Source organism: Pezoporus occidentalis, unplaced genomic scaffold, assembly GCF_034315485.1.
Source record: "Pezoporus occidentalis ecotype Australia unplaced genomic scaffold, CSIRO_AGI_Poc_V1 ctg7, whole genome shotgun sequence".
Taxonomy (NCBI): Eukaryota; Metazoa; Chordata; class Aves; order Psittaciformes; family Psittacidae; genus Pezoporus; species Pezoporus occidentalis.
In genome coordinates, this window is record NW_026916052.1 from 7,512,513 (window position 1) to 7,576,197 (window position 63,685).

At 40.1% G+C, this 63,685-nt stretch overlaps 2 protein-coding genes and 1 long non-coding RNA gene across 5 annotated transcripts in view; all 3 read left to right on the plus strand.

Annotated features, from left to right (window-relative positions):
* LOC134175672 (uncharacterized) overlaps window positions 1-1,713 on the plus strand; it is a 12,816-nt gene extending 11,103 nt beyond the window's left edge. The window contains exon 2 of the long non-coding RNA XR_009969099.1: window positions 1,158-1,713. This is a non-coding gene — a long non-coding RNA (uncharacterized LOC134175672). The remainder of the gene's footprint in view (window positions 1-1,157) is intronic.
* A 5,185-nt stretch (window positions 1,714-6,898) lies between these two features.
* On the plus strand, window positions 6,899-28,806 carry LOC134175655 (plasminogen-like). Of its 2 annotated transcripts, XM_062641852.1 has the most exons (19): window positions 6,899-7,046; window positions 9,850-9,985; window positions 10,177-10,283; window positions 11,101-11,215; window positions 11,562-11,725; window positions 12,249-12,378; window positions 12,502-12,620; window positions 14,081-14,243; window positions 15,199-15,329; window positions 16,181-16,340; window positions 17,845-18,035; window positions 19,017-19,165; window positions 19,881-19,974; window positions 21,810-21,927; window positions 22,933-23,007; window positions 23,540-23,680; window positions 25,284-25,390; window positions 27,123-27,268; window positions 28,279-28,806. In XM_062641852.1, the coding sequence occupies exons 1-19, from the start codon at window positions 6,998-7,000 to the stop codon at window positions 28,435-28,437; spliced, it is 2,454 nt and encodes an 817-aa protein (XP_062497836.1). In that variant the 5' UTR covers window positions 6,899-6,997; the 3' UTR covers window positions 28,438-28,806. The 2 variants fall into 2 exon arrangements, with proteins under 2 accessions (XP_062497836.1, XP_062497837.1); XM_062641853.1 differs by lacking the exons at window positions 19,017-19,165; window positions 19,881-19,974.
* A 6,624-nt stretch (window positions 28,807-35,430) lies between these two features.
* Window positions 35,431-59,298, plus strand: LOC134175656 (plasminogen-like). 2 transcript variants are annotated; one of them, XM_062641854.1, is made up of 19 exons: window positions 35,431-35,588; window positions 38,353-38,488; window positions 40,714-40,820; window positions 44,272-44,386; window positions 45,234-45,373; window positions 45,961-46,081; window positions 46,203-46,321; window positions 47,182-47,344; window positions 47,924-48,054; window positions 48,813-48,978; window positions 49,799-49,965; window positions 50,826-50,974; window positions 52,416-52,509; window positions 54,048-54,168; window positions 54,905-54,979; window positions 55,344-55,484; window positions 56,770-56,876; window positions 57,699-57,844; window positions 59,013-59,298. In XM_062641854.1, exons 1-19 carry the CDS (start codon window positions 35,540-35,542, stop codon window positions 59,172-59,174), a joined length of 2,409 nt encoding a protein of 802 aa, XP_062497838.1. In that variant the 5' UTR covers window positions 35,431-35,539; the 3' UTR covers window positions 59,175-59,298. The 2 variants fall into 2 exon arrangements, with proteins under 2 accessions (XP_062497838.1, XP_062497839.1); XM_062641855.1 differs by having other exon boundaries at window positions 45,964-46,081.
* Window positions 59,299-63,685: the final 4,387 nt, after the last annotated feature.

Genomic DNA, 63,685 nt, shown 5'->3' on the forward strand with positions numbered 1-63,685 from the left:
TGCTCTATTTGCCAAGCATATTATCATAACAATACCAAATATCCTTGAATGTGAATGAAAGCCTGGATGCTGCTTCAGTATAACCCAATTTCCTCCCTTCTTTTTAGCAGTAGATAAGGTCATTGAAAGAAACGACATTTTTCAAACACAAATAATTACCCTGTGTAAAGGGTGATTACAGCCAATATGCTTTCTGGACGGATTTCCAACATGGACAGCTAAATCTGTTTCTAGCTCTCTAGATCAAGCGGTCATGTTTTGCTCTGTTAATGTGAAGTCCAGGTGCAGCATAGGAATTGCATTTGCACAATGCCTTTGAACATCAAGGACTCTTTCACAGGGTACCTAAGCATGCATTTAATTTGCAAATGTAGGGCTAAACCTTAAAAAGGCATTTGCAAGCCTCCAAATCTGGAAGGTTGGCACATGATTAAGGGGCCACACTGTAGAGCTCATGCTTTCTTCAGCATTGCCTTAGCGCTCTGTCACCAGGTTTGTTCCCACACATGGAGGCATGATTGCAGGGTAAGAGGAAAGGGATATTTGCTGTAATTGTCCAAAAGGACATCTTCTGCAATGTTCTACGTTTAGGTAGACAGATCTCTCCTTCCTGTCACCCTAGGCAGCCAATTCAGATCTTTTCTTACACAAATACCTCCTCCTTATGTCTATAGCTAAGAAGCAGCAGAGCTAAAGGTTGTATTGTTTCAGTCTCCTCCAGAAAAAAGCATAATGTCTTAAGAGGTAAATCTGCATAACCCGATAGTCTGAAATTCCAGAAGCAGGGAGGAGGCTGGACAAGAACCTGGGCAACAGTTGCACAGAGGATTGTGGTGCTGGGAAGCTTTTTTGCTAGCTCAACAGGGAAGAACGTGGCATGACCTCGTGTCAGAAAAGGAAGGAGAAAATAAAAATAGTTCATTACAGCATGGCTTGGCCAGCATGTCCTAATGCAAAGGCCAGTAGCTTCTGCCTGTAAGAATTTAACGTCAAGTTGTTTCCAAGGAAAATAAAACCTCTATTAAATGGGACTTTATCCAAAAGCACACAAGTGCTTTTAAGAAGTGGAACAGTTTCAGTTGTTGTGATTTCCTAAAAACACATCCTTTACAGGAAAGAAAGTAATAAGCATTTTTTTTTTGTTTTTTTATTTCTAGAAAGCACAGTTGCCAACAACATGAACTGAGTTTCAGGTTTGTTGCAGGGCAGGAGCAGAGGATGTCTGAGATCATTTTAGGCTGAATGTTACAACCGGACAAACAACATATTCTCTTCATTGTACTGGACAAAGTTAGCTCCTACCTGTGTTCCAAGCTGACTGTTGACAGTTCATTTAAATTCAATGTATGCAATTGCCACATTTGGTTTGTACTTATTTTATGCTAGTGAATTTCAGTCACCAACAAGTGACCTGTTACAACATGTGCAGCTGATCACTGCCACATCATCAGGGGGAAAGGAGAGGTTTGGGTGGGAGAAGTTCCCCATAGATGAGAAGGAGCAAGATTCCCCTCAAAGGGAAGCCCAGATTAGGACAGAAAAATAAAATTCAACATAATACCTGAGAAATATGGAGGAAACAAGGCAAATGTATGGGTAAGCATCCATACCGTGGGCATGTAAGATATTGTCCAGCATTGTAGCTTGCTGTGTTCTTATGTACAGTTTTGACATTTACTTTAAACACAATAAAACATGTACCAATAAATGTCATAGCAGATTATTATCTCTTTGCTTGGTGAAATGTCTCTGCAAATGTGTAAGTTTTTCTCAAGGGCTGTAAGACTTGATTGTGCCAGTGCTGCCTGTGCCAGTCCAGCTCCCAGCCCTGCACCATACAAGAAAAATCACAGTGGATGTAAGCATGGAAAAAATCAGGAATAAAGGCCCTATTGGTCCTATTATGCGTCTGCATGGGCAAAGATAAGAGACAGTCAAGTGTCTTGAACTTTTGGTTTCTCCGTTGTTATAAACTGCTTTTGCAGATTCTTCTCTCTGCAAATGACTGACCTTGGACTCCTCCCCATGGGAACAGATGCCATCTTGGTCTGGGGAGAGCAGGAAGGGATGTAAAAGGCATGAAATTGAAAGGACTTCTTCTGGACAGATGATGTTTATAATAAAAGAACTGAGCTGTGCAGAGGAGAGGGACGACTCAGTTGTGAGTGCAAGACAGGGAAATAAGCTCCTGTTACCTCAGTTGCCTGGTCTGTAGCCAGAACCCTGGCCTGGGGGCACCACCAGCCCTGACTGTCCCTGCCTGTTTGATCTCCTGCTCACATCGTGGTGGTCTCCAGGTAGTGATTCCCACAGTGGGGAGGGTGGCAAGTCAGCCTGTACAGGAGCGGGTGCACAGGAAGTGTCTGTCTTGTTCAGGTAAGGCAGGTGGGGTGACTGGCTCAGCTCTCAGCAAAGCATCGTCCCAGCCAGCTGAGCCGACACTTTGTCGACTTCAGGAGCTGTCACATTCTACATTCAACCCAGTAGTACTTATGCTGTCTCCAGCTCTATCTGAGCATGATTCCTACAGCAAGAGTAGGAGAAACGTGGAGTCATCCTGAGACAGGCTTTTTCCTGAACTACGTTTCTGGAAGAGAGCCCTTAGCCCTAGGTTTGCCATCTGCCAAGAGGCAGATCACCTACTGTGCTAGAAGACCATCATGTCTAGCTTTGTTTGCAGTTATAATGCAGGTGCTCGAAGACCCTTCACTTCTAGGTGAAGGATAAACATAGGCAGCATGGGAGACAGCAGGGATGTAGCCCTTCTTGCGTTGCTGGTGTTCAAGCTTTGCTGGGATAAGGAGCAGCCTGCCTGCTACACCTGGAGCAAAACTGGAGGGGTAAAGTTTGGGGCCACATGGCACAGGAGTCACCATAAGACTATGGCTCAGTGGAGGGCTGTGAGACACACCAGTCATCTCAATAATGTCAGCTCAGATACTTGTTCTCAAACAACTTTTTGAGCCACTACTGTCACGCACTTACTTGTTTTAGCAATGCTGAAATTGATCATTAATATTTAAAGAATATGTATTAGTTATGTGAATATAAATTAATAGGCACTGTGTTTTACTTGAGGTCTTCTGTATGTAGGTCAAATTTAATATTGCATCAAGTTGTCCGAATGCTTTTCAAGAAAAGCCTGCCGTTATATTCTTCAAGTAAACATAATCCATCATGCAGAGGAAATACTAGAAACTATTAGGCTTGTAGTATTCTGGTTTATTTTTTGCAACTCTTCTATTCTACTTGATACCCTGCTAAATTCTCACATGCTGTAAAATGTGAAAGAACTATACTACAGCAAAAAGCTTTAGATTAGACATCAGAAAAGCCTTAACAGTAAGGATAATTGTGAGCTGCTTTCCTGAGAAGGGTGTGGAGTTGTCACCCTGGGAAGTTTTATCCTGTGGTTGTCCAAGCAGCAGTCAGGAAGGACATGGTAGAGTTGATTTTGTTTGAGTGAAGGGAGATAGACTCAGTGGCTTCTGGGGACCCATTCCAGCCCTTCAATTGTTATAGTAGAGGTCACAAATTCACACTTTCAGTGTATGCAGTACATTTCAAATTAAAGATTCAGTATTTTGTATCCACGTGCAGAGGAAAATATGGGACCAAACAATGAAATGAGCTCTAGGCCTGTGCCTCAAACCTTCCACAAAGGTAGCAAGCTGTAGGGACCTTCAGTTTTGGAAGGAGTTAGGCCTAGACAACCAGTTGTTTATGACTATTAACAAGGACTTTATTCCTCTGAGCATGCTTCATCAGAGTACTCTGTCCTTTAGGTTGGTCTCGATCATACGCCAATATGTGCAGGTTAGAGAGACTAAAGTGAATATTGGTCTCTAATTTAGCAAGGTTATTTAGGACAAGATGTTTTTCTGAAGCATTTGTTATCTGGCAATTCATAATCTGTCTATTCCGTGAAAAGAGCTTTCAGCAGTGCTGGGAGCACGCAGGTAATGCCTGTGGTGCTGGTGCTGAAAGCCTGGGTGGATGAGCACCTGAGGCGCTAGAACAACTGCTGGGTGGGAGCCAGAGCCCTAGTTTGGTGGGTGCCAGGAGGACACAAAGTCTCCATCACCAGCTGCAGGAGAACTGGCAGAGGCCAGAAGATCATGCCTGAACAGGTCTGACTTGCGTGCATGTCTCGTCATAGCTGGGGGGCACTCCAGCTAAGAACAACTGAGCTGTCAAGGTGAGGCAACTCCAGAAGTTGCTATTATATTGTGAAAATCAGGTGCAAACCAGCTGTACTCAGTGTACCCCCGGGGCATGGGGAGCTGCCACTTGAGTGAAATGATGTTGCTTTTAGGCTCATACTGGAGATGTTTTGAGAAACAAGATTTCTGAGTGTTCCCAGAGTGGTTTGGAAGAGATTTCTCTTCTTTCTCTGAAGAGAGCTATTCTGCTCAGTCAGTTCCTGGGGCAAGGACTCAGTGTGCTGTACGCTTCCCAAAGGAATCAAAAGTGCTCTAAAAGATGACCTACAGCACTGAATTGCAGCCTGCCAAGACAGCAGGGCATGTAGATATAGCCAAAGTGATTAATGGGGACAGCAGCTGTGGGAACTTGAGTACATAAAGCTCTGGGTTCCTGGAAATGCAGCATTTCCTCTTTTCATATCTATGAGCTATGGGAGATCAGTGGAGAAGGAAGGCAGAAGGTGCAAAAGCCATCCTGCAGAGAAAAGAGGATTGCTGCCAGTGGCTCATGGTAAGTTGCAGTACGGCTGTTTAGGTGTCACAAATCTAGTGCATAGAGTTAAAGAAAAAGACAACAAAAAAGGATTTTCTATTTCAGCCCTCATGGTGTAAGAACACACACAGACCCAAAATGTTCACCAGATGTCTATCAAACTTGTTCCTAAAACTTCCAGATGGGAAGATCCCACTACCTCCCCAGGCAAAATTCCGGTGCTTCACTCTCCTTTGCATGAAAGAGATTTTAACAAGAGTTAAAGGACACTGCTCTCGTTCCCCGTGGAAACCAACTTGGGGCTGGGAATTCTGTGACTAAACATGGAAAAGTACAAAAACATAAACAAATTGGCCAATCAATACAAAGGCAGTGCCCACCACTCACTGTTCTCCTTATTAGCTCTGGTCGTTCATCTCTCACTTGCTACTCCTACCAATGTATCTTTACCAGGAAAGGAAAATTAGAGAAATTTTCTCTAGTACTTTAGAAGCTGGCTCTTCAGAACAAATTTGCATCTGATGGGGAAACAGTAACACCGGTGCATAGTACAGGGGGATTAAAAACCGTGCAAAGCCTGTATAAAAGCCCTCTGAAGTCGGCAGAAATATTTATATTCCACTGACAGAGATTACTGAATCAGTGCTTGGAAGTACGTCCTTGATTAACTGACAAGCCTCCTGTTCATCACTTCAGGAAAGCACACGCTCTAAGCCAGAGAAGCAGAGCTGCATGATGTTCCCTAGCGAAGGTGTAGAATGAGCAATAACGTACACCTCTCTTTCTCCAAGGTGAAAGCCTAATGCAGGTATTTTATAATCTGACACTTGTTCAAATTCTGTTTTGTTCTGATTACTGTGCAGTTCTATGTTTTTCCAAATTAAGAACACTAATTTGAGATCAAAACTCATTTATTCATTTTATCCATATTTATTTTCCTTTTCAAGGGAGCTGTTTTTTTCTTCTCCTTTTTCTAATTTAGATGAAATCTGCACAATGCTTTCACAAAATATGTGTGCGTGTGTGGAGGGGTGTTTTTCCAAATAGGTGCCTCTATTTTTCACTGAATCGTAACCTTGATTATGTTTTTCAGTTTCTCACAGTGATAATGTTACATTTGGCTTTTTTCCCTTGCTCTTTCCCAGTATTTCACATGCTGCCTTTCTCACTTTCTCACATCAAATACACAGCTTTGAGAAAATAAAACTTCTGAACTATTGATATTGCATAAATTCAAGTGAACCAACTTTAAGCCTCTTGTGGTAGGAAGGAAAAAGGGGAGCTGAGAAAGAAATGCATATTTGAGTAAGACAAATTTTCATATAAGCTAGTGCTGTGATATGAGTAATGAAAAAAATAAATCCCTCAGGATTTTTTCAAGTTTATGGACAAGTATCCCCGGCCAATTTACCTTGAGTGCTTACTGCCACTCTATGCTGGGGATTTAATGCCACCCGTTGTCAAAAACGTATCATCTGCTGCACCCTTCTGGACGTTGCCAGCACAGCACATTCGCCAGAAAATCCCAAGCAAAATCAGGTAGGATTACGGAAGAGTTTTCATCAGCAAAGATGTGGCTTCCATTGTTTCTAATAGAAAATGGGCATAAAAATCTCTCTGTTATAAAAATCTCCATGGTATTTACTAGCGGATGTACAGTGACTTCAGAATTCTGCATCTATAGTCTCTAACATTTGCTAACTGAGAACAGAGCAAGTACCACTGTCGTGGCCAGAGCAAGCCAGGCTTGGCTCTGCATATTTCGCATCCCTGCTAATCATGTCCTTCTGCACCCCTTGGTGACCCCGCCTCTCTCCTATATCAAACTGCATGCGGACCTGAGGAGGTCCTCCATGCCCTCCTCACTCCCAAATATTCCTCTAATCCTGCCTCTTCCCAACCATGTCCCCATAATCTCCCTGTGAGGTACTCCTGCTTCCACAAGGACAGCCCATCTCTTCCACATCCATGTGTACAAGGTGGTGTTCCCAGGATTCACCTGTACATATGCTGACATGCTGATTGAAGCGTACAGACCTGCTGACTGGCCAAGCAGAAACGAATGGTGTTTTCTTCGCATTTCCCAGTATCCAGTACAAATGATTGAGTCTGATTTGGTAATCCATCCAATTCAAGGTTGTTTGAATGGCCACACTACGGTAAAGGGGGTCACAGCATGGGAGAATGATTAACTTCATCTACTTGCCTTGTTTGTTTGATGCTGCCTCACTGCAGTGCGAGTCAATAAAACTTTGTGCACCGACACACACAACTTCCAGCACCCGCCAACTGGGCCAAAATGGGGATTAGCAAAGCTGCTTTTCTCTTTCTTTTCTTGCTCAGCTCAGGTAAGAGTCTTTGCCTTCTGCTTGGCCAGGTGAGATGGGGGCCACATTCTTGCATTTGTGGAAGGTAGGTCCCCAAATCTCTGTGTCACCACTGACCTGGACAGTGATGGATTTAGGTCTTCCTGGCCAGAGAGAGTTGCTGTTGAGCAAAGTTAGAGCTGTGGCTGCTCCAGCGTTGTGTTTGTTAGAGACATCAGAGGAGCAGCAGCCTTGGTGTCTGCATGGGGAGCTAATGGCTCCCTGCAGACATGGAAAACTGCCCCAAAGGCCCTGTACAAAACCCATAGCAGGCAGTGAGACAGCTATCTGTTTTCAGTGAGATTTGGATCAAATGCCAAAGCTGTTTTTACTGCCAAGCATTTCTAAGCACAGTGGTCCTGATTTTCACCCATTATGATAGGAGTTTTAAAATTTTAAAATTAAATATTTAAAAAAAAATAAAAATTTAAATGCTCCTTTATATTCCATCAATTTCTCATTTCTGTTGTCAAGCACTTATAAGAAAATGTTCTCATGTTCTCTGGAGGCAGTAGGTAGAAATTGTTATCTTCAATAACCTAGACCATCTTCTGCAGCAATATGTCTAGAATTCTTTACAACTCCAAAAGAAGATAGGTATTCCACTAAAGGTAATATATGAGTTTCAAGCTTATTTACAAATTCTGTAAATAAATATCCCACATGTAGTATACATTTAAATCAGATTTCAATCAGATATCATACTCTCTAGTACTTTAACATTGCATATCATTGTATGGCAGTTAAATGACTTTTAGAAAGTACTGGTAAAAACGTATCAATGCAGTTTCTATGACTTTCTAATAGCTCAACCATTTAATATGTTAGAATAACAAGGACATATCACTCTTTGGTTGTGCTTGGTTATAAAAGACAGCTGATAAAGTTATTTTTGTTTGCTTATTGTTATCAGCTGTAATTCACTTGCTTTAAAGTGATGGTCCACAAAACTGCCTGCAAACCATTTTTTATGTCTTCTGGATTAGTACTCATCAAGTCTGGAAAGATACATATGTAAAAAATAAATTGGTTTGATCATATATATATTTTAATATACAGTTCAATTATCATGTGTCATGTCTGGGTTTATAAAGACTTGGATTTTGTCCAGACTAATACATTCCCTGATGCATTTTATACCTATTGCATTCTTTTGCAAGTTTATACTTTGCAGTGTTTTTCAAGCATCTTACTTCACATTTTCTTTTCTGTTATCTAAGCTTCTGCCAATTTGTGTTGCCTTTTAGCTTAGGCATGTTATCCAAAATCTCACGTGTTTGTTCTTAAATCAACTGAAATATATCTTTTCTTTTTTTTTTCTTTCTATGGTCACTGAGAAGGAATTCTATCCAAAGTAGAGCTCTTTGGGCAAACACAAAGTTTTAAGAAGGGCCAATAAAATTTGAAGGGTAATATTTTCCTCTTCTGGTCCCTGCAGTTCTGGAACAGTGGCTTCATCTTATGAAGAAAATCAGTATGGGTAACACTTGTTTGCTGAATCCATCAGGAGAAATTGGTAGGCTATTGGTACTTCACATAGTCCTACTGTAACTGTAGGATTAGATATGGGAGGCCTCAGTGTCAGGGATTTCTTAAGACATGCAGATTTTACAGCACTTAAACAACTGTGCAAACAGTCACAGAAAATAACCCTCAGGCAATTAATCATCTTACTTTCTTTATTAGCCCAAATACCTTTTATTTTACATGAATAGGAGGTAGGTGATAGAGGACCTTTATGTCATGGGAATTAATTACACTGGAGTGATTGCAGTGAATTGAGCCTAATGCGAGTGTTTGCATAACCAAAAGATACGCACCTTTACTTGTGACAGTGCTGCACAAGATTATGAATTTCCTGTGTCCACCAATAATAATCTAGCTTGAAAAATGAAATCATTAAACCATATCACTTTTTCAACCTTGTAACCTGGTGCTGGATATACAAACAAACTTTTGTAGAAATTAGGAACATAGAATGTTATTTTTTCCATGTAGAAAAACAGACTCTTTATAGACATGAAAGGAAAAGAGCAATTAGATGTCGAACTCCATTGAGAGCAACAACATTTTAGAGATAGGTGTTAAATGTATTAGCAGGTACATCAAATAAAGATATCTTATGCACCTGTAGCTTTCAGATATGATAATACTTATTTGTTAATTTAAGATCTTGGGTTAATTTGTTGCAACAGAGATGCAGCCTGGCAGTTTCATTAGTAAGTTTGCTCAACCCATTACAAAAGAATAATGGTGGATATCATAAAAAGCTATATAGTCATCTTATGATTGAGGTGAGAGATCTTAAGACAAACAGCTGTTCAGTGACCAAGAAAACTGTAGTGATTGTACAGTCCACATGGGAGGTCATAATCTCACATTATCCCAATTCTTGCTTCTCCAAAACTTTAATATTGGTATAACTTCCTTTCATCTTTCTCTGACTGGTGTTTGTTTGACATCATTTAGTCCCTCCACTGTCTCTCATTCTTGTTTCACATTTCTTGTTCTCAGATTTAAACCCATGCATAACTCCATCCAGAGGTGCTTTTCTACATCACTCTTCCCCTGGTTTTGTCCTGTAACGTGTTACAGTGATACAGCTGTGATTGTGTCAGGAGACAGAAATTGCCTCAGAGTTTATCATCTTTTACACAGAATTACACAAAATAAATGATGCCTTCACCTGTCAAAGCTACATGGAAAATGGGATTCGGAATCACAGATCTTCTTAACTGCAGCATTCTCATCTTTTAATGTCTTTATTCCTTTCCTTCCCCTGTAGTGAAGGGAGATATACTGGATGACTATTTAAGAACAGATGGTATTTGGATACTTACTCGAAATAAACAGTTTTACAAGACAAATAATGAAAAAGAATGTGCAGAGAAATGTGAAGCAGAGGAAAATTTTAATTGCAGGTAATTTCTGTTGAATCTTAAAATTATATTATTGTGGGTGTCTGCATATCAATATTTTCCTACTGTTGCTCAGAACAAAATCCCCACCCTGCTTCAGCTCTGCCTACAGCAGCATCCCCCATGCTTTTGCCTTTAGCTTGTGGCTTACTTCTACACTTATGTTAACTTTGCTTCCTTCTCAATTTCAACAGGGCCTTCCTATTCACCAGGAAAAAGCTACAGTGTTTAACACTGGCTGAAAATGCCAAAATGACAGTGACATTCAACAGCACGGATGCAGTTCTTTTTGAGAAGAAAAGTATGTGCATAGTAAGATGCTACACATTTATATGTTAACTATTTTAACTTGCATTCTCTGCTGCCAGTGCTAGAGTGAACTGTTGCGGGTGGTGACAGTTTCAGTGGAGGGGGGCCTGCACCCGTTATGAACTGGGCTGAAAGTGCCAGAGAATTCCATATAGAGCATCAAGGCTCATTATATTTGAACTTATATTTCACTCCTTTAGTCGTGTATTATTGGGACCAGGCAGAATAAACATTTATTTTGTAAACTGTTTCGTTTATGCTTAATTCTTACTGTATGCCAGCCTCAGATAAATGTCTGTCTGACCTGTGAGTTTGAGGCTAAGAGCAATCAAACTTTTGGGGGCCATCATGTGACAAACATATTTTGATAACTAAAAATTTGTGTCTTGAAGGGATAGTTACATGGCATTCGCATTGCAAATGTGCTTATGAACAGTGCATTTCAAATGATCTCCAGCTGCTGTTGAAAGACCTTCCTTTTTATCCCACTAATAGGATAACATAAGCATATATTTTGTACTTATCAAAAACAGATATAACTTGTTATATCTATTTTCTTAACTAGAATTTTTTAGCTTTGTACGTATGCTTCAGGACTTTTCCTGGGTAGTCGCTAGTAGCTGGTAACTGATTTGTTTTAGAATACCTCATGAAGTCACATATTTGTTTTCATGCACAAGAGGTTCAAACATGCTTAAAACAGAGTTCAGTATGAACTGCTGAACTTTAGAGTTGCATCTGCACATTCTCAGTGTTAAGAGATGCTGTGTTGTAACACCGTTGAATTTACAAAGCCAATTCCATTTCAGTTTACCTTCTGCAATGTAAAAAAGGGATTGGGAAGGACTACAGAGGAACAGAAGCTAAAACTTGGAGGGGTATTCCATGCCAGATGTGGGCAGAAAAAAGACCTCACAACCCAAAGTATGACCTTATTTATGTTTGTCTTCATGTTGTTCTGAATCTTTTCCAAGCTTTCCCTACTTCACGGTAGAACCACAGGTCATAATGAGTTGACTAGATTAGCTAAATGCAAAAGACTGTCATAGTCCTTACAGGCTCTAAGTTCACTCACGATTGGCAACTGGGGCCTAGGGAGAAAGCTACTAATAATCATGGTTATGGAATGTATTTTCAGATTTCATTTATGGGTTGCAATAGCGAATCTGTTTCTCTCATTTTAATGTGAATGAATAGATCTTCTAGCTTAGCAACTTCCCTTCTGCTCCACTAAATTACTGGAATTAAAATAATTTTAATACTGTTACAGTTATACTCCTGAAAAACACCCCAAAGCAGGGTTGGATAGAAACTACTGCAGGAATCCTGATGGGGATGAAAATGGACCCTGGTGTTACACAACAGATCCCGCTACAAGATTTGATTACTGTAACATCCCAGAGTGTGAGGGCCAGGTCACGCACACTGGAGAAGGTACGTTTATTATTCATGGAAAGAGTGTTTGAGTAGGTAATATCATTCCTGCTATTTCTTCTTGCTTTATTATTGCAGATTGGTTTCAATGTTAATTTGGTTCAAGTTGGAACTTAAGAAGCTGTCAACGCAAAGGTTGTTTTTCTAACTGGCTCCAGTTATCAAAGTAGCTTTGTAAACATGGAGGACTTGAACTTTTTTAATAATTTTTGATATTGTCCTTCTTTTAACCCCAGTAATTTATTTAATTTTAGCAAGAGTAAAAGTTGACCCAAGTGCTGTGTTACGTACCAAATTCCCATTGCTATCTGTACATACAGATATGTGATCAAGTCCTCCCTCCAAATGACACGCATCTCTAAAGCTTTATTCATTTGGCTAGGCTGTAATGCATGGTCTTCTGGATTCCTTCCATCATTAGCTGGAGCAAAACCCTCCTTTCCTTTCAGTGTAGTCTTGCATGTAGATCAGGATCAGAATTCACGGGCTAGCACAAACCTTGCTTTGTTTTCATTCTGCTTAGCCCCGACAGTGGAGTGCATGCGATGTAATGGTGAAGACTACCATGGAGAAGTTTCCAGAACAGAGTCTGGGCTTGAATGCCAGCGCTGGGATGCCCAAGAGCCTCATATGCATGGATTTACCTTGAAACAGTGAGTCACACTCAGTGCTGAATTCTTTCCTGCAGTGTCTGGGAGTCCCTGCCTACAGACAACCTAATTACTACAGCTGGCCATAGCTGACTCACAAGGTTCTCTTTCATTTGCAATGCACAGCTTTCCAGAGAAGGATCTGAAGATGAACTACTGCCGTAATCCCGACGGCGAGCTCCGGCCCTGGTGTTTCACTACCAGCCCTACTAAACGCTGGGAATATTGCAACATTCCTCGTTGCAGTGAGTCTGATTTCCTAAGATCACTTTGGAGGGTAGCTGTTCTCATTCAAATAGTGAAGGGAGCGTAAATACAAGAAATCAGAGTTCTGAGTAACCTGAGAAAATTCTTGTGTACCAGGAAAAGTGCACAGTAATGAGCAGAGTTACTCACTAAATTTCTGTTACATAAAATCATGTAAGGTCAGTGAGGATGCAGGTCTCACAAAGTACAATAATGTCAAAGATGTTATGGAAAACTTAATTTTTCTTAAACCACCTTACTTTTCAATTTACCTGAGAGACAGGGCATTCAGGTTAAATCAGGTGCTAGTTTTCAGCTGACCTGCTACTTCATGCAAAACACCTAAATCACCATGTGGCCATGCTGAGACGTTTTACCTGGATCTGGCCAGCACAGCCAGAACTGCCTTTTTCTTATCAAGACATGAATTCTGAGAAACAAGTTCAGGCCTCGGGAGAAAGACCCGACTTAACAGTGAGCTAGCTTAACCTATTAAGCTGAGCACACTAAATCTGGACAGTTCCAAAGCACTGGATAGCAAGATTAGCATTGCTGCTTGGAGAACTGAACTGGACTTTGAAAAGTTGTTGTAGGTTTTATCTCTAGAGCTTGCTTTCTTATGCTTCTGCACTTGCCAGTGCTCTAAGTATCAGCATGTGTTTTCTAGATGTAGTTCGCCTCATCATGCTCAATTACAGATGGAAGAAGGATTATTTATAGACTTCTGTATGATATTGAGAAAGTTACCATAGCCTCTCCATTTTGTGCTTAAAACTTAAAGTTTAAGGAACAAATGCATAGGCCAACCTTTCAGAGTCATACTTGTCTCCTTGTGAAATACCATATATAAGGTATATATAATAGGTATGCACTGTAGATTCATTTTCTGTCTGCCTTCTGCAGGTTCTGTGCCTCTGATTGTTACTTTTACTTGCTTTGTTGTTCCCTCTATTCCCAGAACAATTCACTTTCTCCCACTTCTCCTTCCGCACCACTTTCCCAATTCACTGGCTCCAGAGGCTCAGCTCTGAAGGTTGTTTTGCTTTCTCTCACAATTTCTTCTTGTCCCTTTCTGTGTTTCCACCTTCCCCATGTGTATTATATTCATGCGCTCCCTTCATCCCACTTGTTTCTACAAGACTGTACAGGACTACTTACTGCCTTTCCAGCTCTGCACGCAGGGGACTGCTGGCACAAAGTCTGGCTTGACCCAGCAAAGTTTTTTACTGACCGCTGCAAAAGGGCAGACACAGGACCCCTGTCTGGCAGCCCAACTGCTTGTGAAAACATACATTTCGGTTTTGCCATGGCTTCCCACAAATGTCACCTCTGCTGAAAATAAAAAACGCACTTCCGATGTTCTGGAAAGAAAAGGTTTCTTAAATATATTTGAAAACAGGAATTAGCAGTGGTTTTCTTTTCCTTTTCTTATTTTATTTTTTTTTTAATCCTATTACAGCTACACCTCCCCCAGTCTCTGGCCTGGGCTCCCAGTGTCTTTCAGGGAAAGGAGAAGACTATCGAGGCAGGATATCCATGACTGAATCAGGAAATGCCTGCCAACACTGGAACGTGCAGTTTCCTCACAAACATGGCTGGATTCCTGGCAGATATCCCTGCAAGTACGCTGTACCTTGACTTTTTATTTAATACCGAAGAATACAGTTATTCCTTATTGATTCAGGTACAGAGGAGTACAGGTTTTACACCATTAAGTTGACAAGCTGTTTTCTCACCTTTTGTCAACCTCAATACTTCCATTCAGGTCTTGCTCTTCATTTTTTTCTGCATTCCATTTTTTTTTTTTTTTTTTACCAGCTGCTTTATTTAGGTGCTTTGCCAAGAAAATTTGGACCTGATGATCCTTGAGGTCCCTTCCAACCTGGTATCCTATGATTCTATGGTGCTGTGATCACCTGTCTTCTTCACTGCAGAGTTACAAGTATTTACTATTTTAAAGTTAAAAATCTCCTGGCTGTGTTTTAGCACACTTTCAGTGTGTTACTCATTTGATGAGTAATGCTCCAGGGTCCAAGATGCTACAATACATCCTCAAGCTCCAAGATCAGAGGAGCTGGGTTTGTGGAGCATTATCAATAAGCAAGGTAGCTGTGACTGACCAGGCTTTCAGCTCAGTATCTTGATCCTAGGGGTTGATAAACCAGTCCTGTAAGGTTTCCTGGGTATGTGAAACCCTGTCCATTATCACAGGGCAGAGAGCAATGTGCACCAGTGCTCATATGCACACACTTTCAAGACCAGTCTCTGATATCCAGCCTTACCTGGTTCTTACCGTAACGGTCAAGTGCACCAACGGTTTGTGTTTTGAAGTCAGTTTTTACTACTGTATCTTTGCCTCAAAAACAAGAGCATTGGAAAAGCTCTTCATATATCATCAGATTTCAGACTGTAAATTTGAAGGCTGCTGATTAGTTTCAAAATAGTTGAGTGATTAATTTCCAAAAAGAGTAAATGCAACCACTGAGTTCTGCATGCAGTAGTTGTTAATAGTAGTTGTGTTGCACACAACTCTACTCAAAGAAATCCAGAGATTTAAAGCTGTTGTTTCTGTTTCAGGGGCTTAGAGGAAAACTACTGTAGAAACCCTGATGGAGAAAAGAGGCCTTGGTGCTACACTACCATGAGCAGCGTTCGGTGGGAATATTGTGCAATTCCCCACTGTGATGAGACAGAACAAGTGATTGCTGGTATGAGTAGTAGAGCATGTTTGAGCTAAGGACTTTAAAACAGTGAGAGATTTATTGTTTCTCATTGTAAATGTGATAAATCTTTTTTTTTCAGTCATTTTGTCACTGTTGTTAATGCAGTTTTTCTGCTTGGTATGTTACAAAACCTGCCAAATATTGGACTTTCAATGGTTAAGGAAGTGCAGTGAAGGACATAAATCACCACTGACCTAACAGAAAAAATACAGGATAAAAGAAGTTTATTTTTCTAATGTTCATTTTTTCCCAAAGGTGGGGCATTTTTAGCAAGTTAATTGAAAAATTAAAAACAGGTTTAAAGACATGAAAAAGGGCTAAGTAAAAGGAAACCCTATTTTTGGAAAGTAGCCACAAAAGAGAGGACAGAGGCTTCCAAAGTAATAAAAATATCATCTGAAACAGCCATTCATTTAAGCACAAAAAATCACAAGAAAATCTTAGTGCAATCACAAGCATAATAGAGAGATTAAAGTTTAACATAGCCTCCATTTTATAAATATACCAGGGGCAAAATCACTAGCATCTAATCTTTGAGGACTTGCATGTGAACTTGCTGATCTTTAATTCAAGCATATTCACGTATCAAATTGAGACAAGTGGTGAACCCTCCAGTGAATGACATCTGACATATGAAGGTAATCTGTGAAAGCTTTCTATGCGTCTTTGGAAATGCCCCTCCACTTTTCTTGCTGGCCACGATGCTCTCCCTGGAGGCTGGCTGTATAAACAAGTCATTCATTCTTGTCATCCTGTGTGTTTGATGCTTTCTGGTGCCTACTCAGTAAGAACACAAAATCATGATGCAAAAGACCAGTTCCTGTTGTTCATTACAGATGTGCCTATGAAGGTTCCCCTGCTAGAGGAGTGCTACCGAGGCAAAGGCCAGAGTTATCGTGGCACAACTTCCATTACTGCATCAGGAAAAAAGTGCCAGGCCTGGAACTCCATGTTCCCACACAGGCATGAAAAAACCCCCGACAGATTCCCAGATGCGTATGTTTATCTCACCTTTTCTTGCTTTATCTGACAATGACTATTGCTGATTGTATTATCTTTGCACACCCATGCTTAAAAACACTACCAGAGGATGTATCTATGAAAGAGAATTTTTCAAAGATGCAGAAACACTTTCTGTTAGTCTCATTTTTAAATGTCACCTTTTCCTTTTGTTTAAAGTCTGACTAAACTACAGCTGCGTACCTTTAATTTTAAATCTGAGCTTCTGTAACCAACACCAGGAGACTTGTGTCCAGAGTCTGTGCACTTGCTGAAATACATGTTTTGTTTATGAATTTGAGACCTTTGTGATGGCCTTTCTGCTAATTTCATCTGGGGAGAACACAGCATTCATGCTGCAAAACACACAGTCAGATATACTACAATTAGAGCTACCATTTAAATGTTCTTTCTAGTTGGAACTGGGCACACAGAATTGCATACACTGAATTTGCCCCTTGGTTTGTCTTTGTCAGACTAGCAAAACTGGACCAGCAATGACTTACGAGAGCTGATCATAGTTACTAATATGCCAGCTCTTAATAAGCATAGGAAAGCAACAAGATGACAATTGCTAGGAAATCCATCATTGTTTGGTGGATTTGTAATCTGTATAAGCAGGAAGGTTGATAGTTTTCTATTCTTTTAACTTTTTTTATGATGTTACCCTCAATTAATTTTTTGGAAATTTTCAGTTATACTTTGGCATCAAAAATACTGATGTGTTGAAACTGGAACATCCTCAGAGAGGATGATGTTTCCCACAGACATCTAAAGAAACTGAAGTTAAGCTATGAAAACAAGGAATTAACATGTCCTAGCATATTAAGAAAAAAAAAAAAAAGTATTCCAGGTTTTTTATTCTGTGCTGTGATTCAAGGTGGGAAAATACTGTCACTTTGCAAATTATTGCCCCCCCTGCCCCAGCAAGCATAGGCATGGGAGTGCTCTACTGAATTCCAATTCAGTAGAAGCGTTTTGTTTTGGCTTGGTTTGGTTTGGTTGGGGGGGTGGGATGTCATTTGCATAAATACTTATTTGCCATTCTTGTAAATATGAGAAAGAACTCTTTGGCATTTAAAAATAAACAACTTGAAAAATCGTAATTGGCCACTAACAGTATGGATCTTCCTGTATATTTATTACTAATTCATATATTCACACAATTGTATGTGCTTATTCATATATACTTAGAAATTAAATTATTTGCATATCAGGCATTTAGCTACTTTGAACATTGACATATTACAGCCAGAATTTAAGCCAGTTGTTTGATTAGGTTTCCTTATGCATAAATATATTCATGACTGCTGTACATGTGAAATATAACTCTCCACTCATATTGCAGCCATAAACTTTTTGCTGGTAAAGGAATATCTAGCAATAAGTAAAAAAATAATTATTTATTTCTACATAGTACAGATCCTCATCTTTTTTGGCAAGGTATTCATGTGATTATTTTCAGTCTTATACACCATGACTATTGTATTGATCTTTGCAGTGATCTGAGGGACAACTATTGTAGAAATCCCGATGGTGATAGCAGCCCATGGTGTTTTACCACTGACCCCAGCGTGACATGGGAGTACTGCAATCTCAAGAGGTGTGAGGATCATACACAAGAACACATACCAAATGACCCCCCTGCAACAATGGCACGAAACGTTGGCTTGACTACACCCAACACACCTGGTAACAGCTGGTTATGTCACCTCCAGTAGAGTCTGTGGGTAAAGGAAATACTAATCTATTAAAACTGTTCTTGAGTAGGGCTGCAACATAACAGTCACATCCTGTTTTTAGTTTTCAGATCTATACTGTTGAATTTTGCAGCAGGTACTCTTTAGTCAGTTCATATCAGTAGCCTGTATCATTTTACAATACACTCTGTAGGATATCTGTTTCATTTAGGGGAAAAAAAGGAACATAAACAAAATTTCTAGTGTTTCTGTAGAGGCGTGCTACTGAAATACAATCATAGTGAAGGTTGTTATTATAGGAATATTGCTTGTGCTGTGCTTTATGTTTTCAGGAGGTTGACCTTAGCTTGTATTGTTCATAGGCAACCATGCTTTGTAAAATTATGCACCAAGAAAAACAACATTTCTCTCTGTCCTGCTTTCTTGCTTTCTTAAACAGTCCCTGTTGGTCAAAGTGGTGTGACATTTCTTAACATATAGCAGATCTTTCAATGGATTATTTAATTTGCTAAAGAAGGTGGCAGGGTTGGATAAAAGAGACGTTCTTAAATGGAGCTGTGTACTGTTACTTGTGTGCAGCAGAAGTACCTGAAGCAATGTCCTTGGAAGCAAAAGCTGTTCTTTCAGTCCAGTGGGCTGCGAAGTCTGAAATATGCTCTCTCATGGAAAGTGCTTACTGATACCCACTGAGCAAGGATCTTGGAGTCTTTTCAGATACTTCTAACATGTTACAAAAAAAGTTTATCCTGAATTTCCTTGAATGTTCCTCCAATTCAGTTACTCTGTACATCCAGGAAAACGTCCACCTTGACAAACTAAGGGATTCCATCAGAGGGTACCTTTTTTTCTTTCTGCTGTAGACACTAGAGAGTATGCAAGTCCTAAAGGTACTTACTCTGGCTTGTTTCTGCTTACCACCACCACATACAGATTCAGCAGCTAACAATCGTTTCCTTTTCCTCTTTTTTCACAGACTGCATGAATGGTAACGGTAAAGATTATCGTGGCACAGTGGCAAAAACTGCAAGGAGCAGAACTTGTCAAGAGTGGAGTTCTCAGAAACCTCATAGCCACAGATATTTCACTCCCATGACTCATCCAAGAGCAGGCCTGGATAAAAATGTAAACAGCTCCTAATGCCCTTGGAGTCAATGAACATTGTCTCCCTTCTCCATGATGCCCCAGTAATCACTTCAGGTTCAGTCTTTATAGATAAGGTTAAGTGTATCTGGAAGTCACTGAGTTGATAGCCCAGACCTATAACAGCGTTGAAGAGAGAAGGATGCATTTTTACATTACTTAGGCTGTCGGTGCTTCAAGTACAGATGTATGCCATGGGGTTTATGCTGACAGGCAAGCAGCACAAAAGAAACCAGACAGTGCTTCCCTGCTTTCTGCAGACCCCAAAGTGATGCCTTTTGTTGTGTGTCACAAAATAAGCAGGTTTCTGGCAAATTCTCAGAGGTGACCTAACTTGCTTTCACTGACTGGAAGAAGGATTAGGCCAACAATGAATGTTTTAGTGCAAAGCACTTGGTCATCCTATGTCAAACTTTACTTAAGAGGCTTTAAAAAGCACTAGAGCTAGGTGACTTTTGATGTATTAAGAAAATAATAGCAATTTTATCACATTTTCCTAATTTCACCTAATGGGTTTGAGATACAGGAAAGACAGATTTCTTTTTATCAGAGGAAATAGAAAGCATTTAACATCCAGTGGAAACGTAGCTGGGGGAAATAATTCAAAGTTTTCATTTAAAAAACATGCACTTACAGACTTCTTCATTCTGTGGCTAACATTTGGAGTCTTCATTCTCTGTTTTTGTAATTATTACAGTATTGCAGGAATCCTGATGGAGATGTAAATGGTGTTTGGTGCTTCACAACAGACCCAGAAAAAAAATGGGAATACTGTGAAATCCCACGCTGCTGTAATTATCCTTAAAGACTCTTCTGTCCTCTGTTTCTACAACTTGCTATGATGGTTACAAAATGTTTTCAGTCTGACCATAAAAAACGGCAGTAGGCGGTAGCTTTAGCTTTGAATTTAGTTCTGTATGGAAGTTGGGCACAATCATGCACCTGTAACAGTTAGCCAAAGGTTAGATAACCCAGTGCTAAAAATCATCAGTAAGATTTCATAGATAATAATCTGCATGCATTTTACTGTCAGTGAAGCTAAGCACTCAGAGTTGCTAGCTGAATTTTAAATATTCAATGAAGCTGCAAAGAGATATTCCTTCCCTGGGCTCCTTGATGTTCATGCTAGCCTTTCCATGTACTCTGTGGCAGTACTAATGCCATCACAGCATGCTCATACATTTTTCCTGTTAGTTGCAAGCACAGAGATGACATCCTTTGAAACCCTTTTCATTCTCGACTGGCTTAAATTTTATTCTGATAAGGATATTAATCTGTTCCTAGATATTTTGCCTTTCTTTTGGGGTAGGGATTGAATTTGGTCCTGGATATTGTAGACAGATTTTCTTAATGATTTTAATTATTTTTTAGGGACATTACTCAGTGCATTGAGCAGGTGCAGTGTTTGCTGAAAAATTTAGCACTGAAAGAGACTTTACCTTTTTTGGTCTCCTGGCAGTGGGCATCAATAACAGCTGTAATGCTGTTTGCACACCTGGCAGTCATCTTGCTTGCTTTGCTCTTCCCTTCCTTGCCTGCATTTTGATATAGTTATATTTTATGTATATCTGGCAGGGATATGGAATGTTTATTCTTCATCTTATGTGCCATTATTACAACAGCAACACCTAGAAGCCAGGTCCCTGCTCTGTTGGACAATATAGCAATACAAAAGAGTGACGAGTGGTCACTGTCTCAGAAGTATGTGACATTATTCATGCTGGCCATTTAATGTATTCCTCTGTGCAGCAGTGCATTGTGATTGTACACATTAATTTTGTTAACCACACCTAATTGCTGCACAGACAAAAAGAATAAGGAATAGTACACAAACAACACATACCACAGCTGTAAAATCCTGCTCCCTGGAACTGCTGTGGTGGAGCTTCACTTTGACCTCTTTTCAAAAGAACTTTTGAATACTACATTTTTAAATTAAGAAGTAGGGGAACCTTATAGTTTCTTACTTTTGATTACTTTATTAATTGTCTCATACTGGAACTAAAAAATTTACACTCATAGTGCCATATGGAGCTCTGGAAAGAATTACACAAGTCCTTATGGAGTACCCAAGCTCAATCCACTTTTAAAAGCTCAGAGAGTTTCAAATTAACACGAAAGTAGAATGAGGGCAAAATTAAAATATTTTATGACAAGGGGACAGACTTTATTTGTAATCTAAGGATTGTTTTGAACTCAACAAAGGTGTACACTGTAACGCTCTAAAAATTTAGAAATTGTTATTATTGTCTGGGAAAATACTCTTCCACTTTCTTTAGCTCTTCAACTTCCCTACAGATTTTCTTTTGGGTGTGGGTTAGGGTTAGAGTTTTACTTATGCTACCTATGTTCAAATACTTGACATAATTAGCAATTTTTTCTAGGTAAATTAGTAGTTTCTGATGTCAAAAGTGGTATATTAGACCCAGGTTTAAATGCTCAGGTAATGATATCATTATGGAGTCTAAAGGTTCAGATTGTTTCTTTACCCTTCTTTTCTATTAATCAACGTAAAGAGTGAAGATAAAAAAATGTCTGATGCCTTTCTCTTTCCAACTGATTGCACTGTGGATGGCATTACAGTACTGCTTTAAAATTCTCCATTATTTCTTTTCTTATTCTGTAGCTTCTTCTGAGAATGAATGTGGTAAAGTCCTAGTAAGGAGTGAACGAGCCTGTGAGCAATATAGCATGTGCAACGCACCCCCAGGGTCTTGGCCTTGGCATGTCAGTCTCAGGACAAGGTACTGGTGTTCCAGACTGTATCACCATCCACGGGCGCTAGGGTTTCACAAAGAACAGGCATTAGAAAGAAACTAATGGGAAATAATTCATACACTTCTGGAGACTGGCCTCGGTTTCTATATAAAACGCCTTAGCAAGTAAAATACATAATGTCCACATATAGTTACTTATTGGGTCATTAATCCCTAAGTCCTCACTTTCTCCTGAATCTCTAGAGGGCAAGCCTGAACTGCAGACATTAAGTAAACCCTTTTTTACTGATATGGGGAAGGAATAATTCCCACTGAGGACAGTGACAGCTAATTGTATTCTGCAGTGGGGGATTTAAGCCCAGGCATATAGCCACCAGACTGTAATGTGCATGAATGGATTTGGATCACTCCTTTTTACCCAGCATCCTGTCTGTAAATTGGTGCTCTGACCACCCTGGTTGTGTTAGAAGCCACAGGAAGACCACCATTTCTCTATATAAAAGACAACTATGCATAGCATTTCCATAGTCAAAATCAGAGTGGCTGAACAGGAGCTGAAGAAGTGCTTACAGAAAGGCTAATGAAAATTTCTATAGAGTTGTTGATTGTCACCACATTAAATATTACCTCAAGAAAAGTTATAAGCCCATAGTAAGGTTTATTTAAAGAACTAGTCCAAAGCAACCCTACAAATCAGAAGATGTATCCATTTATGAACTGGTCATCAGGACAAACTCATGTGAAATTGTTAGGAAATACTGTGTTTTTTATTAAGTTTCTGAAAGCAAGTGTGTCCTGCTGCGAAAGTTTCGCCTGTGTGTCAATTTTTTTCATGTTTCTCCTTCTAGAGAAGATAAAGCTTGTCCCTTGAAAATCTACATTTGAGTTCTCTTGCCATTGGCAAAAGACACATTATGACTGGTAAAAGGTTTGAATAAGGAGCATATTGCTAATTTACTAATATTTTCCATTGTGCGCAGCATAGATGGTGGAGAATTGTCTTAATGAATGTCATTGTCTTCTCTATTCTAGTACCAATGAGCACCATTGTGCTGGCACTCTGATACATCCACAGTGGGTCCTTACTGCAGCTCGGTGCTTGCAAGAGTGAGTATCTGCTAGAATGAGTGACAGGCATTTCCCAAATCTGTATGAGAAAAATCAACAGAAGAGCAAGATGTACTCAATAAGATGCTTCCTTTGCTCCTTATTTCCTGTCTGTCTTGCCAGAGACCTAATTTTTATCTTCCTCTCCTGTCTCAGTCAAAAAAAGTAGCAGAGCACAACTAGGGTTACTTCTGTTGCCTGCCCTCTCCCCACCCCAAAGCATGCCGAAAAGGGTGCTAATGATGTGCTGGTGCTAATTGCACTTGGTAAAACTGTGGATTTGGGAGTTGTGAACACTGGGAGAAGGTGCCACATTATTTACAGGCCATGGGATTTTTCACCATCATAAAAATCACACTGTTAAAAGTGCCACATTTTCCTTCTCCCCAAGAATAAATGAGGTCATTCATATTCAGAAGCAGCAGACCTACTATCTTGTTAATTGCAACTCTCCAGGGAAGTCAGGAGTCCTTGAGTGCCATTCCTGATAACATATATGGATGTATAACCTTGCCACCCTTGTTTCTTCCAGGTCAACAGAGCCTTCTTCCTACAGGGTGTTTCTTGGAATACAGGGTCTCAACACAGCAGAGCCATCCCTGCAAATACAAAATGTTCAGAAAGTGTTAAAGGAACCAAGTGGAGCAGATATTGCTTTGATGAAGCTGAACAGGTACCATTTCAGTCCCAGTTTTCCACCCCTAACACCTTTATTCTATAGTCACAAGTTAGCTTAACCTGAAGTTAGCTCTCAGGGGTGGTTGTGGGTGGTATGAGAGAGTGTGAGAATCCCTTTGAGTGCTAGTGTTGGCATCTGTTCAAGGGTGAACTCTGAACATCTCTTCTGATGAAGGACCCCTTTGGCAGAACCCATGCTATCTTCTAACGCAGTTTAAGGAAGGGAAGGATCACTTATGATGGGAAGGATTTTCATGAGGAATTCCCACATCAGAGGCCTCTGAGACAGAGCCAATGTCTACTCTGTGTTTGTTGCAATCCTATTTTAATCATAGAATAGTCAGGGTTGGAAAGATCACCTAGTTCCAACCCCCCTGCCATGGGCAGGGACACCTCATAATAAACCATGTCGTCCAAGGCTCAGTCCAACCTGGCCTTGAACACCGCCAGGGATGGAGCATTCACAACTTCCCTGGGCAACCCATTCCAGTGCCTCACCACCCTAAAGGAAAGAATTTCCTCCTTATATCCAATCTAAACTTCCCCTGTTTAAGTTTTAACCCATCACCCCTTGCCCTATCATTACAGTCTCTAATGAAGAGTCCCTCCCCAGCACCCCCATAGGCCCCCTTCAGATACTGGAAGGCTGCTATGAGGTCTCCACACAGGCTTCTCCAGACTGAACAGCCCCAACTTCCTCAGCCTATCTTCATACAGGAGCTGCTCCAACCCCCCTGATCATCCTCATGGCCCTTCTCTGGACTTGTTCCAATGGTTTCATGTGCTTTTTATGTTGAGGACACCAGAACTGTACACAGTACTGCAAGTAGGGTCTTACAAACGCAGAGCAGAGTCAAACGCTTTACACAGTCCAGGTAGATGACATCAACTGCTCTACCCCTGTCCATCAGTTCTGTAGCCCCATCATAGAAGGCCACCAGATTCGTCAGGCAGGATTTCCCCTTAGTGAAGCCATACTGGCTGTCACCAAGCACCTTGTTTTTCATGTACCTTAGCATGCCTTCCAGGAGAATCTGCTCCAAGATTTTGCCAGGTTCTAGGGTTAGTAATGGGTGAGATACTGTATGTCATCTGCAGTTTTATCATCCATGTCACAAGAGGAGAAAGGAATTTTTTGCAGCATCATCTTTGCCTGCTTATTTACTCATCCATTCGTCCTTCCCTCCTGCCATGAAGTCCCTGAAAATGTCCATGATCTCTGAGACAAGGATGATATAAGTCAGGCTCACACCACCTACAAGGGTTACTAAGGGCTGGGCTTGGATTTGTGCATGTTCCTGTATGCACCTAAGAGGTAACCAGAGATCAGAGATTAGTGCTAAAGCAGTACGCTGCAAACACACTCACACTGAGACTGCACCCACAGAAACATCCCAGAGACTTTCCATTGCTGTAACTAACCCCTTTATTTTTTTTCACTGACTAATCTTGCAAGCATCTGTACAGTTGTAGGGCACTATCAGCTTCTCCACCCTTCCCCACAGAATATCTATGCAGAGCCTTCTGCGAATGAAGACTGAACCAGCTGATGGTCATTTTAATAAGGATCTATTAATTATTTTTTGTTTGTTTTCCAGTCCTGTAACAATTACTGACCGTGTCAAACCAGTTTGCTTGCCTGAAACCAGTCTGATGGTGAAAAGAAACGCAGTATGTTTTCTAACTGCCTGGGGGAAAACGAGAGGTAAAGCATGTTTGGTGCAGTTGATAACTTGGGATTTTCAAATCCTACCAAAAAATACGTGGTTTATTTCTTTTTTTTTTTAATTATTTTTATTTCTTGCTCCTCATTGGTCACATACACTGAATTCATTGAACAGGAGAAACAGAGATGAAAATTACCACCTTTTATCCCTGTCTATTTAGGTCTTTCTTCAGCTTAGGCACATACTATATTTGCCCAAATAAGTGCAATACTCAAATAATGCCCTTGCCTTTAATTTTGATCTTCAGATATACATTTTTTTAACATCTGACTGAAGCTTGCACTTTCTTTCCTCTAATCTAAACATTACTGTCTGCATAAGCTTCTGCAGGGACCTACATTCATTTCAGACAGAGGATATATGGGCAAGCGTCAGCTTAAGACCTTGTATCTGAGATAAGATTGCACCCCAGGAACCATGAAGCGTCTAAGTCAGACCTTACTCGGGTCCAGCCACCTTTTGGGGCAAAATGAGTTCAAATCAAATGTTTTTAATGTTAATAAAATCATTACCAGATTTGTATTCACGGTGTAGCTTTAAAAACTGTCCATGGGGTCTCCTGCTGCCTAGCACTCGCTCCACCTAAGCTGCGGCCTGAGAATACCCAGCCTTCTTTGATCCGTTTTTTACTACAGTAGGAGGCAATTCAGTCAAATGCCCTCACTTAGTCCCAGCTTCCGTGTACACACTTTTGGCCTTGCTGAGCTACATGCAAGCGATGCCCTTCCCATCCCATTTGCCAGACAGCACCTTATAAATACTTCACCTGTGAAACGAAGCCAGTGGATTTTTCTTTGTGTGTGCATCCATGGAATTAAAAGAAAGAAACACAAATTAACAGAACATGTCCCTGTCTCTGAGTTTCACCATACAAAGCTTCCACATAGATTGCTGTACCTTTGCCCCTTCTTGTGTTACTTAGATATAAAACTGATGCCATGAAAATAGTACTTAAGAATAATCTCTCTATTATTAGTGTAACTCATCAGCATTATCAAGAAACAATTTTCTCCAGCATAATCAGTATTTCCAGGCTTTCTTCTCACCTATTTTCCCTTTCTTACCTTGCATATTTTTCTTTTTTGTTCAGCTTGCCACACGATGGCAGCTGCTTCCTATGTTCTAGTGATCCCAGCCACAAAAAAAGGGTACAGGCTAGATTTCTGGAAGTGCATTAGGATGGAAAACTCAACAGACCATTGCTGCATTTAAGCAGTGGGAAAGAGGGCCTTGCCATGTCATACAATTAGTTCATGAGCTCTGCAGGGAAGGGAGAACAGAGCCAGAGTCCCACAGCTAAATAAACTGTGTTTTGGGAAAATTCAACCTTGGCATCAGGAAAATCCTCCTTGTCTGGAGAACACTTTAGGCTTGAAAGAATTCAAATTAAGTAAACCCAGGTTAACATTTTTCACCCTGAAACAAGCCACTGCTACTGCACCATAACGAAAGCCTGCAAACTGGCACAATGGCTCAGAATACTAAGAATTTGTTTTTATTTTTTAGTAACACTTTGCAAAGACCACTGACCTCTGCTTGTTGAGGTAGGTATGATCCAAGTACAAAATAGATTTAATAAGGCCCCTCAAGGAGCTCAGAGACTACAGTAGAGATGAGGATGGATCCCAGTCTTTTCATTATTGAGGCTTCACGGGGTCAAAATGCCCAGGCTACCATTTATAACTTATATTTTCTTGGTTGTTCCAAAAGGTACCGATACAGACAACAGATTAAAAGATGTTGAATTCCCCGTGCTTGAAAATAGAATATGTAATCTCCCTGAATTTCTGAATGGAAGTGTCAGAAATCATGAATTTTGTGGTGGATTTACCTTCGGAAGCATAGATAACTGTGAGGTAAGAATAATCTATCTGTGAATGTAAGCAGCTCAAATGACAATTTGTACTTTCAAGGCTCAGAAATAGCTTCAGCAACTCAAGGCTTCTGCCTGAAGTATAAAAATTGAGGCTTACTTACCATGTTTTCTTCACTCACAGAGTTAACTAGAATAGCAGGAAGATTGTGTAGGGCAATTTTGCCTTCCTTTCAGAACTGCATGTTGGCATATTCTACTCATCATAGCCTAGTGTTGTGAATGCCCCACCTCACTTGAAATATACGTCAGTATACTACCTGGACTTCCCTTTATTCCTAGAGACAGAGGGGAAACTAGTGGCTGATTCTGGTGCAGCCTGGAGTTGTACCACATCTTCATTTAATCACTTGATTAAATAAAGCTTGAAGTGCTTCCAGTTTTCTCAGTAGGTGAAAAGACTTTTAAAATGTGGTTTTCTTAATGGAGGCCATCATAAAGGGGGCCTTTCAATAAAAAGCTGGTAACCACTTGGTGAGAGTCAGAAAGAAAATGTTGGTCTGTCTGAGCATGTGTTTAAGACTTTGCAAGCAATATCTTTGACAGTGCATTTATTGATAGTTTTACAAATTATTGCACATAGGTATTCATATCCTATGATACCTGCATTTTAAGGAACAGCATTACAACAATTAAACTCATTTTGACCAGGGTGAAGTAGGTCAGAGGATGTGGAAAATCAAGAAACTTCCTTTTTGTGTGCGTCATTGGCCTCACAACAATCTTGGGATATTCCTACATCCATGACTAGATCTTCAGATGGTAGATCTTCAGAGCAGGGGAATGGCCTGGGTGCTTGGAAACAGCTCTGGGGTTTTTAAATTGCTTCAGTCCAGCAGGTCTAATAAAACACTCTTTCTCTCTCTACATCCCTTGCCTCTGTCATTTTGAGGCCTTCAGAGTTACCACAATATTATTCCTGCCAAACATTTTGCTCTTTGTGTCTAGTGTCTCCACTAGATAAGTCACCTTATTCTCTCTTTTCCTCCCTAGGCTGAAGCTGGAGGACCTTTGGTCTGCCAAGATAAGGACAGATTTGTCCAGTACGGAGTCACCTCTTGGGGACTGGATTGTACCCAGCCATCAAAGCCTGTTTTTGTCCAAATTCCTCGTTTTGTTTCTTGGATCAAGAATGCAATGGTTGCCCCCTGAAGCTACATGCAGGCTAGCTTTTCTGGAAAGCATTCCAAGTATGGTTTAAAATTGTAATAATTCATAAGAATCTTAAATAAATATAATTACTGGTTGAACTGGCTGAAGTAGTTATTGGAAAGAAATAGCCAAGTTGGCCAATTATTACTGTCTATCAGTGTGTCTGTGTTGTGCCTGGTAAGTCAAACATGTTGCATGTGGCAGCAGCTGTAAGGTTCCTACTTCACCTGCCTCCTAACTCATGCTCCAACTCCTAAAAGTGGCTTCTTCTTTGTTGAGAAACCTGCTTTTCACCTTTGTAAATGCAAACAGCTGGCCTATCTCTGTGTACAAGGTCTTTTCTATGCAAGAAACTTTATCCCAAATCAAGCCTGTCCCTCTACCCATCATTGGCATCTGCTCCCCTTTCTGTTGGTGCTCCAGGCACTGCCTAATGGCAGTTTCAAGTATTTGTTACCATCTTTTGCTAGCAGATGCTCAATTGTGCCTGCTGGGGCTCTGACAACCTAGATGATATCATTGCCTGCAAAGGTTTTGTACAGTCTGCCTCTAATTCACATGTCGCAGTAGCACAAACGTGCAGCTGCATACTCCTCATGGAACCTGGAAATCCCACACATTTGTCACCGAAATGCTGCTGCTGTTTCATGTAAACCAACGGCTGTTTTCCTTGATTTCAAGGCTTAAAAAATGCCGTTCTTGCCAGACACTCTTGTCAGTGTACCTTGCCATACTATTTGGTTAGATTTGGCATAACCATCAGTGTAGCTCTTCCTGGACATTAATAAACACGACATTTTTCATGTCACTATGCATCACATTTGGAAATTGGGTTTCTTTCCCAGAAGTCCATGTGATTCATTAGCAGTCCATCCTCTTGCTACAGGATGTATTCAGGGGCTGAAGAATCTCTCTCTTTTGCCTTCACTCTAAAACATGCTCTGAATCTTCTTTGACTTGGTTCCACAGTTATTTGAATCTTTTCTGGGTGTCATTTTGTGATTTGTTCTTTTTAATTTAGCTTTTATGAGAATATAATCTGGAAATCCTGCATTATTTTCTCCAGATGACAAAATGACTGCCATTTCAGCTGTCTTCTTGCAGCATAGGAATTCTTGATTTATTATTAATCTGTCCTGGTTTGGCATATAGTGAAACACTACTTCTGGCAAGGCTTCTTGCATTTTCCGGCCTTTTGATGTGTCTAAGTAATAAGTCTATATTTATATTTACAGTGCAACTTGTTAATACTAGGACCGTGTCAATACATCGTCATAGGAGTTAGGAAGCTGGACTCTGATTCTGACAATAAGACCAATACTTTGTCATCAGATGGCACCTTGCACCTTTGGCACACAAGTACCATCCTCTGTTTCATCCATGCTTCTTGGGTCTGCTTCAGTGCACTGTATATTCGTATTCTGTCACAGCTGCAAAAGGACCACTGGATTTCTTTGGTTTCCTGTACCTTAAGCCTGTAGACAACTGCAGCACTTCAAACCTTTCAGAGTGCTAGAACTGCATTTTCTTCTAGAAGCTATTTTATGCGAGATGTTACAAGACTAATGGGCAGTTTGTAACTAGGGAAGGTGTTGCAGACTTTGACAAGGCTGGGAAAAAGTTATGAAGATAGCTCCAGTTGCTGACAGCACTATCTGTTTTTAAGTCTCCACCCCACCTTTGTCTACCTTCCACCTTGCTCTTTGTGATGAATCATATATTTCTGCACTTTCTTTGACAAAAATAGAACAAGGTATGCTACAGTCTTTTGGACACATATGTAAATGAAGTATCTTTCAGAAATTTACATTACATTAAAATAGAATAAGAGCAAACAATAAAGCTGATCAGCAAATTGTCCATGATTTCTAATGAAAAATGTCCTAGCTCAGGAGTTTACACGAGAGTCAGAGGACAAAAAAAAACAATTCCTACAACTTTTCCAATGCTTCCTCCGGCAAATGCAAGCTGTGGAATCTAATAGCAAGATCATTTGCATGAAAATTCTCAAAGAATAAAGGATTTTTATACAACATCTATTAAACTGGAACTATTGTAAATACTTTTATAAACAGCTTGTAAACGAAGATGTTACTGTATGTTATACTCACACACATAAGCACACACACAGAGTGCACAATACAAACATAATCTGCCAACATATTAAACTAAATCAGAAGGTGATATTCCCTCCTCACTGATAATATCCATCTTTCATGCAAGTTAGTGAGTCAAGAACAAGCATGGAAGTAAACTTACATGTAAGTTACAAGTAGAAACTTCATTGGCAATTTCAATATACACGTTGCATGGGAAATGGAGGTGGTTTGTCCCTCTTTTCTGAAGCAGTCAGGAGCAGGGAGCTATAAACCTTCATCAGTTGGAACCAGATGATCTTAAGGTCCTTTCCAAACCTAACTATTCTATGATTTTATTTCAGTGACATTTTTAGACAGCTTATTTCATCAGTAGCTGGAACCATCAGTAAGCAATACACTGCTGCAGGCTTCATTGTATACAACTGGGTAAGAATGTAGAAAAATAGCAGAACAGCACCTTACAAATAGCAGGCATTTTCTGGGGTCTTTGGAGGCGCTTGGGCAATTGTTGGGTAAAATGCAACATCACTCCACTCATTATCTCCTCTGCTTTTCTAACCAGAAGTGGACTCGTGTTTATGCTTTTCTTCAGTTTCTCTTCCACATTCTGCTGCCAAATAGCCTCACCTTCATCCTGGCACTTCCCAGTCTCTCAAGATATTTGCAACAGAGGGTTAAACTGCACCATTACATGTGAGAGGAAGGACTGATAAGAGTACAACAACCCTTCCTCCCTGTGGGCTCCAGAACAGCAGTCACAACTGAGCCTTGTGATCTGGGGCAGTGGGGACAGAAACGACTTGCTTGCTAAACCCAAAAAAGGTGTAGCCATGATCTGCCAGGCACCAGCCTTTTAAAGAGCCTGAGTACAAACAGATATTCACTTCCTTATGGACTCTTCCAAAAAGAAAATAGAACTAAAAAGAAAAACGTACATACAGGTTGAATTTCAGGCCCTACTGTACACTGCTTCTCTGTTTCTGATGTGCAGCTCCGTGTAAAGAGGGACTAGCACATGCATGCAGGGTGCTGATGGCAGTACACTGGAAGAATAGCAAAATCAAGAAAGGACAAGGTTGTGTGCAGGACATGTGCTCCCACTAACAGAAATGTGGAGTAGGGTACAGCAGATCACCTCAGTGGTTTGCTGAACCATTTCCCAAAGCGGTGCTAGTGCTGGGCATTAAAAGCCAAGACACTTGAGCAGGAAGGACTCAAAGCTGCCCACCAGGTGGGTCACTCTGCTGTATGCCATCCTTCGGTTTAGCTATGGTTTCTTCAAAGCTCTCTGTCTAAGAAATGGAGGGTGCTGTTGCTCTCCTACCTAGCAGTGACATGATGAAGCTGTTCCTCACGTGCAAAGAGTTCTAGCACACAGTGTACTAAATGCCATGGCTGCTGAGCTGTGCACTATTTCTGAGTATTTACAGCTGAATTAACACTTCAGCTGCTTACTTTTAAGGTGGGGAAAGGACTGCACTTTCTCTTAATCTTCTCCAGTAAAGGCTGCTGTCAGATTCTTTATGGCAATAATGCTCTTCATGGCTCTGTTAAGCTCAATTGCAGGGTCCCTGTTTATCCAGATACTTTTTTTCAGCAACAGAAAGCCGCCAATAGTTAATTCTTTAGATATTCTATAAAGACGATCTTTCATAAAGATCTTGACATCAGTCTACTCACTTCCTAACTTCTCTGTTTCTCACAGGTCTGTCTGACTTTATTCTGCTGTTTTCTTATATTTGGAAGCAGCAACAGCCAGAACAAATGAACATCTCAAAGAGTAAAACTTTCACTACTGGAAAAACATCCTGTTTCATCACCATCCTTTCCTTGGATACATTAGCATCTATGGCCAAAAATGAGCTTATCCATCAGGTCTTCTGCCCTCTGTGTTCCTTCATGTGTAGAGCAAGGACAGAATTTATTCCTAAATTGGCTACCTTTTTCCTTCCTGAGCCCCTTCCCACATTAGCTGCAGCAGCTCCTGCTGTAGGAAGTTGAGCACATTATCCTTCTGGGGTCATTGCCCGAAGCTGCCTCTGGCTCTGTGAACTAGGGCTATGTCACTTGTGTCACTTGTTCTGGTTGTCTTTGGAAAGAGAGTAAAAATATTTTCCTTATTACCCAGCTGCTTGTGGATCTGTGCCATAGCATAACCCTCTAGAGCTCTGACATGAGCTCCTTCAGTTCACGCTCACCCCCGTCTTACAGCTGTGCCTCTCCTTAGAGATGACTTGAGATCTTCCCCTCCAAGCGACTGAGTCTTGCCTTTAGTCCTTTCTTCTCTTAGCAAATAGCTGATATCTAATTGGCTGTTTTCTGACTTTTTCTGAATCTGAAAATTAGGGAAATTAAGTCTGTGTGAGTTATTCAGGAAGGTGTGACCCGTGTTCTGACACTGTTTGCAATTTCTTGTCAGGGTTTTTTTTCTGAGCTTACAGTAAACCTGATTTCAAGGGTCAACTTCTATTTAAAAAGCCTCCCACTGTTGTTTATATTTTAACCACTGTGCTAACTAATGTACCCAGACTCTGAAATAAGGTCTGATAAACTTCCACCTATGGTAGGCCTCATAGTGGTCAAATAAATGAGAACAAACACCACAAGTCCAGAACTGTGGAAGGATTTAGACACTGTGTGGATCTATGAGGGAAAAGAGGAAAGAAGGAAAGGTATGGAAGGAGACCGATATATCAACAGCTTGCAAGAGATTCTTTCAAACATGATGCCTTGAGAGATCACATCCTTGTCACAAGACATCAGTGAGAAGTGCTAGTCTGGCAGATTAAAGAAATTTCCCCTTTTTTGACATTTTCTTGTGGAAAACTTATAGAATGACATTTTTGTACCAGGAACAATTTCTGACAATATCCCTTTGATATTGCCTTTGAAAGAAAAGCCTATACAAGTTTTTTTTCCTTTCCTCAGAAATAAATCAGAAGCATCCACACTGCAGTAGATTCATCTTAATCAGGTTCAAGGCAATGAGACTGAGGGAAGAACCAGACCCAAGCCTAAAAATGGCAACCGCTATAGACCTGAAGGAGTATATGTGGATCTTTAACATGAGGAAAACTTGCAAAAAAGTGCAGCTAAAACTCAAGGCTTTTCAAACCTTGCACATGCAGCAGAAACAGTCGCATGTAAAACACATATGCAGCTTTTTCTTAGACTTTAACCACCAGATGTGTACCATAATGCTAACCCAGAGAATACCTCAATGGAAATGGGGGATGTAGAAGGGTGGGGAAGGTGCCAGTCGTGCTGGGGAGGGCAGGGATGTGCAGAAAACAAATTTTGCATTGGGATAAGTAAAAAAACACTATCTGATAATATTTGATGGGAAGGAGGCATGGGGATTGGCAAGCAGATGCTGGTGTGGCTGGGGACAAAGCAGTAGCCAGGGAGTCACGTGGTGTGGAACAGGAGAGAAGGAACCCACGATCTGGAGTGAGAATTAAAAATGGGTTTAAGATTGTTAAAAACATGTGGGGCTAAGCCCGACTTGAGTACATCTCTGAAGCCTGCTTGCTAGTGAAGCCTATTTTGTATTCTGCTCCTTCATGTTTTCTTTCCTACCTAACAAGTAATTCTTCCTAAAACCCGATAAACCAAATCCCACATATAATTGCACAGTATCCAATCCCTTCTCCCTGTCACCCTTCAAGTGTTCCCATGAGGTGTGTCCAGCTCCCATAAGCTCCTCCCTGGGGCCCATTTGCTTTGTTTCCCTGGCCTAACATTAGTGGTCTTCCAAGTCTCCACAGATATCCTTTGCCTTGCTGTTGTTCACAAGTGCATTAAAACAGCTTCAAGCACAGAAGACAACCAGATAACATGGTATTAATAGAGAAAAATAGCAGGGCTATAAACAGGATCAACTCTAGATTTTTCACCTAACTGCTAATATAGCAGCTAATATATATATTGTATATATATGTTATATAGAATAATATATATCATATAATAGTATGATAGCAGCTAATCTGGTTTCATATTAGAATGGCTCTCTCAGCTATTTACCCCTGCACCCTTAGCTTTATCTCAAGCCCTCAGCTGCAGAAGACTGAGCTTCATGACCCAGCAGCACCCATTCAAACCTGTTTTCCTCATCCAATATTCAGCCCCCTCCTGCCTCTGGTGAGTCACCAGCACATTTAATACAACAAGTTGCTTTGAAGAAACACCAATGACCTAACATGCAAAAGAAGCCATGAAATGGTGCTGCAGTGCAACTTTCCAAAGCAAAGGCCACTTGGGAAATGCAGAGTGAGCTGATGTTGAAATCATGATAACACATGGATGAGCAAAGTCTGACACCCTCCCTGGATGGGTCTGTGCATGCAGTATGAGGTTAAATGTGTGGTAAAGGAAGAACATGAAATAGCTATCTGTAGGTCTTAAGTCTGAAGTTGAACTAAAATTAACTCTAAGTCTTACTCCCAAATAGAAAAATAAAAAGAAAAGCTTAGGTCAAGGAAATGTAGGAAAGAAGGAATTATTTAATAAAAAAAGTAAAATTAAACTATTTTACAGAGTTAATATTATCAAGATCTGATAATTGTGCTTACCCTGAGTTTAAATGGAAGTTGGTGCCTACAGTACCAATAGAGGCATTATTGGCTGAAATTACCATTGGGAGCATAGTGCCAGGAGAAATTCAAATTCTGCCGAGGTCCATGATTTCCTATACTTCCCAACAAAATTATTCTATTCTTTAGCAAAGAAAGGCCTAACCATTTGAGAGCAAAAATGCCTCACAAAACAAGAGAGTGCCTTCACATTTCCCACTATCCAGTACAAATGATTGAGTCTGATTTGGTAATCCATCCAATTCAAGGTTGTTTGAATGGCCACACTACGGTAAAGGGGGTCACAGCATGGGAGAATGATTAACTTCATCTACTTGCCTTGTTTGTTTGATGCTGCCTCACTGCAGTGCGAGTCAATAAAACTTTGTGCATCGACACACACAACTTCCAGCACCCGCCAACTGGGCCAAAATGGGGATTAGCAAAGCTGCTTTTCTCTTTCTTTTCTTGCTCAGCTCAGGTAAGAGTCTTTGCCTTCTGCTTGGTCAGGTGAGATGGGGGCCACATGCTTGCATTTGTGGAAGGTAGGTCCCCAAATCTCTGTGTCACCACTGACCTGGACAGTGATGGATTTAGGTCTTCCTGGCCAGAGAGAGTTGCTGTTGAGCAAAGTTAGAGCTGTGGCTGCTCCAGCGTTGTGTTTGTTAGAGACATCAGAGGAGCAACAGCCTTGGTGTCTGCATGGGGAGCTAATGGCTCCCTGCAGACATGTCCCACTGCCAGAAATGGGGGCATGCTTGGAAATCAGCCTATCAAAGGCTTCCTACAAAGACATGTCTGTCTCTTATTTCAAGAGCCTTTTATCATAGGGTTGTTTCTTTTCACTGTTATTGCCAAGAAGTGTGATCCTTATTTTGATTGGTTTAAAATTTGTAAATGCGTTGTTAAAAACAAAATTACAAAGAAAAGGAAAAATTGCTCTACATACTAGTTTCAGTTTTTTTCATAGCCACAATCCTAACAGGAAATTTTTAATTCTAGGTGGTAGGTAGGCCCAAATCTGGTCAACAATATTTCCTGCAGTATTTTTGGTGCTGCAATGCTATTTTTGCAGAAGACCGTACAAATAACTTGTAACACGCAAGAATTGAGTAAGGCTCTTTGCATATATCTTTTTGGGGTTACTAGATTGTAACTCTTACAGAAATCTCAAATAAATATTCTCTGTTCTGAAAACTTTAAAATTCAATGAGCGATGGGATTCAGATGTCACATTTTTTTTCAGGTCTTTTGTATTACTACACAAGCTGTTGTATTAAAAGTTAAAAATACACTTGTGAATGTACCAACACATATAACCCCCTCACAAAAAATGCATGAGCATTTAACATGCCCCAGCATAAATAATTCTAGATATTATTTAATGTAAAGAATCGTCATCTTAATTTAAATTCTAATTTCTAAGCTTTATTTTTGCAGAAAACCAGCCTCATTGAAATCAAATACACTTCTCAAATAAGTAAGAATTTTATATGGTGGAGGAAAATACAGGATTTGGCCTTTTGTCTGCAAGACTGTTTTTGTCTGCAAATCTTTTATCAAATAGTGGAAAATATTTAATTTCTGAATAAGGCAGTAATATATCTTTCAAACACTGAAAAATTCCTTAGACATAGGGAAAATATTAGAAAGAAAATATAAAGTGTTTTTATTCAGTTTGTATATGTTTTCATTTTGTTCTTAGAGTACTATCCCCTGACACGGAATTACAACAGAAGGTGGGGGGGGGAATATTTTTATGACGCAAATCAGTTATGACCCTGTCAATATTTTAAAAATCAAACGCTATAATTATAATGACAATATTATTGTAAAGTGTCAAAACAGAACAGAATTTAAGGTTGCATGGAAGCTGCATCATAATAGGAATTCTTTACTTGTATTTCTTGTCCTTGTGGAAAGCATTGCAGCATCCCCATGATATTGTTCTAACCTAGTTTAATATTTTCTCTCAAAACTCATTTCTTCTTAATGTCACTTTTTTTTTGAAATAACTAATGGACCCAGGGACTCCTGTGCTTGTCACATGAAAATTTATTGTATACTTTTTCACTTTATCTTTTTTTTTTAGCAGCCATGCTTTTCTTTCATGCAGACTTTTGAACTTTCAGTCTTTGGGTTCAAAATCTTCCCTAGTCTACATGCAGGAAAAAAAAACAAACAGTAATTTCTCTGGGTTTGAAGTGCTAGGAGAGGAAGCATAATTTGACTTTTGTGCCTATTTTATCAGTTCTATCTTGTAGGTGCAAAATGATCTTAAAGAAAATACTCAAGTGGAGGCTGAGCTAGCAATCAGGTGATGGAATTTGACTGTACCAGGAGGCATATAAGCCTGCTTCACACCACAGAAGACTATTACTCAGGAAAGGGAAGAGTAGTTGACTTCCTAAACCTGAAAGACACTTCAGTAATGTCCCATGGAGCCCCTCAGTTACAGGATGTGGGTCTGAGTGGGACAAGGCTGCTTTCTGTCCCCCTTGCTGTCAGTGAGCTATGGCTGAGAAAGGAGAATCAGAAAAGCATGAAGAAAGAATAAGTCCTCTTCAGTGTGGCTGTTATGCATGTAGGGGAAAGCCAGTGTCTGGTTCATACCCTGTGTGTCTTTTATTCAGGAACTGGGTGAAGCTATGTATTAAAACAGGCATTATAAATGAAGTTCAATACAGAGTTACTACAAAAACTATACACTGAAGATGAGCACAGTGATAACCCCAGTGGTTGAGAATGGCTTGTTTCTTGCAAAAGCAAGAGCATTTTGAAAAGAGGCAGTTACAGCTTGGCTAATGATACCTGAGGTCATTCTATATGGGTAGATATCAGAAATGGACAATCATTGTTTCATGTCCTTCTTAAGTCCCATTTTTCCACTTTCTCCAAAGTATAGGCAACCAATGTTTTCTTTCTGAAATACCTCACTTTTTTCACTCCTTGGGTCATTATCTCTGTTCCCATCACTTTATATTGTAGGACTGTGCAACTTATAACATGACTTTTAGAATGATACAGAGCATTGTTCAAGCCGCTTCTCTGTCCTGCTTTTGCACCGGGTTTTCAGTAACGCTACCGTACGTAATAGGAAGTGAGTGCTTCCTAGTCATATTTTGTCACCATTAACCCAATTATTCCAGCAACTAAATGATGATATTACTCAACTAGGTGACAATTTAATGTGAAAGTTTGAATCATTTGCACTTTCACCTCTTTCTCTCTTTTTTTCCTTTCAGTGCAAGGAAGCATACTAGACAGCTATGTGAAAACAGAGGGAGCTTGGCTGCTTAACCCAAGGAAACAAATTTATAAGACAAATAGTAATGAAGAATGTGCGGAACAATGTGAAACTGAAACTAAATTTACTTGCAGGTAATTTTCACTGGTCCCCATACATATCTTCCATTGCAGATGATGGAGTAGTCTGCCTTATTTATCAGCAGTCTGAACTTTTGAGGGATTTCTTAGGACTATGTGTCTGAGGTTTGTTGGAAAAACAGAAGATGTATAGAAACTGAATACCTGGGACATATGGATGAAGACAGCAGAAATAGAAAACCTAAGAAAATTATGCTGAATTTTTATTGGAAAATATTATGATATCTTGGTGCACAGCTTGGCACACCGAACACCATCTTGACATGGTTTTATCAAGTTTCTTGCACTTTTTTTGCAGTAAAGAGTCATAATTTCTTGGAAATTTAGGACAGTAATCATGGTATTCCTTATGTTCATTGCAATTCCTATTATCTTGCAGATACATCTATTATTCTGAATTTTGCTAGAATGTGAGCTTACGTAACTTTTATTTACTTTGGGAAACCTTAATGATCCTAAAACCTATTTCCAGTCTGTACCACAAGCCTTTGCTCACTCTCCTGCCTCAGGAGAGCCTATTGCTTTAAGCCTATGGCTTCTGTACCAAAACCAGGGGCTTCAGCAGTACAATAGGAAACTGGAGTAATGAGGAGAGACATTTGTTACTGTGGTGGGAGGCAGTCTTCATGAGTTCTTGATCTACCACTACTGAAGTATACCTTTTGAACTCAGCATACTGATTGTCTGCAGGGCTGTTTCGAGCACTTGGTTCTCCATCAGGAGTATCCCTGGTGCTGAGTTTTTAAATGTTTTGTAACTTTGTGTTTTAAATCAAAGGAGAAAACGATGCTTATTTCAAAGAAGTGTAACCCTGAAGGGTGACAGGGGGTTGCTGACTTTGATCACATGTCTCTTTGATCTGACTCCCCTCTCTGAAAACCACAAAGAGAGGGCAGAGCTTCAGTTGTACTTGGCTCAGGAACAAGGGGAAGAAGGCAGAGAGGACAGGCCTGTGTATTAAGATTATATACTTACAGTTTGCAAGTATTATTGTTCGCTTTCCAGCCATATTCAGACACAGTATCATTCCATAGCCTCTGCCTCAGGTCTGAGACTACCATCACCTGACACTGAAATAACATCAGGATGTTTTGTCCTTGCTTGCCTAATTAATTATGTGAGATCTATTACAATCAGTAAAGGACAGATGTTATCTGGCAGGGGAGGATCTAGGGGAAGAAAGGTCAATGTTAGGCAGAGCTTTAAGGTCAGGCCAGCACTGCAACACTTTCACATTAATGCTTCAGTTCAAGTTCAGATCAATACTTCAGACTTGTTATTTTACCTTAGCAATGTGCTGGACCATACTTGTTAACTACACCCCTGCTTATAAATGTAACATTACTGAGGGACTGGGCTTCGACTAGGGGGAACTGTACCCAGCATAGTTTTGACCCAGGACAACCAGCACTCCCCAGAAAACTCATGGACGTGGTTGCCAGTGGTAAGTCCAGATGTGATCCGTCTCCTTTAGGGAGAGGCTGTGTGAACTTAGAAGTACAGGCACGCTGGGACATGACTGTTGGTGGCAAGGCTGCAGAACGGGCTTTGTCAGTATTTGCTTTCCCAATACAGACCTACTTACTGAATGTTATGTTGCTATTGACCTTTTTTTAGCTTCAGAAAAGCCAGCTGTAGAAATTGCTTAGCCTGCCAGGAGTCTTCCTTAGATGCTGTTGTAAAGGTTATACCATCTGCTCCAGTTTCATAGACTTACAGACTAGGCATTTGCTGAAAAGACAAATGTAAGCATTTTCCAAAGTGCTTACCTTGCTTCACGTGTGATGACTCAGAACAGTCACCACAAGGTAATATAAGGTCCTCGCTTGTGTGTTTTACCTGTTTCTTGGTAACTGATGAATACTGCAAAATGTCTTACTCATTGAATGACCATTTTTTTTTAAATAAGGTCAAGGTCCCTTGTGCATATATCCTCTTCAGCATGTTCTTTGGAGTCTCTGACACATTGTAAACCTCCTTTTTTACCCCTTGTCATAATTTGTTCATGTAGCTCTCTTTCAGTCTAAGCTTGATATGAAGACTTAGGAGTCAAAGTCATTGCTAAAATGAGAGATTTGTGAAGCAACACTCAATGTTGAGTATCACTAAAGAGCAGTGCTTACTGAAATTATAAGTGAATATTAGAGAAGGTGTTCAGGAAAATACTACACACATTTGGCTATTGTTTCTTCATTGCTTTCTTCTTTTGATTTCAATAGGGCCTTCTTATTCACCAGTAAAGACCAACAGTGTTTGACGCTGGCTGAGAACACCAAAACAGCAGTGCTATTCAGAAGAACAAATGCAGTTCTTTATGAAAAAAGAGGTATGTCTATGTCCTTTTTATACTATTTCACTGAAATACGTTTTCCAGTGGGACTCACATATGCTATTGTATGAGAGCTAAGCCTTCACTGGGTGAGATGAAGTGGATGGGTCAGCCCATACCTAATGCCTGGGTTTTACCACATTGCTAGTATAGCAGCAGTACCATCTAGAGCAGCAGATCAGTGCTCTAGCATCTTTCCTGCTCCCTAGATCCTAGGATCCACAGGCAGAAAAGAGCACTGTTGCTCAGGAACAGAGAAGATGCTGGGAGTAATGGAGATGCTAAAGGGTGCCTTCTCTCCTTATAAACCAGTCAATAACCTAAGGCATCTTCTCTATATCTGCTGGGGGTACTTAATTTGTTGCACATGCTTTATTTCGGATCACTTTTGTAGTAGATGAGAATTATTTGATTAAAATGTATTTGATCTATTCTTTCTGAAAATAGGAATTCTGTCTCTAAAGAATGGCAATGATGCAATTTTTCATCATCTCTTAAAAAACTATCACATTATGACAGATGCAGATAAAAAACTGTTTTAAGACCAATTCTGAATTACATAATCAATCACAGAGCTTTTGTTATATGCAGGGAAGAAGGAATATGGTTTATTTTTTATGTAATTTAAGTTTCATTGTATTGTTCTCCGGCTTCAGTAATACATATGGGAGAAAGAATCTCCTTAATGATCATTGAGATGTAAGATAATGGGGTAATCTTTGAACAGAATTACTACTGTCCTGTCTTAAATGATTAGTGAGCACTGCCTTTCATCACTTGCTTATTTGTAACTTTAAAAAAAGTATTAATATATTTGAGAATATTCAGAAATTGGAAACTATAGTATCCACCAAGAAGGTGATCTCCTTCAACAAAGAAAAGTGCATGAAAAGGAAAAAATAAACCAGGTTCTCAGTTGCCACATCATGCAAATCATGCAGTGATTTCCATACGCCAGTTCCAACCAAAAGTCAAGAATCACAGTAACTCTACTGTAAATACTCATGATCATCAGGAAACTGCATCCTGACTTCTCTGTTGACCTGCAGAGACTTGTAGGATAAGATAATGTTATGCGTATGGCACTGCAAGATTTTATGTAGTAGTTCAATAGCTTTAGCTCAATTTGCAGCTGAGAATCCAAATGACATTTTGTTCAGACATTGTGGATATAAGGAAAATAATTTTTCACAGGGAGGGTGGGTAAGCACTACATTGCCCAGACAGGCTGCAGATCTTCCACCCTTGCAGATATTGACTGGACAAATCCCTAAGTGGCCACATCCATCTCAAAAGCTGGCTGTGCTTTTTATGAAGTTTTGGACCAAAGACCACTGATGGTCCTTTGCAGCCTGAAATTTTCTGAAGCCTTTAGCCAGCTTCCTTTGTATATATATATATATATAACTGATAAATAATTTAATGTTTTGGACATATTTATATTACATCCAGAAGCTGGTGGTAATACCCCTGAATCATGATTAAGTAATGCTAAGAAATCTTTTTAGCAATTCCCATTGTAGAAGGAAAACTGAATGAATCAATTGGCAAGTAGCAAAGTCAACAAATAACTTCCATGTAAATAATCCTTACTGATTTTGCTTTAATACTGTGATTAGGAGCTAAAATGTGATTCTGGTTTATTTTTGAGGCATCCCTTGGATTTGCTGAGGTTACAACCTGGATGAGAGTTCTGCAATATCCAGAGATTATTATCTGTCCCTTTTAGTGATAGTATCCATTTAAGCAATTCTTACAGAACAGAATGGAAAACACACCTTTTACCTAGTCAGATCACATCACTGTCTCCAGCAGTTGCTGCTGTCCTGATACTTCAAGGAAATTCCTTTCACGTGCCCAGATGCTTTTGCAATACTATTGCTGAAACCAACATAATTTTTTCAGTTGAAGCAATTACTTAATGAGATCTAATTGCTCTTTAAGATTGCATTCAAAGAAATGGATGATTATTAATATAAAATTCACACTTTTAATTATTTTTCTATGGTATGTGCTATAAAAGGGAAAGTTAACCTTCTCTAACTTATAGAAAAAAGTAATGAGAATTAAAGCTAGCATTTGGGAATTCTTATCCACAAAACTGTAAATAGTTAACTCAAGGGACATGGTTTGAGTTTGGGGATCAAAGTCAGTTATTTGTCATCAGACAGAAAAAAAGCCTAAAGGTTATATAAATGGTCAAAAGTTTATGCAAACAATAAAGAGTCAGCTCTTGACTGATTCAATATGCAGTTATTGAGGGGTTTAATGCTAATTTATTGCAAAATTGAGGGATTCAAAAGGCTTTCAACTAAATTTTCTACAGTTAACTTGCCTATATATATACATTGAAATAAAGATGTTTCTAAAGGTACAACTATAAATCCTGATCTAAACTACCTGTCAGTCCACAGGAGAGCTGAATCTTATTTCAGGTTCAAATGTTAGTTCTTTTCAATTTTGACAAGACAGATCTGTGTAAAATGGTATTATTTCCCCAGATTTATATTAATCTTCTGCTTGTATGTTAGCTTTGATACTACTTTGATACTGAGAGAAACATGCAAAACAGCTCTCACAAGTATCTGATTTGGACACTATTTAAAGACATTGAGACAAGGCAGGTCACAACCTAAAATACAGATTGTTTCATTGCAGCTATGAAAGAGGAACTGGCTGATGAAATATATCCTGTGCATAGAGAAATACTAAATAAGTTTCCTGCTTAGTTTTCCAAGCCAGAGGACACATTGCCTGATAGTGGCTGTCCCTAAACTGCAGATACAGAAGCTCTGAGGGAACATGCCAAGATCTGATTTCTTTCCACTGTGCTTTTGGCAGAGCTGCCCCTTGCAACCCTGCTCTCCCCTTGCAGTAACCAGCTCTTTGCTGGGAAAACTGACTGTTCAGTCCTCCCAGGAAACCCTTTAAGGCTGCAATGGTGGTGTCGTTGCTCCCTCCTCCTGGGAAAAAATTTAACAACATCGAGCTTTGAGTTCTCATTTAGTTTAATTATTAGTAATTTAAAACAATTTAATGTTTATAAGGCAACTGATACAAACCCTGGGCTTATTCAGTGTTAAAATTCCCCTTGGCTTATATAAAGACAGGATTTCATTACTAATTCTTTTATTCCTTTTTTTCATTAGGGTGCTATTAATTTCCAAAATCTAAGAATATAAAAACATATATAATATACACCTTCTATTTTATCTGGTGCAGCAGAAAGTCATTGCTTTAGAATATCTTTCATTAATTAAATCTCATTTATCACATGGTGAATGTTAATGAAATTATGTCATCTGCTGTCTATTTTTTACTGCATAAGAAAGTCAAAATATGACCAAATGTATTTAAATATATTAGTATGAAAATGGATTTTTTATGTACTAAAATACAATGTACATGCCATGATACTGATTAATTAAACATTAATTAAACATTTCAGTTTATCTTCTGGAATGCAAGGAAGGAAAAGGAGTGGATTACAGAGGAACAGAAGCAAAAACTCAGAAAGGTGTACCATGCCAGAAGTGGGCTGATAATGCCCCCCATAAGCCAAAGTAAGGACTTTTCATATATGTTTATATATTTTATAAGTAATTTGCTTGATGTTCAAAGTCTTCTTACAAAATATTTTTCTACACTTATCTAGAATAAGATCATTCTCTGATCTGAGTGGTAACTCAGAGACCTGCAATAGGAGTTAAATGATCAATAGGGACATTGTCAGTCTTGGCAGTTGCATTTAAATTTTGTGGTCCTTACATGAGCAAAACACTAGACAGGGAAGCGTTCTGCTGAAATTAGAATTTTCCATTAATCTCACCAGAGCAAGAACTTCTCTTGGCTAAAGGTATATTATGCAGCACCTGAGACAGAGGTACACCATTTTATCAGTGAACCTACAGACAGCTGTCAGGGTAGCGTTTCCCGTATATAATGAAAAACATCCAACTGGGGTTATTTAGTAACCTCCTATTGAGAAGGCATACAATTCAGGTTACAGAGGACTTTCACATTACAGCAAGTATCTTGTCATTGCACATCCCAGGGAACATGACCTAGAGGAGACTTTTCTCTACATGCTACATGGTACTTCAGCTGAAGCAAAAATTCCTGGAAACTGAGTATGTGGAGTGTTAAAATATTAATACTCCAGTATGCTCATATTATGCTGTAATACTCAAGTATTAAAGACATGACTGGCCTTAGAGGAAGCATATTTCCTGACATCTATAGCTATAGCATGACTAACCCTTCAGCAATGGCACACAGTAGCATTTAGGAGATATCTAATGAACAACATCTACAGAATGGTCCTCAGATAAAGATTTCAGTTTTAGAGTCCTCAGCTGAACAACTGGGACGCTTTCCTTATTCCTTAATCCCATTTAAATTCTGTTCCAGTTACACACCTGAAAAATATCCCAGTGCTGGACTGGAGGAAAACTACTGCAGAAATCCTGATAATGATGAAAAGGGACCCTGGTGTTACACGACAGATCCTGCTACCAGATTTGACTACTGTAATGTTCCAGAGTGTGAAGGTCAGGATACACATACTGATTTCTTTCCCTTTTTGGAAGGTGTGTTCAAGAATATAAAATTATTCAGATATTTTTATTTTTAATTATTTGTTCCAAAATTGATTTTAGTTCAACCTGAAACTTTCCAAAGACATTTTCAACACCAACAAGGGAGATATCAAGAGACCCCCAGAACATCTATACAGTCTTTTTAATTTTTTTCTTAGCTAAAAAATGGTATATGACTGTATTCACATTTCTTAATCCTAAGATTGAACCAAACAGCAGTTGATAGTGCAAAACTCAATAAAACATGACAGCAGCAAAGCACAGATTTTCAATTATAGCTTAATAACTTTAATTTAGCCCTATTAAGAAGTATAGTCTATATATGTTGGCTTTCATTTTTTAATGGAATGCTATAAATATAATCAATTAGTTGAAGTTATCTCACCATGAAAAATAAGCTTGTACTTTCCAAAAAAAGCCCTGTCCTTCAGCCTTGTGCTCTAGTAAAGGTCTTGAGCTTCATGTGAGTTGAGTGTTTCTGCACCAGTTCCCTAAGGACTTTCTGTCTCTCTTGTCCTCACTGCACCTTGTTCCTACAGTAGAGTGTATGCACTGCAGTGGAGAAAACTACCATGGAGTAGTTGCAACAACAATGTCTGGGCTTGAATGCCAGCGCTGGGACTCACAGCAACCTCACTCACATGGATACCTCCCAGAAAAGTGAGTCAGACTCTGTGATAGGTTGTTTATTGTCAATGGTGGCATGAAGACCACCGTTCCCCAGACAGGACAATTGTTACAGACATTATTGACATTTTAAAACAATTGTTTTCTGGTTCAGTTTTCCAGAGAAGGATCTGAAGATGAACTACTGCCGTAATCCCGACGGTGAACCTCGGCCCTGGTGTTTCACTACCAGCCCAACTAAACGCTGGGAATATTGCAACATTCCTCGTTGCAGTGAGTCTGGCTTCTAGACTTGTAGATAAAAGGACATTTAGGCAGCTTGGTGCAAAGAGCTAGAACAAATAGAAGTTCCAAAGACGAAGGAAAGAATAAAAGAGTTCAGACTTCTATCTGAAAGAAAAAAAAATAAATAATCTTGAAATTAACATCTGATCACTGTTCTGAGGCCAGACATTTCTGCCATAATCTAATGGTTCTGACTGGAGCGCATTTCCCTTGATGTGTTTTACCACGACCAGTCATTTCAGTGGTTCTGGTATTCCTTCTGATGTCCTCTTTTTATGTCCAACAGTTTCACTCTTCCTAAAAATCTTTTGGCTTTTGTTTTGTTCTTCCAGTTACATTCTCCACTTTCTCAATTTCCTTTTCCTCTGAAGACCTGTCCTGGTCATGATATTTTTCCCTGGGGCTTCTCAGATCTCATCCTTGCTGTCCTTAATTCTCACCAGTTAGAGTACATCTCTTTCATACCTGCACCTATACCTGTACCTATCACTCATGTGTCTGCCACTTTCACCCCAGTTTTCTTCACAGTGTTACCACTTTAGCTCTAGGCTTTGTTCTGATGGGGCTGTAAGCAGTTGCGTTGGCTGTGTTGTATCCTGGCTGCTGTAAAAGGGCAGATGCAAATAATCTTCTGACAGTCTGAGTGCTCATGAAGATGTTAAAGTTGAAGAAAGAAAACTTCAGATTTTTTAGGTGTTTTCTCTACCTTTTGGGCTTTTCAAACATTCTGGTCTCTAAAATTTACAGCTGAAAAGCCCACCTAATTATGAAGCACAAAATGGTCTTGCTTTTGTTTCTTACCATGCCTAGAAGGCACTGCTTAATTTCAGTTTCTTTTTCTGTAACAGCAACACCCCCACCGGTTCCTGCACCAGGGCGTCAGTGTCTATCAGGAAGAGGAGAAGATTATCAAGGCACAATATCTGTTACAGAATCGGGAAATACCTGTCAGCACTGGAGTTCTCAATCTCCTCACAGACATGCTCGCACTCCTGAAAACTATCCCTGCAAGTAAGGGAAACCTCTCTATTATTCAATGTCCGTGAGAAGTACCAAGGCACAGGATTTTTCTTCAACTATATTGCAAAGCTCTTTGGTTGCATCAGCATCCATCAGCTGTTGGATTCCATCTTTTCAATTTTTTGCACATTTCTTTTTATTCAGTTCTTCATTCCTGGATACTAGTGTCTCCCCAGTTCTGATCTTCAAGGTCTGCTTGATTGACTTTCTCCCTTTTCAGTTCACCAGTTCATCCTTTTACTTTATTTTGCTCAGGTGAAGCAATGTGGAGTAAGAAAGTTACAATAATGTGGCTAGATTATTTCACCCTATGCTTCTGCCACATTGCTCTTGGCCTCAAACATGAAATACAAGCTCCTAATTCATCTAGCAATCTAGCAGATGCCTGGTTTAGCACATCCAAACACTAGTGCATTGCAATTATTCATCTAGTAAAAGGCATCACTAAATGACAGCAGAAGTTTCCCATCAGTAAATACAACAGTAAACCAGACAGCAAGGTACATTCTCCTGTTGTTCATAATCTAGGTTGACGTGAGTGGCTTTTCTTAGCTGAGTTTCCTGTTTCAGGAACCTAGAGGAAAACTACTGTAGAAATCCTGATGGTGAGAAGATGCCATGGTGTTACACTACCAACAGAACTGCTCGGTGGGAATATTGCACCATCCCCCGCTGTGATGGGACAGAGGCAGAGGCCCCTGGTAAGAACCATAGGAGACATCTGGAAGTGAAGGGTCATCGTGGTATATTTGTAAAAATCTTGGGTGCTCAGTTGTATTAGTGCTGTCACTCCCAGTATTGCTATGAATCTGTTGAACTCCTGAGCCTGGTACAGAGCCCAGGCTGAAATGTTCGGTCTGGTGGATAAGTGCAGAAGATTTTAAGTCACCTACTGACCCAGCTAAAGAACAATTGCAGTAACAGAGGTCTTTTCCTTTTGCCAAGTAGTGATTCCCTCCACTTGTAAATTTTTAAATGCTCCATGGAAAAGTTAATTAGTGTTACATGCCAGCTCCTGAAAATGGAATTTATAGCAAAACCAAGGTGATTTCAGAGCACTGAAACAAGACTCAAAAAAAACCCAACCAAAATAAAATTCTCCTTACACAAGGCAGGCTTGTTCCACACATGCAACTGTGGCAAAGCCACAGACATTCCCTTGCTGTGGAGAAGTTTTGATCCATATGTGAACTATTTGCATCATTAGCTGAAATAACCCCCCATGCAGGATAGTAAAGTTGATGTACAAGTGTTTTTAATCTAGCACATCATTAAATTTTTAAAAGCATTTTGGAAAGCTTCCTTTTGATCTACAATCTGAGAAGGATTCTGTTACAGAGAGCGTGCTGCGGTTGTTAGCAAAATACTCTGGCTTGTTGTTGTATATTAGATTTCTAGGCTTATGTGTAAATGTCAATATATTAAGATGCAAGAGACTGGTTTCTGTTATTCACTACAGCTGTTGATGTGCCTGAGCAGGCCCAAATTACTGAGGAATGCTATCAAGGCAATGGTGTGACTTACCGTGGCACAGCTTCTTTCACTCTCACGGGAAAGAAATGTCAAGCCTGGAGCTCAATGTCACCGCACCGACACAACAAAACAGCAGAGCAGTTCCCAAATGCGTATGTGTATTTCCCATTTCCATGTTTCATCGGATGAGTATTCATGAATTTGGTTTGATTTGCAGCGCCTTTCATTACAATGATTTAATGCTGGGAAGGGAGCATACTTGATAAAAATAATCTCTTTCTTTACTTCTCTTTTTAATATGGAAATATTTTCTGTTAACCTCATCTTGAAACAAGCCACAGTTGTCACTATTATGCTTTAGACTAATTAATTATGTATTTCTACCTTGTTTTTAAAGGAATTAAGAATTATTGTAAATTTTCCCTTATACCAAAATGAACTGTGTCTATACATGATCTTATTCATGAGTTCAAGTCTTTGCTTCCTGTTCTGCAATTCATTAGAGCTTTGAAGAAATAATGGGTTATTTTCTTAATTCTAATATTAGTTATTTATTTATTTTAAAAAAAAACAGTTTCTTCTTAAAAGCTGCTAGTGGTGGACTTGGCAGCCCTGGTGTAATGGGTTGGACTTGATGATCTTGGAGGTCCTTTCCCACCTTGTCGATTTTATGATTCTATGAATGTATTTGAAAAAGCAGAAGTGATTACATCTTTAATATACATATGTGCATTTATTTATATGGATTTGTAAACAGTATTCTACTATAAGCATTAATCACTAAATAAGTATTTGGTATATTTCAATATTCTGCATATGTTTCTTGATTATGCTGAAAAAAGGATTTCTGTCGCATATGTCATATGTGACACGTGGTAGTGCTGACTCTGTAACACACCTGCTTTTTAAAACGTTCTTTTAGGTTCTCAGAGAAGTGGCATAGATAGGAATATAATATGCGTGCATTTGTAGGGACCTGAGGCAGAATTATTGCAGAAACCCAGATGCCGATAGCCGCCCATGGTGCTACACCACTGACCCCAGGGTGAGATGGGAGTATTGCGATCTGAAGAAGTGCGATGACCATCTATCAGTGACTTTACCAAAACCTCCTCAGACAACCCTGGAGCCAAATCCTGGTGAGACTGCTTTCAGCTTCCCCCAGAAATGCTCATAACCAGCAAGCTGGTTTTTATGGAAATGGCACCAAGAATTTAATGAGGATGAAACACAAGAAACTCTAGATAATTAGAAACTTAATATAATACTGTATCCACTCTCTTCATTTTCTGAAGTTTCTTGTAGAATTTTATAGCAGGGGGATTTTAAACTAGTCTCACATCTTTCATCTGCTACATCTGGCAATATTGGAAACACAAGGAAACAGATGGCTTGTAGTCTCCACACTACTGTGGGAGGGTTACTAGCAATGACAGCAAATGCAGAGGTGATGGCATTTTGCTGGCAACTATTCCAAAAAAGTCTTTTCCTGGGCCATGCATTCATATTTCCCACCAGAGAACAGCTGGCTCTTTTAATTCAGTTCAGATGCAAGTTCGTTATGCAGTAGAATGTTAGAGATCTTCAATTTTTCCTTTTTTGCTATAACATGTTCTTTGGGTTAGAAGGTTAATTCTGCCTGAACATGTACCACTGCTTTTTACCTACTATAAAATGTGGCTTTGGACAGATAGCAGTGCCTGTAAGGAAAACACTTTATGAGTGCGTGGTCTTTGTGGTCCTTGCTTCTAGAGTCAGAGGTGTGAACTGAATCTAAGATTCTTTGATTTCTGACTTTCAAAATGAAATGCTTAAAATACAAAGAAATGAAAATGTGATTGTTAGCCATCATTGTCACTATGTTGTTCTTCTTTCCTTGTATACATAGTAAGTCCTGGTAGTGTTTTTTCACATTTAGTTTTGCTTCATTACCATCAAGTATGGATGTGGTCCATTAGGTCACATCTAACAATCATTTCCTTTTCCTTTTTCTTCACAGATTGCATTCATGGTGATGGTAAAGATTATCGTGGCACAGTGGCAAAAACTGCAAGGGGCAGAACTTGCCAAGAGTGGAGTTCTCAGAAACCTCATAGCCATGACTATTTCACTCCCATGACTCATCCAGGAGCAGGCCTGGATAAAAATGTAAGCAGATGTTCATTTAATACTTGCTGTCCTTTGAGCTTTGCCTGTCATCTCCACGGTCCCTCAGCAAGAATTTCATGATAGCTCTTTGTAAATTATTATCCTTAGCTCAGCCCAAGAACCTGATCATGATAGTTCTTGTTGACATGAGCAGTCGGTACTTCTGTGGGACAGAGAGAAGCTCTGTTGAACATTTCTGCACCCCAGACAAGGGGCTTCAGATAAGCACTTGCTTCATCTTGCTACTGAGGACTAACTGAGCCTGGTCTGTGGGCAACATCTCTGCTGCCTCTGTCAGAAGGAGCACTTGGGGTCATAGGTTTCAGTAGTAACAGTGAGTGAGATAGGAATCCAACATTCAGTGCAAGTTCCTTGAGATATATAGCTGATGGATTGCAGCCCCCATCCTCTACTAATTCACCCTCCAGCCCTCCAGCTTCTCTTGCAGTCTATTATACAAGGATATACATGCACCAGACCCATCCTGTAAGTCATGTGCCATCTCTAGCCTTCATCTGCATAGTCCCAACACAGGTACTCATCGCTGGTTCTCTAGACTTTTAACACCCCATATACAATACTTGCCTGGTTTATGGCAAGCTCTGTATGTAATATAATGAGCTTGTTTGATGCTGCCAGTTTGAACTATGTTTTTCTCCAGGTAAATGATTTTAGAGTTTGCTTTAGTCAATCCTCTGATGGCATCATATACCCTGTACTCAATTCCAGCTCAGACTGGGGAAACTGCCTCCGAAAAACTGCTTGTTGTTAACTTTTTGGTTCTCACATTTGTCAGGACCTCTTGGGAAAGGAAACAAATATTTTCTCCTAAGACATGGGTTATATTTCAGAATAAGGAAAGGAACCAGAAAAATACCTGGTACCATGCAGTTGTGTGGGGTGTCTGTGCTGAGCAGAGACTGGTCAATGTGGCCAGTAAGACAGAGAGAGATTCAGCTAACCAGGCACCCCACGTCAGGGAAAGCATTGCACCCCTGCCTCTGGGACTCATAAGCATCACTAAGTTATGCAAGAGAAGCTTACACAATACCCATGCAAGCAGAGTGGGTGTGAAAAGACCTCAGGGCTGACCCTGCTGCTCCTACTATCTGCTGTGGGAGCAGGAGTAGACAGTTTAGTACCTTAGAAAATCCCATCCTAGATCAAGATCTCTTATTATTTGAGAGCTCAGAGGTCCAAGCTTGCACTAGTGAAGCTTACAAGGTGAAGACAGTTGAAAAGGTTCCATTTTTATTATCTTTTTCTAAACTCACAAAACAAATGGAAAAATGAAACAAATTTTCACAAAAGAAATTGGAAATCATCAGAAAGGAAGTAGAAAAAATATTTCCAAAATTTAATTTTATTTTATTTTTAAGCATATATTGGTAGGCTTTTTTGTCCCCTGGTTAATAGTTGGTGGTTTTATTCTTTGTTACAGTATTGCAGGAATCCTGATGGAGATGTGAATGGGCCTTGGTGCTACACAACAGACCCAAGGAAAGCCTGGGAGTACTGTGACATTCCCAAGTGCCGTAATTATTGTTTTAAAGACTACTGTCTCTCTTTTCTATAACTTTTTATGATAAATGGAGGACATTCAGTGATTAATCTGAAAGACTGATTGAAGCAATAGCTTTAGATTGGAAATTAAGGCTGTGGGGAAGTGGCACTCAAAATCTGTGTCTGAAGTCTTAAGAATGGTGCTGATTCCTTTGGAAGCCCCAGAGGCCAGATGTACCTGGAGGCAGTGAAGCTCATGAAGGTTTTGCCATGTGTTTCAAGTTGGGGTTGTTCCTGTGGAGATTGCCCATGCTCCTGCCTGGTGTACCTGGCATAATAACCTTGTTTAGCATGTGGCTGAACAAGGAATGCTCTTAGCCCAGCAAAATTTTTGCTACCCCTGCTCATGTAGCTCTGGTTCTGTCCTGGATGTAAAACAGATTTCCCTTCCTCTGATACTGTACCATAACAGATATCTGAAAAGTGCATCTGGCCCAAAATATTTAACCAAATGCCTTTGTCTTTGTTACTAGTAATCAAGCCATTCAGTACTTTGAATGAGGTGGTGCAACAAATGATGTTGCATTTTACATGATTTCAAAATCATTTACAATGATTTCATGTCCATCAGCAATAAAAACTGTGCACGGAAGAGAGTAGTTCCCATTCAAAAAAAGGGCGACTTCCTTGGAGCTCTATTCTCTCAGCTGTCAGCAGCAGAAAATGTGCTCTGATCAAAATCCTAAAATGAAGCGAACAAGAAAAAGAAGGATGCTCTATAACATGTACATACTGTAACTGTAAAAAAACTACTGCATTGAAAGTGTTGGTCTGGGACCTTAGAGTTAAAAGATGGCATTTTCATATGGTTATTGTACTCAATTTGAAGATCCCCATTTATTATAAAATTAATACTTTTTTCTGTTCAGATGTTCAGCTAAATAACAGAGAAAACGTGGGATTTGTCTTCAGTTTCATTAGTTAGTTCCTTTTGCTGACAACAAATTCTAAATTCTTTGTTGATAAGAGTCAGTTTCCCAAGGCTAAATAAGAGCTACCTGGTCTTAATAACTCAGAGACATCTGAAGATCCTGAGATAAGAGTGGACAAAATTTTGTTCCACACAGACAGTGGTTGAATTTCATGTGCTGTACCACCAAGATTCATTTAAAACCAGATGTCAGTGTAGTTTTTGCATCGCTGGTACCCGTAAGGGTCCATTTAAAGAAGTTGGAAGAATTTATTTTTTCTCTCTCTGTTTCCTTCTCTTTCCTCTTCTATTTATTTTTTTTTTTGCTGTCTGACTGTGGATTTACTCACATGTGATTTGCTGACCACTAAGAAGGTTATGTTAGAAAAAAATTGCCAGGTGTGCTTACGTATTCCAGATGAAGGTAGCCTTATAAAAGATAGGTGGTGCATGGTATATAATTGCCTGCAGCAAATCAAAAGCTGGTGTGAGAAATTTAGCAGGTTCATGTTCTAGTTTTCTGAGTTCACAGTGAGCGTACAACGAAAACACTGAAGTTCCTTATAGTGATTTTTTTTGTTTTGTTTGCTTATCCTGTAGCTCCTGCCCAGTATGAGTGTGGAAAATCCAAGTTCAGACCAAAGCTGTGTGCTCAAAGGATTGTTGCTGGGTGTATTTCGCATCCACACTCCTGGCCGTGGCAAATCAGTCTCCGGACAAGGTATAGCTATTCCTCATTACATTAGACTTTGCACACAAGGAAACTTTGCCTGTCACAGGATGTTATAGTTTGTGTTTGCAGCATTCTAAACTTGGTATTAATTTAAAAATAGCTCAAGGCTATATTATGTGTGCTAATCATAAAGAAGATCATTTAGACAACCAAGAATGCTCCAGTTTGCGATAAATACCTATAGAATCAGTACAACTGCTATTTTCAATGAAAGGCAGAATGATTTTAAATCTGTCACTATATTCTATGTTAAAAATGGTATCCTATGAGTAGAAGCAACAGTTTGAAGTATGGCTAGTACAGATCCTGATCAGTCCTTCCACATAAGTGTTAAATCTTACTGCAAAGTTATTAGAAAAACTAGGAATCAAGGCCAGTTGCAGAGCTTTCTGATTATGATCACAGCTAGATAGAAGTCAGAATCTCTAACATGGTATACATCACTGCACATAAGGTTTTCCATGAATAGAAATACTGGTTAAGAGCAAAGATCTAAGTGTTTTCCTACAGGGTCTTACAAAACACATCCACACAACACTACCATCACTGTAACAAATATTGTTCAAGCAAATCTGTTTCTTAATGAAAATGCTTAATAAACATTTAGATTGTTCGTTTAATTTGTAAAGGCATACATGTTAGAAGGATTACCTCAAGAACTGCAGTAGAATTAATGTCCCACCTTAAACCAATGCCTTTTTCATTATTTTTTTCTCTATTCCAGTTTTGGCCTGCATTTCTGTGGAGGAACTCTGATAGACCCTCAGTGGGTTCTTACTGCTGCTCACTGCTTAGAAAAGTAAGTATCTGTTATAGCCTGCACCAGCATTTTTTTACACCAGGTAGAAAATCAAAGGAGAAACAAAATGGAGTCAATAACTAACCAGAGCTGTCTCTCAATTCAGCTTACAGCAGTTGAGAATTGAAGCAAGCTTAGTCATCATTCATTAAAGCAGAGTTTTGACTGAAGAAACAGAGACATAGCGACAACTTTTGCCAACTTTATTTCATCATGACCATAATAGGGATTAAGAAATTAAGTTTGTGCCAATGATGGTCTCTTTTTCCTGGCTTTGCCAGAGCAAGGTACCAAATAACCTCTAAGTGGTCTATGTCTTGGGTGTGTTTTTTGTCAGCTCACCATGTGCAATCATTTCCAATAGGTCCTCGAGGCCATCTGCATATAAAGTATACCTTGGATTACACAGAGAAAGAGCATTGGAGACATCAGTCCAAAAACGAGATGTTGAGAAATTATTCAAGGAACCACACAGGGCAGACATTGCTCTACTAAAATTGAGCAGGTACTCTTTCACCTGAAGCATTCCTTCATTCTGAGGGGACAAGTTGACTAAGTAGTCATTGTTGGTGTTATGGAAATGTGTGTTTCTGTACACACTGTGTTCAATCAGTGACTTAAGACCCTCTCTTTTTTCCCTTTCTACAGAAGTTCCAGCGGAAAATAAGGTGATTCAGCTGCAGGGCTTCAGAAAGGGAAAGGGCTGCCTTGGGAGGGGAGGAGGGCTAGGGACAGTGACCCAGGCTGGCAAAGCAGTGGGTGCCATATGCTGAGAGGTGAAGCAGTGGTAGCAGAGTAGCAAAAGTTAATGCCTAGAGGAGCTTTCAGGCTCTGTTTCTACCTGCTTTTACCTTGATAAGGTAATGAGGATTGAAAGCTGAAATATTAGCATGATATCCCACCATACAGTTTCCATGCTGTGGTGGGAACATTTCTTCTTCCAGCAAGTCTGTCCAGTGTGCAGGCAAACAGAATGCACATTTGATGCAATACCCAGTATGTCCCTTCTTGTATCTGTTTCCATTCATCTGAGACTCTTGCTGAGGCAATGTGCAATCAAAAGAAATACTTCCATACAGCTGCAAGCAGATGTGAATATATGGTGCTTGTGCTTTGATTTCTGTGGCTGCAATGCAGGTCCAGAACAGATGCAGGGTTACAATTAATGTGTCTTATTAATTGAGCCTAGCCTTAGCTGTGTACAAAGGCAAGTCAGACTGACTTGGGTTTTGTTATGTGCTAAGTGTCCAGTTTGAAAGTGATTGATAGTCAGACTGGATGCAGATAGAGCAAACTGATACCTATGTGTTAAATACCACTAATTCGTACCACTAAGTAATTTTGTGATTAGGTGTTCTTGGCTATGAAAGTCATTTAGGTTAGTAAGTTTGGTATCACAAGCCTTTAACTGTTCTCCATTTCAGATCTTTCCCTTTCATGGGTTCTGAGGGATTAGAGCCTAAAACAAAAGAGGTTTTGTGCATCAGGAGAAAAAATTTACCTGTCTAATGCTCCATCCCTGACAGTGCTCAAGGCCAGGATGGACAGAGCCTTGGGCACCATGGTCTAGGGTGAGGTGTCCCTGCCCATGGCAGGGGTGTTGGAACTAGATGATCTTAAGGTCCTTTCTGACCCAAACCATTCTGTGATTCTATGATTCTATGGAGCTCAGGATTTCAAGGAAAAAAGGCTGACTGTATATAAAATCTTTTTGGAAGCTTGAAGGTGCTATCAGGGAGAAATATGCTAATGATTGTTTCTGTATGAGTCTCTTTGTTTGTTTCTTTCAGCCCAGCAATTATTAATGATCATGTAATCCCAGTTTGTTTGCCTAAAGAAAATGCTGTGTTAGGAGGAAGAGAGGAGTGCTACGTGACAGGCTGGGGAGATACAAAGGGTGAGACAGTATTAACACATCTGAAAGCCCTGTGTTTGGAGATTGTTACATACTTGTATCCAAACCTCCCCTCACAAGTTTGCATGCATAAATATTTCATCAAAATTCATCAGGTACTGCCATTCTTTCCACTGTCTCCTTCTGGTAGAGATTCTCCCAAATCTTTCTGAGCTATGCAAACTGAAACCCCCTAAACAATATTAAAGGAGGAGTATCAGACATAAGAACCTGCTAACTCTTACCTCTCAGTCCACTCTGCTTTTCCCCCAAGTGGGCTTTTACGAAGTCAGGTGGAAAGGTTTTCTGGACATAGTCTGTTTCTTAATCACATGAAGCTAAGTTTGCTCAACCAGCCTGGTTCACATCTCACACAAATATAAATGTAACTTTCATTTTCAAACCTCTCACTCTGTCTTGGTTGATAAGGGCATCAGTACCTTCTCTGCCTCCTTGTTTCTGCCCAATGGATTACTTCAAACCTCCCTTCTTCCACAGAGAAATAAACTCAGATACAGAGAAATAAAATAGCTTGCTAATGACTCCGACAGATATCAGTTGATACTGGATACATATGGATGTAGTGTGGGAGCAGGAAGGTCGATGAGTGCAGCACAGACTTTGATGGATGGTGGAGGCTGACAAATACTATAATACTGATAATGCTTACTGATTTTGCTATATTGCCATATTATGGGTAAAAAGTATATGCACAATGCATAAACACTATGCTTATTTTACTGCTTATCTATATCTTGATGTTTGTTTTGTGTAGATGTTAAGTTTGTCATGTATTGTGATTTGGATTTGTTTTTATTTTCAAAGGAACTGGTGGTGATGGCTACTTAAAGGAAACTGGCTTCCCTGTGATCGAGAATAAAATATGCAATCGCCCTGAATTTTTGAACGGTAGAGTCAAAAAACATGAGCTCTGTGCTGGTAATATTCATGGTGGCACAGATAGCTGCCAGGTAAGAAAGTCTGTGAGCACATCAGTTCTTTGTGAGCACATTTAAATCAAATAGTGCTTTGCTTTCTGGCCCTTAGAGGCTCAGAACTGGACTTCAGATATGCTACACCATGTGGCATACAAGCTGGAAAATGCAAGTAGACAAGTACATTCTGCTCCTCTCTTTCTCCCTTGTCTGCGGCTCAGAAGTGGGGAGGATCATTTTTCAGATAAGCCTGAACTACAGAGCACATGGTAATACACATCTGCCTGAGCAAGTGTATTGAAGCCAACTTAGAATGACTAACAATCTGACTTTTTTTACAAGAGCACTTTGCTTGCCTCAGTTAGACTAGCTCTAATATCCAACGTAGCTCAGTTAACAACCTGAGACATTTCAGTTAGGAGTCAAGGAACAATGCACTGGACCATGCCATACAGAGAGATACCAGGGGCCAAAGAAGTACTAACTTTCAAGTGTCAGTGCCAGTACCTGTGAAAATCACACTGGATGAGGCAAAATGAATGCTGGACTTGGCTTTTGCTGAAAAGGAGGAATATGGTTGGGAATACCTCATCTCACAAGTGTGGCATGAAGGCTTTCTTCAGAATTCTAGGATTTGAAACTGGGTTCTTCAGTTTCTTTAAATGAAAGGGGTTAGAAAACTTAACATACTGAATCTAGATGGAAACTTTCCTCCCTGAAATACTAGAGATGACTCTATAAAGAAGTGTGAAAACAGCAGACTGCCTTCCCCAGCCAACAGGTCAATGCCATTGCCCCAGCACAGCAGCTACCCTATGCACAAGCACTGTGGCAGGCAAGCTGCACTCGTGTTAAGTTGCATGGCTTGAAGGCATGCATTCACTTGGTCTTGGATCATCTAGTAACAACAGGAAACTGTGAATACCTCAGAGAAGAGAGGGAGGGAGGAAGTGCAGTTTAAGTTACTGAGGGCAACAAGATTCCTTCCAACCAAATCTCATCTCTACAAAACTAAACGTAATACCTGGGTGGGAGGAAAAGATGATGTTGCATAAGTGTACAACAACATGCATAGATGGCTCTTCTCTAGCTAGGGTTGCAGTGTTTTCTTATCACTTGTGCAGTCCTTACATGTGAGAAGTACTTCTGTCTCTGTGCCTCCTGTCTGTCCATGAAGGAATCATCCTCTTCTTTCTCTGTTTAGGGGGACAGTGGAGGACCTCTAGTCTGTCTGGATCAAGATAAATTTGTCCAACATGGAGTCACCTCTTGGGGCCTTGGCTGTGCTCAACCCATGAAACCTGGTGTTTACGTTAGGGTTTCCACTTATATTCCTTGGATTAAGAGTGTAATGGAAAGCAATTGATCCTGTGTATGGACTTCCCTCTCCTGGAAAGCAGCATGCACGTTAGACGTACAAGATTCCAAGTGCAATATTAAAGCTACAATCATTCATAAGAAAGTAAAATAAATATGATCATCCATTTTAATTTTTTATAAATTAAGAGTTATTGCCAAGAAACCCAACTGGCAATGTGTTACCCTCTTTCTATGTATTCTATGGTTTCCTATGTTTGACGATAGACTTACCCACCTCTGAAATAGGTGTCTAAAATCCCAACCTCAACTGTAGCTAGACATCTGCATTTCAATCTTTTGTTAAGCTCTACAATAACCTTTTCCTCTAAGGCTGACTTTCCAAGATGTTGTGCTTCCAACAAAGGAAGAAAGGAGCATACTTCTCATTTCCTATGAGTTTCAGAGCTTCTACCAAATTAATGATACAAACCAAAGAAGAATCTAATTGTACATATCTTGCTTATATATACAGTTTTATTAGGTATATCCAATAGCATTAAATACATGGGTTGGGAAAAAAAAAACAACACCCAAACAAACACATTTGGTTTGTACTTTCATATATTTTATTGACAATGAAATCTGTGTGTCAGCAAAAGTACAAATGTTGCATCAAAGATATAAAACAGTGACTAAAAAATAGCCTCATCCTAAAGTTAGTCCATAGTGGAGACAGAGAACAGCTGTCAATCATTTCAGCAAGTAATGGCAATGCATTGAACATATTATAAAATTTTGTTGTCCATAGTACCCATTTGTTTCACTATATCACTTTAACTCACTGTATAACTGCTACATGTACATTTTTCTTCTCCAAAGGAAAATTACGTACACATGCCTGTGGTTATAGGAAGTGAAAACTTAGACCTTTAGAAATGCCTTCCAAGGAGAGCTTGGCTTACAATGCTGAAGTTAAACACTTGGTCACTATGAGCTCCCACTCTCATCCTGCACCCCTTGCATATCAGCTAGAGAGCCTGGGGAGCCCTGGCTCTGCATGATGTCCCTCCTGCACCCCCAGTGTGTGCTCTTCAAGTGACACAACTGCTACATGGGGTGGGGTTTGTCTTGTCCATGTTCAACAGTGTAGAGACCCACTCCCAGGCATGCCAAATTGCATGTCATTTAATTTAGATCGTCTTTTCATTTTTTGTATGCATGTACCTGCAAAAGGGATGGGCTGCATCCTAGGAGGTTTTGAGGTTTTTTCTCACATAGATTTGAAGGGAAATGACAGCTATAACACAGGTAAGTGGCAGGGCAATTTTTGCAGCTTCTATGCCTGGAGTCTGATTCTGGGAGAAGCAATGATCTCAGGGCACTGCCTTCCTGGGCAGGAACAGCTCTGGTAGAGCATTCTCTAGTGACCTCTCTGGTAGGGGGGGATTCACTGAGTTCAAATACCCTCCTGCATATTTTCCATATCTACTAATCTGGATCATTAAGCCAGACAAGAAATTTGCACAATACTTCCCTGACAGCAGAAATTATGTGTTGCAGCTTTTTTGTTTGTTTGTTAAGCTCCTCAGATGTGAACTCTTTCAGGCATGGTTAATACCTGTTTTTTAGGCAGGCAAACCCACCCCTGCTTTCTTGACAAACTTGTGATCTTTTCCTCCTGTGAGAGTATCAGCACCAATAACAATCACCACTTACCACTAAACACTCATACATCCTAGATGAAGTAACCTGCAAATTTGGTGGCAGCAGCAAATAGCACATTGACCCATTTGTTGGTCTGAGAAACTTCTTTGCTGGCAGGAAAAATACACCTCCTGGGTTTCTGCAGTCATGCTGCTAGTGTCTCTTTGGTGACAGTAAGGTGATCCTTTGTCTGCTATGTGCCTCACATCTATCGCTGCACCTCTGAAGTATAACACATGCAAGACAACTATAGCTGACAGTGTTTGGTCCCTCCTTGAGGAGGTGCCTCCCACAGAGTGAGCTGGGTCACAATGGCCTTTGTAGGGTCAACCCATGCAGTTTAGGAGAACACAGCTTTGCCTCCTGAGAAGTTTGTAGGACTTCCCTATAAGACGCAGTGTATTAAGTGGTTTGAGGCACATATGAATTTAGAGTAACTTTTTTCAAACAAACATCTCACAGAGACAGGAGGATTTTCTGTTAGGATTCCCATGTTAGGGGTAAGAGAGCAGAGACATTACCAAATACAACTGCTAACTGAAGCTGTCAAGTGCGATCATATTAGAAATCAAAACACATACACAGGCTTTTTCCTGCTGTCCTTTACAAAATTAATAAATACATCCAAACTTCTGGCACTGCTACTAGCCTTTTTACATATGAAACTTTTCACTTACATTCTGTTCTGGTGCTATGGTGCTGTGATGCTATGCAAAACAAAGCACAGTCTGAAAGGTCAGAAACAAGTCTTTGTGTCTGTCACCTCAGCACATTCTAGTTGTCCACAGACAGCAGCAACTGGTAAATAACATTGACATTTCTTTGGAAAGTCATAGTTTTAAATGATCTCTATGGTCCTTCACAGACTGCTGTAGTGTTTAAGACACTGATCAAAAAATGTAAAATTCAAAAAGAAGAAACTTTAAAAAGGAAAGTGAGACTCAGCTCACACAGCATTGCATCTGATCTCCTCACCCAGGCTTTCCTGCAATTTGGGCTGGCTCTCTGTGAGGAAGGTAGCGCTGAGTTCTGTGCTCCCATTCTGCACTGAGACATGGCACCCAGCCAGTGCAAGCCCCCAGCTTCCAGTTCAGGCTGGTGTCTGCCAGCCAGTCCCACAGTGTGTCTTTAGCTATCTGCAGAAGGACACATTGGTGTAGAAATTTTCTCTCTGAAGCAGTAGATCTCCAGTCTTCTAGATATCAGCCATTAGTTAGATATATTATGAGATGCTTGCTTACTTTTGTATCTTTCAATCGCCAGTGACTTTTCCTAAGCATCCCTTTGGCCTTTAACTATACTTCAGAGGAAGTTAGAAACAGCCTTGAAAGATAGCCCTTTAGCACTAACTGGCCAAAGTGTTCAAACATTAGACCAAGATTACTATTAAAGGTCCTGTTCTGTTCCTGTGGAGTTGCTCATGTGGGCAGCTGCTGGGAAAAAGCAGTAAGAGTCACGAATTGTTAAAATGCCTCACCATAGGAAATCCCTTGTGCAAGTATCTGCCTATATGTCTATTCCGACCACACCACCCAAGTCTTGCAATGCAGACACAGGGACTGTGAGAATGAAGACCTTGGGCCCACTGTAGGAGAGGATCTGGTTCAAGACCATCTTAAGAACCTGAACGCACACAAGTCCATGGGATCTGATGAAATCCATCTGCAGGTCCTAAAGGAGCTGGCAAATGAAGTTGCTAAGTCACTGTCCATCATATTTGAAAAATCATGGCAGTCAGGTGAAGTTCCCAACGACTGGAAAAAGGGAAATATAACCCCCATTTTCAAGAAGGGGAAAATGGATGACCCAGGGAATTACAGACCAGTCAGTCTCATCTCTGTGCCTAGCAAAATCTTGGAGTAGATTCTCCTGGAAGACATGCTAAGGCACATGAAAAACAACAAGGTGCTTGGTGACAGCCAGCATGGCTTCACTAAGGGGAAATCCTGCCTGACCAATTTGGTGGCCTTCTCTGATGGGGCTACAGAACTGATGGACAGGGGTAGAGCAGTTGATGTCATCTACCTGGACTTGTGCAAAGCGTTCAACACTGTCCCACACGACATCCTTGTCTCTAAATTGGAGAGACATCAATTTGATGGATGGACCACTCGGTGGATAAAGAACTGCCTGGATGGCCGCACACAAAGAGTTGTGGTCAATGGCTCAATGTCTGGCTGGAGAGCAGTAACGAGTGGTGTCCCTCAGGGATCGGTGTTGGGACCGGTCTTGTTCAACATCTTCGTCACTGACATGGACAGTGGGATTGAGTGTGCCCTCAGCAAGTTTGCCGATGACACCAAGCTGTGTGGTTCGATTGATACGCTGGAGGGAAGGAATGCCATCCAGAGGGACCTTGACACGCTTGTGAGGTGGGCTGATGCCAACCTCATGAAGTTTAACCATGACAAGCGCAAGGTCCTACACCTGGGTCGGAACAACCCCAGGCACAGCTACAGGTTGGGCAGAGAAGAGATTCAGAGCAGCCCTGTGGAGAAGGACTTGGAGTTGTTGGTTGATGAGAAAACGAACACAAGCCGGCTTCAAAAGGAGCGTGACCAGCAGGTCGAAGGAGGTGATCCTGCCCCTCTACTCTGCTCTCGTGAGACCTCACTTGGAGTATTGTGTGCAGTTCTGGTGTCCTCAACATAAAAAGGACATGGAACTGTTGGAACAAGTCCAGAGGAGGGCCTCGAGGATGATCAGGGGCTGGAGCACCTCCTGTATGAAGACAGGCTGAGGAAGTTGGGGCTGTTGAGCCTGGAGAAGAGAAGGCTGCGTGGAGACCTCCTAGCAGCCTTCCAGTATCTGAAGGGGGCCTATAGGGATGCTGGGGAGGGACTCTTCATTAGGGACTGTAGTGATAGGACAAGG

Coding starts and splice junctions, on each gene's coding strand:
- LOC134175655 (XM_062641852.1), top strand. CDS start 6,998: ATGGGGATTAGCAAAGCTGCTTTTCTCTTTCTTTTCTTGCTCAGCTCA. Junction 21,928..22,932: donor CATGTCAGTCTCAGGACAAG/GTACTGGTGTTC, acceptor TCTCTATTCTAG/TACCAATGAGCACCATTGTG. Junction 25,391..27,122: donor TGCCTGGGGGAAAACGAGAG/GTAAAGCATGTT, acceptor TTGTTCCAAAAG/GTACCGATACAGACAACAGA.
- LOC134175656 (XM_062641854.1), top strand. CDS start 35,540: ATGGGGATTAGCAAAGCTGCTTTTCTCTTTCTTTTCTTGCTCAGCTCA. Junction 47,345..47,923: donor CCTGAAAACTATCCCTGCAA/GTAAGGGAAACC, acceptor TTCCTGTTTCAG/GAACCTAGAGGAAAACTACT. Junction 48,055..48,812: donor GACAGAGGCAGAGGCCCCTG/GTAAGAACCATA, acceptor TATTCACTACAG/CTGTTGATGTGCCTGAGCAG.